The 72,089-nt window shown below is 34.3% G+C and overlaps 1 protein-coding gene and 1 long non-coding RNA gene across 2 annotated transcripts; one reads left to right on the top strand and one right to left on the bottom strand.

The window, feature by feature from the left end:
* The first annotated feature begins 14,237 nt into the window (after positions 1-14,237).
* LOC127873230 (beta-1,3-galactosyltransferase 1-like) lies at positions 14,238-16,418 on the top strand. Its single transcript, XM_052416993.1, has one exon. It carries the CDS (start codon positions 14,315-14,317, stop codon positions 15,740-15,742), a length of 1,428 nt encoding a protein of 475 aa, XP_052272953.1. The 5' UTR covers positions 14,238-14,314; the 3' UTR covers positions 15,743-16,418.
* Positions 16,419-51,044: 34,626 nt separating this feature from the next.
* LOC127873233 (uncharacterized) lies at positions 51,045-53,025 on the bottom strand. Its single transcript, XR_008046065.1, has 3 exons — positions 52,894-53,025; positions 52,491-52,584; positions 51,045-51,199 (listed from the first exon to the last, which is right to left on the bottom strand). It is a non-coding gene; the product is annotated as an uncharacterized LOC127873233 (long non-coding RNA).
* Positions 53,026-72,089: the final 19,064 nt, after the last annotated feature.

The following is a 72,089-nucleotide window of genomic DNA, read 5'->3' as shown; positions in this document are numbered from 1 at the left end:
TAAAAGTTATGATACTTTGTAAAACTGTTTATTAACTCACAGTTATCACATTTATCCAAGCGATATCCGTTTATTCCACACAAAACACTTCTTAAACACCAAAATAATAACTCAGATTTGACATACGTTTTTACCAAACCGGAACCGGAAATAAACATCAACATGCAATATTTGTCATTCAAATTTGCGTTTATGGCAGAAGTTTGTTTGGAAAGATGATTTGAAAGACGTTTTTTATAATAAATTTTGTATTAATTTCCGTTTTTTTAAAGAAAAACTAAGAAATCGTAACGATCGTACTTTAAGTTCGTATATCTCTGATTGTATACATGTATTTCAAACTGATGGGGAAACTATGAAGTCAAATTTTAAATATTTTACTTCTGAATGGTGGGATCATGAATGTAATATTGCTAAAATTGAAAAGTCACGAGCTTTACGATATTTAAGAATTACAAATGATAGACAAGATCCAATGACATATAAGGCTAAACAAAGTATTTTCAAATCTTTATGTTTAAACAAAAAAGTCATATTATCTGAGAAAAAGCGAAATGACCTAGTTAGTTCGCGTAAAAATTCTAAAATGTATTGGAAAACTTTAAAAGGAAACCGTAAAAAATCTAGAAAATAGTAAAGACCAAACACAATGGCATGATTATTTCAAACATTTATAAATAAAGAAATCAATTCACAAGAGCAAGAGGACATCATTTTTGAAAATATTCAATACGACTCTAGTAGTTTAAACGCATCCATTTGTAACCAAGAAATCATTGATAGCATACGTCACCTGAAATCAAATCGTTCAGGGGGACCTGACGGAATTTGTGTTGAAATGTATAAATTTACTATTAATGATATGTTGCCTTTTTTAAATCCACTTTTTAATGAAATTTTTGATTCAGGTATTTTTCCTAATAATTGGAGCGAGAGTATAATTACTCCACCACACAAGAAAGGATCTATTAACGACCCTTATAATTACCGAGGTATCTCACTTCTAGACACTATATGTAAAATCTTTTGCCATATATTAAGTAATAGATTTACCATATGGTGTGATAGTTTTGGTGTTATATATGAGTCACAGGCAGGGTTTAGAAAACAATATACAACATCAGATAACATTTTTACATTAATGGCGCTCTGTCAAAAATATTTATTTCAGAAAAAATGTCGTTTTTATTGTATTTTTGTAGATTTTGCAAAAGCATTCGATAGCATACAACATCAAAAATTGTGGAATGCTTTTGCAAGCAAAAATGTTAATGGTAAGTTTTTGGTTATTCTTCAATCGATAGCAAGTTAAAATCATGTTTTAAGGTTAATAACAGATTGACGGAATTTTTCCCATGTTTTATTGGAACGAGACAGGGCTGTATGGCCAGTCCCATAATTTTTTCCATGTTCATAAATGACTAAGTTACATATCTAAACTCAAAATGTGATCATGGTATATTTGTTTCTGAAGATATAAATGAGTTAATTGCTTTAATGTTTGCTGACGATGTTTCCAGTTTCTCTGATACTATCATACGGCTGCAAAGGAGAAAATAATGAAATTGTCTCATTTTATAAATATCTTGGTGTCTATTTTACGCCAAAACTTCTTTGGTCAAAAACTCAAGAAATGTAAGCATTGCAAAGTATAAAATAAGTTGCTTGTATATTTCGATATCAACGTAGATTTGGTCATTTGTGTTCTGTAGATATTTTTAAATGCCATGATTAAACCTATACTTTGTTACGGATCAGAAATATGGGGCTATTCATATGTAGATAAAATTGAAAAAGTACAAATACAATTTTGTAAACAATATTGTAATTTACCACAAAACACATCTGATATCTTAGCTTTAGGAAAATGTGGTAGACTTCCTTTATGTATTACTAAATCCCAAATCGCATCAAGTTCTGGTTGAAAATCACCCGTATGGAAAATCATAGATATCCTAAACAGTGTTATAAAATGTTAAAAGACTTAGATGATGCAGGTAGAAGGACCTGGGCTAGTTATATCAGAGAATTACTATTTAGTTATGGATTTGGTTATGTTTGGTTTGCTCAAGGTGTTGGGCATGAATGCAATTTTATACATCTGTTCAAAACACGAATAAAAGATTGTTATCTTCAAGTATGGAAATCAAAAATTGATAATTCTCCTAAAGCATTGCATTTTATATTTTTTTAAACCGATTTATACTGTGAACCATATCTAAATATTAATTTGTCTTTTGTTTTAAGGAAAACTGTGTCGAGTTTTCGTTGCTCAGCGCATGACCTCATGATTGAGAAAGGTCGCCCCTTATCAATAGATTGACATTTAAGTTGTGTCCATTATGTGTAAAAAATAATATAAGCGTAGTTGAAGATGAATATCATTTATTTTTTGAATGTAATGAATACAAAACATTTAGGCAAACATTCTTTAAAGCTGACTGGTTAAGAAACCGATGTCAGCAAATGTTTAATACTATTTTATGCTTAAAAGATGAACATAATATTATAAATATCGCTAAGTTTTTGCATAACTCGCTTGTAAGAAGAAACGAAATCTTAAACAAAACATACATACCTGAAATAGATTGTTGTATTGCTCTTATTATTAATGAATATGAATGTGGATTAGCACTTAAAGAAATGCAAAAAAACAAAAGTCCAGGATCTGCTGGCATCACAATCGAATTTTATAAAATATTCTGGAATGATATTAAAACACATTTAATTCATTCATTTAACTATTCATTTAACAACGAAAACTTAATTACGCTACAAAAACAAGGTATAATACCACTCATCCTAAAACATGGAAAAACACTAGAATCCTTATCAAACTGGCGCCCAATTAGTTTATTGAACATATTCAACATGATTATAAAATTGCAACTAAATTGTATATCAAACAGAATTTAAAAAATATTACCATCAATAATTTCAAGATCTCAATCTGGCTTCATTTAAGGACGTTACATTGGTGAAAATGTACGTCTGATACAAGAATGCATAAATTATTTCAACCAGCCAAACAATTCTGGCCTCATTTTCTTTGCAGACTTCGAAAAGGCTTTCGATTCACTAGACCATTCGTTTATGTTCTCTCGATTATAAAATATGAATTTCGGTGAAAGTCTTATAAAATGGCTAAAACTATTTTATACCGATATTAACAGCATAATTATTAACAATGGCGTCTTCTCAAACAGTTTTAACATAGAACGAGGGGTAAGTCAAGGATGTCCACTTTCATCTTCGCTATTTATTATATGCATCGAGTATCAATCACACTATATCCAATCAAATAAACATATATAGGGATTATCGCTAGAAACTGACAAAGAAATTAAACAGTCCCTATTTGCCGATGATGCAACTTATTTTTTAAATGACTTACCATTTTTGGAATGGCATCGGGTCTTAAACTAAACAAAAGTAAATGCACTGTGCTACGAGTAGGGACATTTAAACAAAGTAATATTTATATTAAAAAGAAATGAAATTCAACCGGACATCAGATGAAGCAACAACGTTAGGAATAACCTTTACAAACAATGAAACTGAAAAAAATCTAAAAAACATATTGCCTTAATTATAAAAAAATAAAAATTGTTTAAAATCATGGCAGAATCGTTAACTAACACTAATCGGAAAAAAACACCTTGTTGAAAACGTTTACGCTCCCTAAATTAATTTACACACTAACAGTTCTCCCAAACCCACCAAATGATAATATTGAAGATATAAAATCGGAAATATTTAATTTATATACGGGACGATAAATCTGATAAAATTAAGCGAACTCAATTAATTCAACCAGTAGAACATGGAGGTATCAGACTAACGAACAAATATTCATTCCTGAATGCAATCAAATGCAGTTGTGTTAAGAGATATTTAGATAATAACAATACGAGTAAATGGAAATTATTCTACCAGAAAATTCTAAAAACATATGGTGACTCCTTACGTTTTGAATGTAATATCGACAATAATATATCAAATAAATTTCAACAAAAAACATATTTCTATCGAATGTTCTATCGGCATGGTGTAAAGTTACTTATAATTTAGAAATCAAAATAAACAGAAAAATCATTTTATGGAACAATTAAGCTATAACTACTAACAAGTGCAACCTATCCAACACAAATCTATGTGATATGTGTAGTGAACATATTGAAACAATAGAATACCTTTTCTGGGAGTGTAAACATGTTCAATCTCTATGGAATCAATTGATGACCTTTCTAGAGAAACAACAATAAAATGTTATACTATCTCTCGTAGACATCAGTTTAGGGGTAAATACCTTCAAAATACAAGAGGGTAATACCGCTGTGAATTACATACTTACATACATATTAATGAAATATTTATATTCAGCATGAAATACAGAAAACAAAAACCTACAATGAACAGTGTTATCAATTATTTAAAACTTTAGATTCAAAATTGAAAAAGAGGTAGTCCTAAATAATGATACACTTCATATATTTGAACACAAATTGAAACATATTAAACTTTCATAAACAAGTCCAGTATGCTTTCTACCCACTTTATGCAACTCATCCTTATTCATAATTATTCTGTTGTTTTTCTTTCTTAAAAAACACAAACGACAAAAGAAAACAATACATATAAACTCTTTTTTGTTTTTAATCAAAAGGAAACCACAGGGTCAAAAAAGTATATATTATAGGGATAATACACGTTTTCGAGGGCATGATCATCTGCGGGCGCTCGAAAAATCCGTGCGCAGCACGAGGGCAGGAACGGATTTTGAGAGCGCCCGCAGATTATCATGTCCGAGAAAATGTGTATTTTCGCTATTATTGCATAAACAAATCACACATACCAGAATAAATTAAAATAACATTGAAAACATTATGTCTTGTTCATTCGCATCGACATAATAATTCGATTATTTCATCTGACGTTATACAGTTCAAGGTTGCTTCACTCGGTCATCATCACAAATAACGAGGCTAAATACCTTTGAATAGGCAGTTTTCGATTTAAAATGTGCTTAAACACTGGATTAATGCAAATTTGAAATGCTGCCGCGCAAAGTAAGGAATGAGGATTTTTTTTGGAATTTACTGGTCGTGGCGGATAAATATATCGTCAGAATAAGTCATTGTTTTCATCTATGTTTCTTTCGTACAGGTCTATCTTATTTCGTTCCAACTAAATTTTCTAAAAATAAATACTGCCAACATATTGTCACGGAAGTATTTCAAGCATACGGCAGGAACGTTGAAGGTACATAAACACTTACATTTACAGCATAGTCTTTTGAAAGTGTTGAGTAAATAACCTTAACTTCATTGACGTTGCCAATAAAATAAAGCTGTTGACAAGAGAATGCAGATGGTATAGTTTGAAAAGTGGATTGAAATATTCATAGCCTACATTCCTACATTCATGAGGAAACTGGTGCTTATTCAGTTCGCCATTTATGCTTGGAAAGTCGTCGAAGTCTGAAGTTATTAACAAAGTTAATTATAACTTCATTGGATCCACTAAGAAGAACTCAAAGAAGACTATGGGAAGTAACTGCGCGTGGACTAGTATATGGATATGAAAAACACATAACAGGGCTTGAACGGCACGTGAATCGCCTTGTTAATACGCGATTTCTCCCGTTCAAGCCCTCCTTTTGCCAAGTTTCTGCACCCCGCCAGAGGGCATTATAGATAGAGTTTATGCAATAATAGCATATCTTGTATAACATGTTTGAACATTATTGCTGCTACATGGTACACTTTGTTTTATGATCATATACATGTATACATTGTATATCTTATATTGAATAAAAAAGAAAAGTTCTTCCATCTTGCACCCCTTATCGGAAAGTACGTACCCAAGCTTGTCATATCTATTGATTAATTATTGCGTTTGTATTCAATTACGAATTGATTCTTGATTTTTGGGCTTTTATGCAGTATGAACGCTCAGGGCGAGTATTGAAAATTTACCGAGAAGAGCTAGCGCGCTTTACGGAATTTTCAAAACTCGCCATAAGCGTTCATACTGCAAAAAGCCCGAAAACTAAGTATCAGTACTTATATTTATATTTTTCCTGATTTGAAACAATAAAAACATATCCGAGCATAACACACTCAGAATGGTATGCTTTAAGGGAAGCAACACCTGTTGTAATCTTAGTTTCGGGAACAGCTACTACCCGCCCCTTAAGGTTCTGTTATTCATTATTCCTGCGCGAAGAAAAGCAGTTCTGAAGTTTAACTATTTAAATGTTTCTTTGAACGTATAATATCCAGCTGTCAATAGATAAATGTTATTTTGTATTGCAGTTTGTAACACAGATAAATGGAATTCAACGATTTCATAGATCGTTTTTACTTTTAATAATAGTCGAGCAGCAAACACACGACAAGAATGTCACGGTCACTTCACATCAGTTTGAGAAGTTGAGTGGGAAGAGAGTGTGTTCTGAATCAATTTATATATATATATATATATATATATATATATATATATATATACGGATTTTACTTTACCAGAGGTAAAACTAGGATAACCTATTGTTTTTTATATCTCTGTTCAAGTAGTTTAAGGTTGATATTTTACATAATAAAGCATAATCCAATCATTGTGTATACGCGAATTTAGGTGAAAATCGGAGCGCTGATAAAAAGTAACTCAAGCCAATGACGTTAATTATGTCATCTGCAATTTATTAAAGTTGTATTTTATTCAACACATAAAACAAGTTTAAGGAACTCATTTTAAATTTTGAAACAATTGAACAAGTTTATTCAACTTTAAACTTGCTAGGAACAAATTAATTTAACGTTTGACTTGCTAGTTACTGTCAAGGTAAAACAATTAAATTGTTCAACTTTAAGTTTGTCTTAGATCTAATTGTTTTGATATTCAACTGCTAGATCTAATAGTCAACAGTTTGTCGGGAAAACATATTGTGTTAATTCTAATGTGGCTTTGTAATGTTAATAGTGCAATTGCTCAATGAAGCTCCCCTAAATAGTTCCATGCTGCAAATATTGTGTTCATTGCTTTCGACTAATTGAGAATTTGCAGACATTTCATCCCCTTTGTGCAAGTCATGTATCTGCATTTCTAGGACTGGTCTCACGGCTTGCTCGCTCGAAGATGTGGTTGAGTTTGCTCCCCCTTGGTGGTTTGATCTGTTTTATTTCTTGGTTTAAGACTATATACTGCGAGTCTGAATCATCTTCGAAGTCAAGGTTATATTTTCTCAGTTGATGGTTAAATTCCATGCCCCTACGAACAAAATGCACTGCGATCACGTACCATGCTGCTTCTCGTAGTATAACTGGAGCGTTTTCATACATCTGAAGACAGGTTGCTGTTTTCTCCAATTCTTCTTTTGTAAGGATTTTTTTATTCAGTGTAGGCTTTGACAGCCCAGCTTCTGTCCTGCTTTGTAGAAACCCATCAAGAGTGCGGTTGCTCCGTACAAACTCAATATCTCGAACTATATCAATGTTTCTGCAGATATCCTTAAGCTACCTGTTAATGGCGCTCCTGATATTGATCAATGTGTTCCAGTGTTATTCATTTATGTTGTGCTCTGGCAGTGACTGCTCTCTATTTTCGTTGGGTTTAGGCGTGGCCTCGCAATAAATCTTGGGCAGTTTTTCAGCCAAATCTTTCTTTCCCACTGTCTCGAAATCTAAGTTCCTGCCCTATACCTCCTGATGCGAGTCTGAAAAAATTGACAGTATTTTTAGTTTTAATTTTATATAATAAATAGGATTTTGTCAGATTAAAGGGGCACATTGGTGCTATCTTTAGAACGGTATTTTATTTTCTGAAACAAATTTATCAATTGTAAACAACTTATTAGATGAATTCTTATATCACAAACCTCGTTTTTATGAATATTCTGTAAAATATTTATGTTAATAGCTGTAATTGAAAGCATGACTTTAAAAGGTACTGTATGCACTTGTATGATGTTGACTTGTCTTCTTGTAAAACTATTGAGAAGACATTTTGATAGTTATATTGGTGCATAATTATAATCACCAAATTCCTTTGTGAAACGAATTGATATTGAAGGGACGGTTTCAGGTAAATTATTAATACTTGTTATATCATACCTTGAAACAACTTAATGCCCCATTGTGTGTTTTTCTTAGTAGCTGTAGACTGGTGCTTTGTCTCTAAGCTATCAATATCCTCCTCTTCCTGACACTTGAACCTTTTTTGCTGAGGTTCATAGTTAGATTCAGTGTCATTTTGACACACTCATTATCTTGCTCATGTACCCCTTTCTCTGATATGCTGGTTTCTTCAAATTGTACAATGTTATTTTCAAGCGAGTTTATCAACAAATCGCCAAGATCACTTGTTGCAAAATATTCATTACCTGAATCAGATAAAAAATCATAAAACGATCCTAAATTACATGTATATTTTAAATGTCTTATATATAGTGGCGGTTTTTTTGTATTTATAGGTTTTATTTAATGTCGTTGTTTATAAATTTATTTGTTCTTCAATTTTGCTTTAGTTATAAATGAAACATCAAAGACACAAAAGTAAAAAACGGGTTATGTTTATTCATGTGTGTTACTATATTTTCAAAAGTAGTGCTGTCACGGTACTTGGCACTGTATACCTACGCGTCATCATCTTGAAACCATTGGTCCGATTTTAGAAGCTCCGCCTTCGAAGGCGGTATCGCCGGCTTACGGGTTAAGCAAAATAAACTCGTTCATTTTTCTAAAGAAAATTAAGAGTGAATGTAAATATAACATTATAATTAGCGACTATGTATCGGCCCCGGACCGGATTTTCGGTCCGAGTAAGGCGTATTTCAAAATAACTGCATACAGCAAAATAATATAAAACCAAACAAACAGTCACATAGTTATGAACATACTTAATAATATTAAATAATATTACAAGTGTACATTTGATCGACTCGACTACTGTTTACAGCAAAGCTTAAACAAGGGTCGATGTTAGAGCTGCCTGGCCATTTAATGTATTTCGCTCTCCGCGGTTCATCTTTAAAATTACGATATAAAACACACAATTGCATAAACTCGCATATGACATTAAGGCTATTTTTAGAAATTTTGGTGTATGGAGTGTTCGTTTCCAAGCTAACAATTTATAGAAAACATTCAAGTTTCGTTTTTGTTTTGTATTAGACATAAGGAAAGTTTTTACACCAAAAACGTGTGCTAGAAAGATTTTACGATATAATACATCAACATATGAACTCCAACTTTTCTTTTTAATTATGACAACTTTATCAACATAGTTTAGTTCCAGGTCTTTTTAAACGATCAATGTGAAATGGTTACCCAAGCATACCATATGTTTGTTGGGTCCAATGTAATGTCCATCAAATGCAAATGATTTCGGAGCTTAACTTTTTTTTGTTTTAAAGACAGTAAGCACGAGTTTGTCAAATATTTATGAATTTATATAAAGTGTGTAAAAAACTTATTAAACATATATAATCAATATAAATTAAAATAAAAGTTAAGAAGAACATGTTTCGAAAAATGCAAAATAAGTCAGAGATTTAATTCTGAAATCGAAAATGTCTGTACAGTCAAATTCGCGAGCATGTATATCATGCATGTACGATGTGAATCTAAATTTGGTTTTACGAATCATTTTAATTTCCTGCACGATATTTATTCATATGACACACGAACACTAACTCCGATCCTAATTAAAGACGAATGCTTCGGTTATTGTAGGAAAATATATCTTCGTCACAATCGGTTTGGGGCGCTGATTCGTCTTTGCTGCATTTTATGAAATTCGTCTTCAATGTATAATTTGTCTTGCCTATTTTGCGTTATTGTAACATTTTTTGATCAATATATTACAATTTAAGAAATATAAAAATCGTGCATACTCTCTTTAACATATCCACACTACTTTCATTTTGTCGAAATAAATGTTTAATTAAGAGGAGCTTTTGAAGTTTGACAATACATCTTAGATTTTTTTGAGAGATGCTTCATATCAAAACATGAGTATAGAAATGCCGTTAGTAAATTCAAATAATGCATAGCCTTTGTGATTTATTAGTATCACCTAAATCCCAGGACCAGTGTAAAGCATAAACATGTGGCAACTGAACGGATTCCCTTGTCTGCAACCCATTTTGTATTGGACACATTCTGATAAAATCCCACGTTTCGCGACCGCCATTATCATAATTCCTTTTCCCGGTTGTGCCGTTGGCGGAATATTGGGGAAAACGATACAGATAATCTCTTTCAGTCTGATCTATGCTGAGAGTAATTAATCCATGGTAAGAGCTCCACACTTTCACAATGTCAATCCAGTTCTGACGTCCGTGTTGTCGACCTCCCTCTAGCGTGCCCTGGATACAAGACTTGCACAGAGAGTCGTGTCTGGTGAGGTTTCTCAAGCCAGCTTAAGTCGCTTAATGATCACTAGCAGGAGCTCTGGTTGGCCAAAAAAGTGTTCCAGTCATGTTCCGACGTACCCGTTGGTAGTGATCCACGTGTAGATAATGAGTTACAATCTTCAGATACATTGTTTTAAATATATGTATCATACTTTTTATGTCCGGCTGAAGCAGCTTAAAACTGCTCGTCCACAACCTGCTCAGCCTGACCATCGCTGTAATCGCTGCGGTCACCAAGGCAATTCTTATTGGTACCTAGTCGGTACTTATACCATCCCTGGACAGTGAAGCACCAAGTACTCCAAGAAGCTTTCCAGTTTCTCGCCGTTCATGGTGATATCTACAATGGTGTTCGTCGTTCTTTCTTCAAGATCTTTGACCACTCCGTACTCATCTCCATCCCTTCTGCATATGTTCTTTCATAAAGTCAGTTGGTGAGATCTTGAAGTTCACTGCTGGTGTCAGTATAAAGTAAATTTAATCAGCGAATCTCAAGTTTAAGATGGATCCTACACCGATGGAGATAGAGGTGTGTATGTCATGAAGAGTATCCCGCTTTATTTTCTCAAGGAAAAGGTTAAACAGGACGAGAGAGAGAAAAGAAATCCCGGAGTGACCCCCACTGATGTCCTGAAGAAGTCCCCCATGATTTCCGTTCAGAAGTACTGCGCTGCTGCCGTTTCTTTTGAGTTATTGGATTACATGCACAAGCTTTTGGTCAATATTGAATACGTTTATAACGTGCCTTAGACGATCATGCCACACGCGGTCGAAAGCCCTTTATAAAGTTGATGAAGTTATGGAAAAGTTCGCGTTGGTGTTGCTTATGTTTCTCAATGATGTCTTAGTAGTTAAAGATCAGCTCCACTGTGCTCCACCGAGCTCTGAATCTAGCCTGCTTTTCGACCAGCAGTTTTTCGGCTTTACTTTGCAATCGATTGCGGATGATGTGGATATTTATTTGGCTGGGATGACTGATGAGGCTTACGGTGCGGTAATTATCGCACAACAGAGACGTTGCAAACTCCCAAAAATGTTCCTGTCCTAAGACTGAATACTGCCTTCTCCTGTACTTTCGTCGTCCGCTTCTGCGATCGTTTTGAAGAACACAGGAGTTTGAATTAAGTGGGTACTTAGAGAAGTCACTGCAGTTGTTAGTCAACCTGTTTAAGACAGTGACACTCCCTGTCATATTGTCTTCACCGTCTGCTATAACACTGACCTTAGGCTGAATGGTCTTCGTGAGGGTCTTGAGAGTGTTGTAGACATTCTTACTGCTGCATGTGATAATCTTTTTGTCGATGTCGATTCATTGCTCCTGGTCTCTTTCATCTTCTTCATCACCTCCATGTTCGCTTTCTGGTAATTGCCCTAGAGCAAGGGTTGGTCTCATGCTTGTGTCATCTCATGCCTCATTTCTCTTCTTTTGTCACATAACTTCATGATTTTAGTCCGCACTCATAGTTTGTTATTCCTTTTATCTCACCCAAGCACTTGTTTGGCCGATTACAGAAGGGCACTTTGATGTTGTTAGTTTTTGACCTCGATATCATTTTCTTAGATGTTAAGAACTGCAAACTTACCACCTAGGCTATCTGTACTTAACATATCTCTGCTATCACTGGATCTTTCCATATCAATTTCGAAGTCAAGTCAAGCGCGAGCGTTTTTAGGCATGCGCTTGCTCTTTAACTTCAGCTTAATTGTGGCGAGCGCAATGTTATGCCGATGTCGGAAAGCGATCTTGTGTTTGCCTTGTTGTTGCTGGACTTGAACTCTTGCGGCGCCAGTACGAAATCGATCAAATTGTGTACTTTCCAGAGTGGGGCATATCATATTGCTGTTATTGACAGCGTGTTCAGCGTGTTGGCCAGGATGAGTTGGTGGCTTCTTGCGAACTCAAGGAGTCTCAACCCTTGGTAGTTGGTCTCTCCTAAAGTAAATCTACCTACTGTCCCTGACCACTCTTGATATAAATCTGGTCCTAATTTTGCTTTCAAGTCGCCTTGGGCAGTGCAATTCTTTTTAGTGGGGACCTTGACCCTAATGCGCTTTAATTCTTACAAGAACGGTTTTATCTCCTCCTCTTTGTAGGCAGCTGTCGGTGCGTAGATTTGTATGCTGGTAATGTTGTGAGGTCTTTCAGTGATACGGATGGACATAGGTCTGCTGGAGACTGGATTGCAACTTATGACGCTGTTGATTACCTCTTACATAATAAGAAACGAAACCCCGTTGCAGTTCATGTAATCCTCACCGCTGAACAATATCTGATGCCCTTCCCCTGCTTATGTTTCTCTTAAGCCGAGCAATCTTATATCGGCTAGTCCGATGAAGGTCCAAGCGGTAACGCTTCAGCTCGTGCGTCAGTTCATGGACCTTGTAAAACGCATTGAGTGGTCTTACGTTGCATGTTTAGTTAACTAGTAAAAATACCAGTAATTTATAAGGAGGTGGTTACATGAATATGAGCCATAGAATTGTAGCGAAATAAATAAATCAGAATAAGGTGTAAACAATTGTTTACTGCATATACGTCATTATATAAACACATTAATTAGTTGTAATGCATAATATACATGATATTATATACTCATACAGGAGGAAGCAAACATAAGACGAGCATATTCATTGTGTTGCATGGATAACATAGTGTGAACACAATAATTGGGTTTATTATTGTTATAACAGTTTAGTTTTACATAGAAACGAAAGGGAAACTACCATGTGTCGAGAATGTAATGTTGTTACTCATTACCATTGAACACAATTTTAATACTTAGCGGGCAATTATATTGAATCATAAAGTGATATTGTATTTATCATCAAACTATCACTTGATACTTGAACAGAGCTTCATACGAAATCGAAATGATTTGCATATAAATTGAATAGAAAGAAAGGCTAACTATGTGTGTTAAATAAAAACAAGCATACGATCCTTGGTTATCCTTATTTCTTAAAAATATAATTAATGTTCCTAATGAAAAATGAAATGGAATTGAAGGCGCATAGCTTATTAAAAAGTGGAAAAACTTAATTACCAAAATACTCAGTTTTCATCGAAAGATGTGTTCACACTTATAAACCCAATCCGAATTCGAAATAGAGATTTCTGATAAGCATGATACCAGATATTATTGTCAATCATCATTGATTCAATAAGAAGCAATTTAAGAAAGCGCCCAATCTATGGTTGCGTGTCAATAAGAGTTTAGCCGATTCAAGAACGCCATGATCTCACGATTAATCCAGTATTGTTCATAGTTAACGTACATGTAAAAGCAGTTGCATTTGAATCATCGAACTTAAATTATTCGACATATAGATAAAAACTGAATCAAGAACTATAAACCCTTTTTACCAGATTGCATCTTTTTGACGCGTGATGATTTACACAAATAACGTCCATAATATTACATTTATAATCACATACACTCGTGCAGGCTAAATGTTTACTATCATCCTCAATATCATAAAAGTAATATGTGTATGTCAAATCAACAAATCAAGGTTTTTGCTAATAGTCATTTAAAATTTTGGAGCGCAATATCGAGTTTAATTTATATTTGTTTTTGGAAAATTATATTGTGCAACTTATGTTATTACCATCATTTTCAGCATTGAAACACAAAACACAATCGTAGCCAGATATACACAATGATTGCACGAATCGGCACCACTAATTTGATAAAATGTTCTGTTTCGCTTGATTTCAAAATAGTATTTGTGATAACGTTGTAGTAAAAAGTTAATATTTTGCCAATTTTCTTTCTTTCAGATCCAATTATTTGTTACGGTGTCCGGTTGGAAACAGCGATGGCAAATAAATGAAAACGGAAACTGTTAATAACACACATGGCAAATGTGTCGTGTCATTAATTTGTTAAGTTTGCACGTATGAACATTTGTCATCCTTATCTCATTATGGCCACAACTTTAAGGGCTTGTAAATGTCGATTGACCGCCCGCGGTTTATTGTTAAGTTTTTTAACCCTGATTGTCGTGTGTTTCCTGTTCTTTGTATTTGAATCATACTTTTTATTTTATATACATAAAGCCACCTCAATAATAAGAAAGTCAGACACGACAAATGTATCAAGTAATGTGTTTCACTTCAACTTTACAAACTCAACCGTGTTTAAAGCAAACGGACAATTCGAATTATCAACTATCGCAAACAGTGACCTTAGATTCGATAAGAAGCAAAATGTTCGTTTCGACAATGAAGCGGTTATACTTAAAACAACCATAGCTTCCAGCCAGCCGCAAGATCGGTCACTTAATGTCACCACTTACAAAAACGATTCATGTGTTGATCTGAATTTAACACGAACCGAAACAAGCACTAATGGGATATTAGCATTTGAAACAAGTATGAAACACGAACATCTTGAAAAAGACGTGATGACACGTAATTCAACAGAGCGCCATAGTGAATGCAATAATTGTTTTAAACACGATTTTGAATATGTAATTCAGAATGACCACATCTGCGACACATTGGACATGCACGAACACATTTATCTTCTGATATTCGTTACCACTGTGCATACTAATGTCTTAAATCGACAGACAATACGGCGCACGTGGTTGTCATACACTAATAACAATACTGCGAATGCGAGGCACGTTTTCCTTTTAGGAAAAACAGCAGAGGACAGTTTACAAGAATCTGTGATGAGAGAAAATGAAATATATCACGATATCGTTCAGGAGACCTTTATAGACAGTTACAATAATCTGACATATAAAACCATCATGGGATTTAAATGGGCCTCCACAAAATGCTCTTATGTAAAGTTTGTTATGAAAACAGATGATGACATGTGGGTCAATGTTCCATCGATAATAAAGTTGTTGTCGGGAACCGATTTGGCAAACTATTTACAAACAGGGCTGACCGGCTTATGTCACCAAAAAGCATCACCGATCAGAGATAAACATTCTAAATGGTACGCCTCCTACAGTTCTTATCCAGAAGACTTTTACCCAGGGTTTTGTTCAGGGACTGGATACATGACCAGCATTAAAGTCGTGTCGGATATTTACCATGTTTCTCCGCAAGTGCCCTTTTTCCATCTGGAAGACATCTACGTTGCTTTGTGCGCGCGGCGACTTGGGTATTCGTTAAAAAAAACTTTAGGTTTCTACGCAGGGCCCAGTAATTTATGTGATTACAAAAAGGATAACGTCTTAACAGTTCATCAAGTTACGCCTTCGAAGTTGATTGAGATATGGAAACAGATTTGCAATCCTGCTGGACATGTTAACCCTTATGAGTCACAAACAGCAAATGTTACGCTCCTAAGCAAACCATTTGCTTGACTATCGTTAGAAGTCACTGTAGTTTATGTATGTGATATTCAGAAAACTGTAATAAGGTTAGTGTAGTGAGATTTGTTTGAACATACTTTTTCTACGACAATTAGTAGAAATTACTATAAAAACTGCATCCAATATTGATTCTTATTTTGTTAGAGTTCTGTAAGTTGATTAACACATAAACTCTTAATTCGATATTATTTCTTAAGCAATATTTTAAATATTGCTCCCATCTATTTGAAAATGAGCTACATATACTGTGTCTGTCATGGTGTATTGGAAAGCGTATCCGTCTAGCGAGACGAGGATCATGGGTTTGATCGCAATTTTGGGATTGTCCGTTCGATACCCTGGCCAAAATGCACCAATAACTGATTATACACGGGAAACGGTATCGAGAGCTTTTTAATCAGACTTAGCCTTTTGATGAACTTGCGCTAAAATAAATAAGTTTAAACTAAATATGATTTTAGTTTGTAAATCAACTGTCTGAAAACACAACATCTAGTTACTGGGTAGTATAAACAATTGTAATGCAATTATATTTGGAAAACCTGTTTTATGTAACCATATTTTATATTTTTGGTATAGTGTGGGTTGTTAGTAATATTTTAAGGTAAAAGTGTAAGTTTTGTTGGACGAATTTATAAATTAGTTCATTATTACTTTTATTAGAGCTTCTTATATTCACAGTCAATACCATTTGTTTGATGGATAATGTTGACCATTTATAATTCACGAAATTTTTACATAACGTTAAAACGTCTGTACCAAAAGTAAAAGGTACACAATAGAAAAAACATATAGTTTTACCTAAACGTTACGGGTTAACGTATTTATAAGGTGTAATCGTAAACTTTGTCATTATTGCTAATTGTTCAAACATAAACCTTGTCATTTTGTTTTGAAAATCTATATTCATAACTCACTGGTATTGCTGATGACACTTACAACGACACACACATAAGAATAAGACAATTCACCAATGGGTTTGTACAGACATGATATAACTGCGAGTTTTTCGTTGGCCCTATTTCTCAACAGCATGATCTTGGCATTGATCGGAATAAGATAATATTGTTAATCGTTTTAATTCATATGATAGTTTCCATATTTAAGTCGGGTAATATATATAAAAGAACTGCTAAACTAAAAAACGGTAATCGTGACCGTATATCCTTTAAACAAAGTCATACACACAGCCAGGTAAGAATAATCAATGTATGTCAAGCTTGTACTTTATCAAAAAGATGTTATCCAGAAATCCATTGTTTTTTTAAAGGCATATACAACGCTGTCCCATTTCATCCATCAACAAGTGTTTCTTTTAAATAATAACGGCCGATACGTTATGTGATTTCGAAAAAAGGTTTCTTGTTTGTATTGGGTTTGTTACCACATATTAGTATATTTCCCAAAATCTAGCCCATTCCGGAGTCAGTATCAGTCGAATGTTGCGTATCTTTACCAATTTGTGTTGCGGTCGAAAATAGTCTGCTTTAGTTGTAATTTAAATATGACTCGAAAGAGGGTCTGCCTGACCCGGGGGGTCCTGGGTTTAATCCCTATTGTGGTCGGGGATTTTTCTGATTTGGTTACATACGTGATCAACTATAATTACCCGCATACGGGTGTTGTAACTCCTACGTCCTGGCAGTCGGTAATTCGTGAAAGAATTTCAAAATTTTGGGCGCGTGAAGTGTAGCTGGTTTTGGTATACAGGGAACTCATGTTGCCATGCTGTATGATGCAGCTTTATAGCGACATGTTAGAGTGTCTGCCTGTACCGGGATGTCCCGGGTTCAACCCCAATGGTCCGGCTGGGTTACATGAACGTGAGATGTATTTGCGACGTATATATCACTATAATGACTGTATATAGAGAATACTTGGTTAGCGTTGAATACAGAGAAGTTTATGTTGCGAGGCTTAGAACGCCAGTTGCGCGAGCCTTGGCGAGCGCTTTCGGTGTTCGAGCCGAGCAACATAAACTCCTCTGTATTCAACGCTAACCTAATAACCATAACAATTATTTAAATTCATTTTTAAAAGCGCTTAAAATCTAACGAATGTAACCATGCGTAGTGATATAAATGTATTTGTTCTGGTACGCAAAATAGTCTTAGGCCAGCATGTTTTTATTTGTTTTACGGGAAATTTGTCAAAACAATTGAGTCGGTGGGGGGGGGGGGGATAAATAAAAATAAAAATAGAATCATGAAAAGTGAGCAGTAAATAAAAATAAAACTGTCTAAACTGATTTATTTTTTATTTTTGACAATTTAAAATAAAGCCAATTTATTTAACCTTATGTATACTTGCATTAACCTTTAAGTGTTTTATATATCTTATTACACTGTTGTAGAAGCTTTTAATAATAATATAAATATATTTTTATATATATATATATATGTAAAAGCACCTTTCGCATGTATTATACTATATTGCTTCAATAGAGACCATTGACCACGCCAGGTGTGTAGCGTATTATAGTGATCGTTAAACTTTTGTTGAGTATTAATCACATGTATGTTTATAACAAATATAGCAGCATTTGACTTAAATAAAAACAAATTGAAAACTTTTTAAATTGTTTAATAGCTTTAAATAACAACCAATTTTGTAACTTTCATCCATGGGTGGAATATGCACACTAAAAATACTATTTAATATACAAAAGACTTATATATATCATGATAATTTGTATCAATCATGAGATACAATGAGCCACATAACAGGAAATTGGACCTTAGGGCGATTGCGACCATTTTGGCTAGAAAAGAGCAGTCTGATCAGGATCCAAACTGTTCAACTTAATTGTCATTCAGTCAGTACTTCTAAAGATGTAAAGCGAACTCTTTGGATCCTGATCAGACTGTGCTTGAATTTATCTTGATCCAAACTTTGTGTAGTGAAAGTTCTAGTACATAAAATGTGAATATTTTATTTTAGAAACCGTGAGTTATAGACTTATAAAAACATGTGCTGCATTACATTTTATATTCAGAGAGAGGTTTGTGTTTATATATGTAAAGTGAACACAAGAGGCATGACTACAATAATTGGTGTGTAACATCGTTATGAGGTTCTCTTTGAAGTTTGTTCAAATCATGCAGAAAATTTGCCCTCCCTAGGGGTTACTGTTTTGCTTATAAATATAAATAATATAATCATTCTCTGAAACCGCAAGGCCCTTTGGTTTGTTGCATTGCATGCCAACCATATAGTGGTTCTTTGCTAAGTTTCCTCAAAGCATGTCTCCGTGGTCAAAACTGTTTGCGCTCCAGGGGTCAACTGATTTATATAGATTAATGTCTTTGATAATCCCTAACAACACAGACACCGCAAGGGTCAGGGGTTCAATATTTGGTGTGTAACATGTTAGTGTTTTCTTCTTCTAGGTGTGATCAAATCATACATTTGGAGTTAAAAATAACCCGTCCTTGTTTCACATGCTTAATATTTACTTATATAATAAAGAGTTAAACAATATTATTCTCTCAAAACGCATGGGTTAGGTGATAATTATCTTGTATGTGACTTTGTATGGCGGTAATCTTTGTAGGTTTTGTATCATCTCCATTGGCTTCACATTAGCCCCAACAAAACATTGAGGTAAAAGACACAATATACTTAGAAACCTAGATTTATTTCATTGAATTTTTTTTTTAAGTGAAAGCCGTATAAAGAATTAAATAGCACATGAAGCAAGGATTTAAATTGTTCTAGTAGAATTTCTCTGCTGACTGTATATAGCTTACTCGCAAGATTAATTATATATAGAACACAACTTTTGAACTATGTAATTGTATATTTTAAAATAGTATATTATTTTTAAAAATTTCGTCAAAGACTCACAGTATTGTCAAAATAAAATGGTGTAAACTTTTGCACATATTATTTTGTTCCTCTCTTATTCACAGTTTAAGTTCAAATGAAAATTTCTATGGAATGTGTTGTCTGTATTATTTTAAGGAGAAACAGCATTAACATGTTTTGGATATATAATAAACAGAGAGAGCTATATAAATGTGAAGATAATAATAAACATTGGAACAAATACATAGAGCCTATTGAGCACCAGGGCCCTTGCTACACTTTGGGGGATTGGGGCCGGGGCCCTTAAAGGGAGGAATTTCACGTCGTTCTCGGCGAAAAGGGGAATTTTACAAGATCTTTTCACCAATCATTCAATACTTAATTTTGCTCTATTTTAATGTAATTTACATAAATATACATTTAATCAAAGATTTATAGCAATATACTAGCTGGCAACATAGGTATAAAAGTAAAAAATATTTAGTTTTTTGTTTTGGAGGGGGGAATTTTTAGGTGAAATAGGGGAAAAAAGTATACTTTTTTAAGGTGGGAATGGGGCCGAATTTCGGCCCCAAAAACGGCCAAACGAGGGCCCTGAGCACATTTATCAACTGAGCCTGAGGTGTGATATATTTATTTGCATTCCTTGCAGTACAAATCTTGCAGTATGAAAACAGTATTTACCGTTGATAGAACATCATATTTCGGCTAAATAATAACTCATTTTTGAAAAATAATGTCAAGAAAAATAAATAAAACTTTCTTGTGACTTTGACGGACATACGAACATCGGGACCCAATGTTATTTTCTTCAGAAGCTGTGTTGCATACTTTTTTTCTAAATAAAGAATATATATGGGTGGGTGGGGAATGGGATTATTGATGCAAGTACCTGTGCTTCAGTCCTCATGTTCATATAAATAAACGTAAAGTAGTACTTCTTGGACATTTTAGGGATGTTGATTTTTATCTATAAACATATTACAGGATATGCATTTTAATAAATACGCATATTTATTAAACCTACCCAAAACTTTTTAACACACCGAAATTATTCAATGTGACACCTCTGCATCATCTGCAAAAACTCATTATTATTTTGAATTTTGTACCACATTATATGAGCATGATGTCAACAATGGTGTTCTGAAGATTATCTTTTCTTATTGAAATTGTTACTGCTCCGTTTTTAATTAATTTGATTTTAAAATATGCTACATATGTCTCGTTGATGTTAATGTCCGCCATTTCGGAAAATGCAATATGAAAATCATTTGTTAAATACTCACCAATTTGCTAATAGCGTGTGGTATTGGCTGCAATAGCCATTTCGAATTTGCACAACGAAACAACCCGTATTATAAACAAATTTTGAACAACACTTTCGGCAATCTGCGCATTTTTTTCTAGTTTTGGATAAAAAACTAGGTCGGCGGGTGAAACTGATGGATGCTCTCCGATGATGCGCTTTGTCAATCTATGTGTTAATAACCAACTATTTTTTTTTAAATTAGCCTAGGTGGCCTTGACCTTGACCCTAGTGACCTCAAACCTCATCAAAAGGTAAAGGCCCATGCAAGGTACCTACATGTCAAATATGAAAGAGATCGTTAAAGTATTGAAGGTGCTATGAGAATCTGTTACAAAAGCGTTACGGAAAAAATAGTAATAGCCTCGGTGGCCTTGAGCCCAGTGACCTCAAACCTCATTAAAAGGTAGAGGTCCATGCAAGGTACCTACATGGCAAATATGTAAGAGACCGGTAAAGTATTGAAGGCCCTATGAGAAACTGTAAGAAAAGCGTGACGAACAATCTATTACTAGCCTTGTTGACCTTGAGCCCAGTGACCTCAAACCTTATCAAAAGGTAGATGTCCATGGAAGGTACCTACATGTCAAATATGAAAGAGATCGGTAAAGTAACAAAAGCAATACGGAAAATATATTATTAGCCTCGGTGACCTTGACCATGACTCTAGTGATCTCAAACCTCATCAATAGGTAGAGGTCCATGCACGGTACCTACATGCTAAATATGAAAGAGATCGGTAAAGTATTGAAGACGCTATGACAAACTGTAACAAAACATGACGCAAAATCTATTATTAGCCTCAGTGACCTTGACACCAGTGACCTCAAACCTTATTTAAAGGTATAGGTCCATGCAAGGTACCTACATGCCAAATATGAAAGAGATCGGTAAAGTATTGAAGGTGGTATGAGAAACTGTAACAAAAGTGTGATGGAAAAATATATTATTAGCCTCGTTGACCTTGACCCCAGTGACATCAAACCTCATCAAAGGTAGAGGTCCATGCAAGGTACCTACATGCCAAATATGAAAGAGATCGGTAAAGTAACGAAGGTGCTATTGAGATACTGTAAAAATAGTGTGACGAAAAAATCTATTATAAGCCTCGGTGACCTTGACCCCGGTGACCTCAAACATCATCAAAAGGTAGAGGTCCATGAAAGGTACCTACATACCAAATATGAAAGAGATCGGTAGAGTATTGAAGGTGGTATGAGAAACTGTAACAAAGGTGTGACAGAAAAATCTATTATTAGCCTCGGTGACCTTAACCCCAGTGACCTCAAACCTCATCAAAAGGTAGAGGTCCATGCAAGGCACCTACATGCCAAATATGAAAGAGATCGGTATAGTATTGGAGGTGCTATGAGAAACTGTAACAAAAGTGTGACGGAAAAAACTTTTATAAGCCTCGGTGACCTTTACCTTGACCTCAGTGACCTTAACCCTCATCAAAAGGTAGAGGTCCAAGCAAGGAACCTACATGCCAAATATGAAAGAGATCGGTAAAGTATTGAAGGTGCTATGATAAACTGTAACAAAAGTGTGACGGAAATATCTATAATTAGCCTCGTTGACCTTGACCTCAGTGACATCAAACCTCATCAAAAGGGAGAGGTCCATGCAAGGCACCTTCATGCCAAATATGAAAGAGTTCGGTAAAGTAGTGAAGGTGCTATGAGAAACTGTAACAAAAGTGTGACGGAAGTAAAGAAGTAAGGAAGGACAAACTGGCAACTATATGCTCCCAGAAAATTTTCCGGGAGCATAAAAATTCACACACAATCTGTAAAACGAGAAAAAATATCACCATATGACTCGATTCAATTTTACGCAGCATGCAAATTGTAACACATTACGACCACAAAAAGAAGATTTTACTTTAATATAATTCATGTTATTTTCGAAAGAAAACGATCAAAATCAAATACGGCGGCGATTGCTCCCAACAAAATGATGTCGATGTCAACATACATGTACATGTAGATTTACACACAGAGTCGTTGTAAACATAAATTATCAAAATAACTGTAGGCTACTCGCCTTATTTTTTAATGGACGCTGCAGATTTTGATGGCGTCTAGATCTGGCCATCACATTATGTAGTTTGTGACCTAACACAAGATAATCCGTCATAATTCTATTAATTTTTGAAACACTTGTTGCAAACGGGTTATTCTTACTGAATAGACTTTCTTTGATAAAATAACAAAGACAAAGTTTATTCATCAAAGAAAATACCCTTATGTTTACTTACATCGAAATGCAATACAATTCGAATAGACTACCAAACCAAAATACACAGGGTCATCAAAATGTTCTACACACACAATTTCACATCCAAATGTGCTCGCACATTCTGAACATTAAGTAACACGAATAAGCTAGATCTACATGTTTATCTTAATCATTCGTCTAACCGGTTTTATCCGAGGTAAGTAGTACATAGAATATGCACTTCATATTATAATTACATCCAGGATAAATGCACACGGACAACAATCGCGTCTTCAATGTTTTATTCCGAGACTTCGCATACTAGTTTTGTGTACATCAGAAGATGACATCACATATTTTTGGAAAATGACGCAATAAGTATGTCATTTTATGACGCCATCAATCAGCTGATTCATTATACGGATGGCGAAAAATTATATCCCTTGACTAGATTTAAGGGTTGAAGGTCGTATAATTTTGAAGCTAAAGTTTTCTCGACTCTAGAGATTTCTTATGAAAGATCATTCAGTGGTAAAGTAAAAAGTAGTCCGTGAACGCGACAGGTATATTCAACAAGATGGGAGACAGGAAAATTTATTCCACAATGTGTTATACCGTCAATGTCGGTATAAAAATGGGATAAGATGTTCTTTTGTAAGACATTGAAGTAGTTTGAAGTGAATTGTTGACGTTGCGTCTCGTTAATATGACAATGGCAATTTATTGGTAAAAAAATATTTGAGAATCATGCATTATACCTTTAAAGCATTGATACTATTTGTTGAATCCTTCGTAATAACAAAAGTATGCATTATTTAATTTACTATGCTGGGTTAAATAACAGTGGCAGTGGAAATGGAAATGACAGTGGAACAAGATTTGGTAAAATACTTATGTCACAAACGCTTAATATTTGTATAAGCTGTCAACAGAATGTTAACTGGAATGATCATATGGAAAAATATATACTCACTATGGATTGAGGAATGCTTCATTAGTTTTGAGTCTATTAGTTCGAGGGTTAATAACCTACCTTGAGTCTGTTCCAACTAAATAAAATTAAATCGCACGTATTTGTAGTATCTCGTTCAATGCGGTACCTGTACACATGTTCATGTTTAATGTATAGGTTAATACTGAAATAATACATGTTTGTGTGTTGTGGCTCTCCGTGTGCATACAATAGCATTCATTTTATATGTATTACTATGTATTTTTGATGTTTACCCAAAAGCTTAAACTGACCAAGACATTTATTTTTTAGGAAGTATGTTTGCCATCATGGTTTGAAATAATTTAATAAACAAAGTAATCACAAGTATAGTTTACTGTTAGTTAAATCTGAGTATAGACTTTTGAAAAGAATTCAACAGCGCTTATAGTTGTTTATGCACACAGCCTTAATATATATAAACACTTTGTGTATCAATATCCAAGTAGGCTTGACAGTTTTCTTAAAGAAGTTGTTTCATTGTGTAGTATTTACAAATAGTATAACGTTAACATTATCTCATATATTTATATATTATGTAATTGCAAAGGCTTACACGACCACAAATTTGATAAGTTGTTTGTGTTAATATTTCAAAATAAAATAACGCTAATATTTTGTGTTTTGAATATTCACAAGATACAATTACACACATGTCTACTTAATGTGAAATGCAGAAGCATTTTTTTATTTTGCCACATCAAATGCTAAAGGGATGATGTCTTAGTTTCAAAAGAATTAGATGAAAAGGTCAGCCACATTTTTACAGATGAGAATGGTAATTGTATAATCTTAAACATTTATTAACATAGAAAACCTCTGTTTTTGCTTACGCACGACTTTTTATCCCAATGGAAATTAGCAATCATTCTGATCACTCGGTTATCAACCTAATTATGGGCTTTGAGAATGTTCCATTTGGTAAAGAGTTTTTTGAAATTTAATTATTCCTTTCATTTTGACATATATTTTGCTCACATTTATGAAAAAATGATCGAACATTAAAATGTAATATGCTTTATTAGTGCATACTTTCACAAATCTGTCTTATCTCTGTAATGCGGATATATAAATTGTAATTAACGACCAGCATTTCTTAGAAAAACTATTTATGGAAATCAGAGGTTCGACTATTTTCTATTCATCATTACAAATATTTCCGAAATCAATAAAGAACAAGAGATAACTATCAAATTGAACATATTGGCAAATAATTGAGAGAAGATAATGAAGAATTATTAATAAATCTCCAAACTGATTTACATTTGCTAAGAGATAAGAAAGCACTTACAAATGTATATCATTCTTAGAAATTCTTGATGGGAATGTTATACAATATCAATCAGCAATGTTCAAAGAAACATAACTTGAGCATAAGAATGGTTATACAAAGTAAACACAAAACAAACGATTTTTATATCGACAGCTAATGAGAAAATACTTCTACCATAAGCCAAACAAAATCTAAATTTTTGGAAGCTCTTCTATTATTTTCATTGGTATGTAACACGAACAAAATATTCAAAATACCACAAGTTTCGGCTCTGAACGATTTACCTCTAAATTGTTCAAAGAAATCAGGGGGAAAATAGTTTATTTTGTAGTAAGAACATAGAACTGTTTATTTTGAAAAGAAGAAATGTCTATATATAACGCAAAAGCAAGGAATTATATTATTGTGTACTCCGTATGGCAACAGAATTACGCTGTCTTTTTCTACAGAGACTTATCAATTTGTTAAATCGTGTATAACTAAATAAGCCTCTAAAACCACTGCTAAATGATTAAAGTATGTTTTAGATTATGTGATAAATACAGATCGAACATTGTTTGCAAAGGAATGTTTCCTTTTAGAAAACATTCGCTTTGTATGCAATTTACTGAAAACAATAATATACCCCGATCCCGATGTTGAAAAAAAAATGGTTTTCTTATATTTTGACTTAATATTCAAAAAGCTTTTTAAAAAATTGTGGCCCCAGTTTCATTAACTGAATAGCACTGTTTTATCGTAACAATTATACTGCTGTGCAATTGAATGTTTTTATGTCCGATGTCTTCAGTATAGGCCTGGACTGTAGACATGGTGGCCCCATCAGTACATGTATTAGTTATGTTGTCTGCTTAATTGTATCTATACAATAACTAATAAAACGAACATTAAAGGTATCATATCGATGGTGTAGAATATAAAAATAGAAGTTTGCAGATGATACAACATTACTGCAAGATGACAGTGAGAACACAGTTAAGAGCACAAAATGGAAAATTGTTTTGGGGAACAATTGTGCTCAACTACTAGGCATAGAGTTTCATATTGACAAATGCCATGGAAATATTGCGTTTTTACGAACAAATGAAAGTAATGAACGGTGTACCGAATTGTGGGATAGAAAATCGCCAATACCAATTGGTAAAATAACAGTTGTCAAATCTCTTTATTTACCACTTCTGACACACTTGATATATTCATTACAAACCGAAAAAAACACATATTAAAATAAAAATACAAAATATATTTTACGAATTGATTTGGCATGACCAATCAAGAATAGCAAGTAAAATACTAATAAAATATTATGCCAATAGAGGTTTACCAATGGTTGATGTTTTTGCGTATGTTTAAAAGGTTAAACAAATTATAGTTACACGGATTCATTACAGGTTATACTTGTAAATGCTATGGATTTGGTCTTACAAATGTAATTGTATAGAAAAATAGTTGGAAAATGCTATATTAAGACGTTGCAATACAGATGTTAAATCTATTATAGAAAGACGCCTTGCAATCGTTGGCATATTGTATTGACTATTGATCTTTTCTCCGATAGGCAATATTGCGCACTTTCTGTTACTTACAGTATCCCTTCATCATAGGTTTTCAATTAGACAGTGACTTTTGTATGTTTCAAGTTGGTCAAAGAAAAGAGTAAGATTTGTCATTAATAACAACGGAAACCATCATTATATAATAACTAGGAAGGACTTAGTGTTCAATTGATACAATTTCAAGAATTAATTAAAGCGATTAAAACATACTTTAGATTCGAAAAAATCGCAACAATGAATACAATATTTGGTTTCCATATTATTCCGAAATGTATTAAGCATATAATGTCGCATAGCAAAATAACTCGTGCATATATAACATAATAAAACGAATCATGTATTTACCATCAGGCCAAGCATTATAAAATAGCCCTTTTTTAGTTTTGAGAGCTCAGAATGAAAAGTCTACATGTATGGATATTAAACACACAACACAATCATACAACCAGTGGTTCCAAGTACGACTTACTCTAAATAAACCATTTACATATAATTAAAAAAATGAAAATATGTAAATTTGTTTCGGTAAAACAGAAGAGGAAACGCATGTGTTGAGTAACTGTGTAATACAAATTTACCTTTATAACTATTTTTTTCTACGATATGTATTTACCTGTATCATTATAAAAAAAGAGTGAAACTCCAGCTGCTGGAGCAGTATTGAATTCTCATTGTATACAATTAGTTGGTCATTTATTTAAGGCAAGTGACCAATTGACAAAACAGTACAAAACAGCACAAAACAGCAATTGTCAAAACAGTACAAACAGCGCAAAACAGCACAATACAAAACAACATAACACATAAAAGAATAAAGCTGGGGTCACCACCTTGAAACGGTCAATGCAAAGCATTGGGGGTTTAAACCGATTTAAGAGCGCTCAATCTCACGCTTTTCCCAGCAATATTCATGATACATTTAAGTGTAAATAAAATTTAACCGCATAGCATTGCAACTCAAATTAAACAAGAGCTGTCTCCATCGGATAACATATGCCCCCCAAAAACGCTTTGATAGTTATGTAAGACAGCTAAATAACAGAACACTTTTTTGAAACCTAAATGCCGACCCTAACTTCAAGGTCATGGCCACAGAGGTCAAGATTTGAGTGTCTATGGAAAGGCCTTGTCCATATACACATGCATACCAAATATGAAGGTTACATCATGATGTTTGAAGATGATCCGATGACAATTACTTGAGAAATTGAGCGGAAACGCATTATTTTGATGATTCGAGGGCCATAACTCAGAAGTGCCTGGGTAAATTTGGCTGATCATTGAACTTAACCTAGATTTTATTGCCTTACACATTTTTATGAAGTTTGGTGAAGATCCGATGAAAATTGCTTGAGTAATTGAGCAAATAACAAGACAAAACTCAATTGTTCGATGATTCAAGGGCCGTTACTCAAGGGTGTCTTAGTCTATTTGGCTGATTATCGAACTGGACCTATATGTTATGACCTTTTTCATAAAGTGTGGCGAAGATCGTATGACATTTGCTCGAGTTATTGAGCGGAAACGAGCAAAAACGCAATTTTTCGATGATTCAAGGGCCGTAATTCAAAAGTGTCTGGGTAAATTTGGCTGATTATCAAACTTGACATAGATGTTATTGCCTTTCACATTTTCATAAAGTATTGAGAAGATGCAATGACAATTGCTGGAGTTATCGAGGGGAAACGAGAAAAAACGCAATTTTTCGATGATTCAAGGGTCGAAACTCAGGAGTGTCTAAGTAGATTTGGCCGATTATTGAACTTGAGCTAGATGTTATTGCCTTACACATTTTCATGAAGTGTGGCAAAGATCCTATGACATTTGCTCGAGTTATTGAGCGGAAACAGGAAAAATCCCAATCTTACGATGATTCAAGGGCCGTAACACAGGAGTGTCTGGGTTAATTTGGCCGATTATCAAACTAGATGTTCTTGTCTTTTTACAGTTTTATGACGTTTGGTAAAGATCTTATGACAATTGCTCAAGTTATTGAGCGGAAACGAGAACAAAACCAATTTTACAATGATTCAAGAGCCGTAACTCAAGAGTTCCTGGGTCAATTTGGCCGATTATCGAACTTGACCTAGATGTTATTGCCTTACACATATTCATGAAGTTTGGTGAAGATCTGATGACAATTGTTTGACCTATTGAGCGGACACTAATCCGGATGGACGGGCACACTAACTAACTCACGACCGCTGCGATTTTAATATGCCCCAAGAACCTATGTTCTGAGGGCATAACAATAATATAAAGGAATTAAAACGCATTCAATTTAATTACCATTTAATTACTCAATGGTAGGAAAGATACCAGAGCAACAACTTTTTGAGGAACGATGAAATGAAACTAAGAACAAGTGTCAACCACATTCCTTCTTTATAGATAAATATTAAAGATTATAGCATCATAAAGTTAATATTTCAGATCATCATCGCGCAAATACAGGATGAAGCAGCAATAATGGGTGTAAAAGTTCCATATTACATAGCTTGGTTGTTTATGTGATTGTTAAAAAAATAATCAAACAAAAAAACGCCTGTCAGAGAGAAAATAGAATAAAAAATGAACGCTATAAACCCAATGACCAATGCATGTAGATGAAAACAGTGAAAATTTGTCATATGAAGCAATATAGAAGCGATGACGTCACAAAAATCAATGCCAGGAACAGTGAAAGAGTATAGTATGACGTAATTGAGAAGCGAAGACACGATGACGTGAACAAAATCCAGGGACAGTGCTGTAAAATAAAAATATTAAAGGGGCGGTACTGTAAAATTGAATTACCAATAAAACCAGCTTAGGTGATTAAATATTTAAGAATCAAACGTATAAAATGGTAATTCTATTAATGATTCCACAATTTAAGAGAAGAAAGATATAGTGAATCGATAACCAACAAGCACGTGTTTTTAAGTACGTTAACATCATATTCTTTTGATACAAATGAGTTAATTAAATTGAACAGTTTAATATAAGCATTTTCATTAAGATGTTTTAATTTGCCAACACGCTTCAAAATATCTCCATAAAATGATGGGTAGGAAATTCCATTAGTTAAATGTCATTTTACATAATATTTTTAAATTAAATCACCATACTTTAAGTGAATGTAAGCGAATTTACTTCTTAGGTTATGATACAAAAAACCTTGTTTTAGCAATTTCTTCCTTAATATACGATTACGATCATTAAAATCTTTAATGCATGAACATGCTCTGGCATAACGTACCAACTGCGAAATGTTAATACCATAGGATGGACATTTAGAGATGTTACCATCTAGGAACGGAAAATTCACAATTTCAAAGTTAAAGTCGTCCCGTTTGTCGTAGAAACTAGTTTTAATCATATGAGTATTAATAGTAAGATGTTAGTCTAAATACGCAGAGTCTGTATTGGATTGACACGATCTATTTAAGACTAAATCGTTCGGGTAGATTTTGTGAATATGCATTATTATAACATGACTGCATGCCCTATATTTTCTTTGTATGCCAGCAATGTTTGCGTGTTAATGTACAATACATATTTCAAAAACAGTAAATTAAAAAATAACATCAAGAGTTGTTAATACACTATTACCATTTTTTTCAAAATAAACCAAAATATAGCAGTGCATTTAGTTGAAAATGCTGACTATAAAAATATGCTAGCACTAAATGTTCGCCTATGTGCAAAACAATTGACATGTTTACACGTATATGGCAAAATGCGTATACATGTATATGTAAATTAGCCATTGTTGTTGTTTTCAGATTTATGGTTTGTTTTGTAGAACTGTATGTTTCTATTTAATATGCGGACTCGACTGGTCAAACTAGTCCTGTAACACTCTCCATAGTCATTACTTTGGTGACCACCCTATAAATAGTTGTCGTTGACCCCATCGAGGTATTGCGTTAGCAACTGCGAAGCGCTTACGAAATACATCGCTTCAGTAAGTTCTCTAATGCAAAAAGGATCATTCGATCAAATTTTGACCAACTTTCCTTTTCCTGAAGCTTCTGGCGGTTCGAAATCGAGTCAATACATGATGATATATAGTTCATATATGGTGCCTAAGTCGCGTTGCATTGCTAACTAAACTGGAAATGTTCTGTAAACTCTCTATTCCACGTGTGCATATGGTGTCTAGTTTATGGGCTCAAGGATGTACTGTTCCGCATCTTCAAAATCCAGTGAGAAGAAGCCAACCCTTCTTGTTCCAATTACGTCCAGAGTGTCTAAATGACTGCATCATTGTACGGTGACGGTTTGGTTGTAAGTAGTGTTCAACAGTTCATAACTGTCTCTGTATCGTAAGGTTATGAGCTTTTCTGCACTCAAAATCATCCCGGTGAGAGTGAATGTCAGCGGCGTATTTGTGTATAAAATGCAACAATAAATGTTGACTGAAAGCTACGGGAGAAAACATGTGATGGTTGGCTTCAATCAAAAGTACCGACAAATTCTGCTTCATTTCAAAGAGTAATGCGTTTGATAGTGAATGCCCGCTATACATTCCGATTTAAACACAGGAACCATTCTTCTTTGACTTAAAGTGAGTGCTTACATACGTATCTTATCGATATTGAGAAGAAAAAAAAATACCGTTTGCAGGTATCAGAATGTGATCACGGGCAGCCTATGCGACTTGTAATATTGGGTTCGAAGATGCGTACTCATCTTTGAGAAAGATGAATAAGATGAAGATGAAAGGTGAAAATCCCTATTAGCTGAATGAAACACGCTCACCACTTTACAATTAGGAAAATTAATTACGACGAAATGCACATGTTCCTTATCCCGCTGCAAGCGAATTAATTGCTAACGTGTTCCGTGAGTTTATAAATATTTGTATTAAAATAAATATGAACTCGTTTGACGGTCAGTACAAATTAAAACCTGATAATAAGTTAGTTGAAAATCGAATGTTAAATCCAACAAGTGATCTTTGCTGACGTGAAAAGTATACACAAATCCGTAAATTCAACACCTTCTTCTACCTAGAATACGCTTTGGTAGACAATTGGTTGAGCAACCAATAATAACATAATGCCATTTTGAATTCAGTTTTACTGACTCAGGTTCTAAGCGGAGGTTCATTAATAAACAAACATATTTGTTCCGAATGCTAATTTTCGAAAGTAATATTTTTCCCGACCGTGCAACAAACATGTCGCTAATGGTTGAACTACTGTGTGTTCACTTAAACTACTTACAGACCTTGATCACATTTCAAAATATTTGTAAATCAAACACAAATGTAGCGTTTCGGGTTGCATAGACAGTATTCATAATACAGCGGATTTCGATGTCTTGAAATAAATGATGCCCCAAAGTAATATTGGTACATCATCGACAATTGTGACAATGTTCATATGGTTAATATACCGTTATTTACTTCTCATTGTTTAAATAAAGCACAGCGATTGTTCGCCCCGAGATATAACGTGATGATCAGCGTTAGAATATTGTCAATATGAACATGTATTTTATTATGTGTGGGGTGATTTTGAGATCGTATCGCAGAAAAACACTAACGGTATTAAGTACACAACTGACTTAAAAGCATATGCAAACAATTCCAACGAGCATCCAATTTTTACCCTCATATTGATTAGTAGTTAATTTGGTAAATATGTATGTATACCGCGAACACACAATGGTTTCTACATATAACTAATGGAGTGATAATAATACGTGAACAATACGTTTGTATAAAAGAATTGAACACCCGTCTGATGTCAAATAGTTCAGACAGAATATAGTTTTAAGAAGGAAACCTATTCACCTCATATTATCAAAGTATGATTGCTTAATGCTTCAAATTGTCACTTCCGGTCCAAATTCAAGCCCCAAAACAGGACTGCATAATCTGTCTTTAGTGTAAAAGGCCTCTGTAAGCACACTAAGCATATAAAACGAATCTCGCAAAGACACTACAACAAAACCAGTAGTCCAACCAAGGGCCTTAAACCTCGAGGCCTAATAGACCCGTGGTCAGTTTCTTATACGTTGTTTAATTCTGGTCGCGCTAGTGGACATCGAACTTATCGAAATACATATATAAAACTTAACATTTTGTGGTGATTGGACTTCATGAACGTGTTTAATGGAACACTGCAGATTATTGACGATATAAATAATGTGTTAGTCAGCAGTCATTTATACAAAACTGCATACGGCTCGTTATTTTCAATGGGACTTGAACATAACAGACGGTATATTTCTTGCAATAAATTTCCCGAAGGGTCTTTTATAAAAGGTTTGAACAATACCATGATCCAAACAAAATATTGTACTTTTGACACAATTAACGCATGTTCTATCATAAATAAAGGATCCTGCAAACATCCGGTTGTGATTGAGTCGTTGAGACGAAAGGTTTGGCTTCTGTATTAAGTTCTATATATAACTTTAGAATGCGTGTCGTTCTTTACATAACTCGTAAAATTGGTGAATAAGTGATTCTTGCATACAAATTGTGACATAAATCAATTTAATCGTAGTTTTATTGATATGCACAGCCCCTAGAAAGTTACAAATGTGTCAGCTCCATAAATACCAAAAGAAAACAAAACTAATAATTACGTTTTGATTTGTCTGAAACTCTTCTTTCCTGAGCCCATTTACCATACCGTTGAGCAAAGTGCTTTTCGCTGTTTATATTTTATAACAAGATTTGATTACTGATAAGTGTGGTAACAGACAATGTTATTGACATTAAGTCCACACAGAAAGCCGCCCTAAACTGAATGGAAAAATATATCAAACTGTCCACATACTCGGCATGAATGATATAGTAGCCCACTGATTCAAATTATTGAATATGCTGTATTTATATTACTTGCAAGCTCATGGCACATGTATTGTCAAGCTTTTGTTAATTATTACATGACTTCGCTATGTTTAAAACGTATATATATATATTTATTTATATATTTATTTATATTTATATATAGCGGGGACAGTTTTTCATATCTGAAAAGAATCCCATCGCGCCGCGGCTTCACTTGAACAAAATGGCGTCCACTTGTCCACTTTAAGTCTTTTTCAACGGTTATTAATAAAATTAAGTAAGAAATCCACGAATAAAGCGGAATAACTGATATGTAAGCGTATTATATAATTTGATTAATACGACATTTTTGGATTTTAACTGAAACTGTATTGCATATTAGATGGATGACACTATTGGAATTTTAACAAAAAGTCATCCAACAACACAATTTCGTAAACGACATGCTTACCTAAATTACAAGTTTAATCCATACATACATAAAATTACAACAATATTCATTTACATGTTCTGTTCTTTGACTCCTTCATCTTAATTTGTTTCAAACCGCACTTTTTGGAAATGTGTATATACTGCTTGCCATTCTATACAAAACACATCATTTGCGAAATCGAATTATAGTTGGGCGATTTATTTCATTCCAACAGAGGTTTCCAATTATGATTCACAAACACACAATATGAAATACGTTTTGGATTTGTTCGATGCTTATACAATAATTTTACTGTCGAATAAACCAACTCGTCAAAATGTGTGTCACTTAAGTGCATAGTCAAGCTAAATCTGTTGTGTTTGTCTCATAAATTACGTCAGGAGATACGGTATCAATTGCGTAATCAATTGATTTAAAATAAATAAATTGCAAGTTTGTTCGTTGATAACTTAAAGTGAAGGAACAAAACATAATACGTATTATGAACAATAACACACGGCATAATAAACAATAACAAAGGCCCTTGGGAATACAGCCCAGCTCAGTCGTGTGTTATTATCTTAATAAATGAATGCGCCATGACAAGCCAGCACACATGGCATCGACGACGTCATTGGTAATTCATCATTTTCATTACGTCATAATTTTCTGCGAAAAAACAGTGAAATGAGTGGAATCATTTCACTGATTGATATTTAACAAATAAAAGGGGTATTAAACACGCCTAGTATTGTTTAATTAAAGCTTCATAAAACGACTCCGCTTATTTAAGGTAAACAAAATATGTGCACTTATATTTTTTAATCTTGTTAATTTAAGTACCCCATGGTATGTAAAGCAATGAAAAACATTTTAAAGAGAGCGTGTTGTACACTTCTGTCATACAGGTGCTGGCATCTCCATTTCGTGTTTAAACCAATTATTTTGGTTCATCCTACTCATATTACATGCATCAATAGAAGCTGTTAAACTGCATAACTGTTATGCCCATACTTAAAGGGGCTTGTTCATAGATATCTAAATGGCAATTTTCTACTTTTTGTCACAGATTCAAAAAATACAATAACCGTTTAAATAAGGGAGGAAAATATCATTAATGACGTAGACCTATAGTGAAAAACAGCGTCCTTTATGAATTTTAATCAATTGAAATTGATAAAATTTTAAACTGTTACACACGCAAACCAATCAATTATTTGGAATAATTATGTTTTTGATTAAATTTTGTGGATCACTAACTGTATATCAAGTATGGTATTTTTGCGTTTTCTAAACTTTGTTTATGCACGCGTGGACACAATTTAATGTTATATAAAAAAATTCAATTAAACATACAGTTTTGGAGTCAAATCAATTAATATTATGTATTTATATATGCAAGTGTATATTTTACTGCTCATATGTCAATATCAATCAATACATTAGCTAAAACGGCATATACTGAATTGTTTAAAATACACAGTTTATTACAAGATTGATTTCTTATTCCAATGTCACATAATAGTGTGTTTATAAAATGGTTTTACGGATATACCAGTCAGAATGGTCCAGTCGTTACGGTGTTTAACTGCGAAGGACAGGGCAGGTGACCTGCTGGGGCAAAACTATTTTCTTTCTTAAATTTAATTATTCAATTATAAATTGAGCTGTACAGTTTCATGGTTAAACATTGCAATTTAAGGCATTTATTGACACACGTCAACATATACCCGAAACTGTAAACAGTCAGTTTCTTTAACCGTTTGACTGATCTTCCCTTCTGGAACATGGGGTGCAGGCAAAATAATATCTACACATGTTGATAATTAATGGTAATAAACTTAAATTAATATATAAAACATGCCAGCCAGATAATGTAACAAAACATTATTATGCACTGCAAAATGAATTGCATAATGGTTTTTAATTAGAGCATGTATAAACATGAAACAAAGAAGTGTTCACATTTGAGAATTCAAATAAAAATCTATTACACCGCTTAATATACCTCTGTATCATACCTATGCATATAAGTGTGTCTGGCTTACCGATTATAATTAGAACCACTATGTTTAAGTCTGAAGTTATACGCAGATATTTTAATTAAACTAAATAATTAATGTATCTGTGAAACACTGCTTTAAATGAACAATATAATGTTGTATTTGTTTGCATACATATTAAAAAATGTCAATAAAGTATACACTAAAATGAATACATTTTGATACGACCATTTTCAACAGTTTTTATGGCTGCATACTTGTTAAAATATAAATTTGAAACTGTTTAAAAATATAACTCTATACTAAATACACACTTACTGATTTTGCGCATTTTTCTGATATAGGAAAAAAAGGAATAGATTTTAATAGAAAAGCAGAATTCCCAACCAATCTTAAGCTTAACAAATCTGTCTTTTGATTAACCGAACAATTTTGATGGCAAGCTGCTGCATACGTCTGAAGTGCTTAAATGTGGTCTTCTTCAGTTAAGTATTAAGTTTTGTTTCACCAAAAATATATGTATTTACCATAACTGCTAAAGAAGTAAAACACTCGTGTTTTAGAATACCAATTGTATGGTGAAATTACTTTGTCAAAGTCAATGACATTCTAGCGAGGCGGCGTAAATCGAATACCCTACCAATTATGCCAAATTAAACGGATACCTTAATATATAAATATTACCTTTATTGGACTGCTTTTAAGCACAGCTTTATTTGATTTTTTTTAAGTGAAATGTACTTCAATAAATATTACTCCATTCACAAAGTTTTATACTAAAATGGCAGTGCTGAACTTGGATTCCAATATACTGTTTGCACTGTTTGATATATTTATGTGTGTATAATTTTGTATTCAAGATTAATAAGAATACCATAATGTGATAAATAGAATATAAAGTGAGCATACTATAATAAAACGAAGTTTATCATAATGGACTTAACACATTTTAGCACTTGGCAATCCTTGTTGATCAGCCGCATATGGCTACATATGTATACTCACCTAATGTTCTATCTATATATGAACAAGCATGTAAACAAAAATGTGTGATTACATCGTCAAATATATGCAGAGAATTGAATATTTCCCAAATTGGACGGCTATCGAAGTGACATGTTATATTATTATAATATTACAGACTTCGGACTAGGCCACAACAAATTGATAATGTGTTCTACGGATTTTAGCAAAATAAAATTGAGCGAGCGGGCGAAATAAAAATAAATTTATTTTCATTCCATTTTTTTTAAATCGCAGGCGAGCGAAAAGCGAAAAAAAAAACTAATGTTGTTTATATAAATTGACACTATATTTTAACATAGCACATATATTGGTCTAATTTGAGTGCAAAAACGACTAGTATACATTATAGTATAATGACTAGTACTATTATACAATAGTAGTACAACAATAAGAGGGAACAATTTTTTTATCAAATCAATTTAAACAAGCAAATTTGTTGAATTGATATCCCTCGCCAATAAACTTCTGGACACAAAAGTTTTCTGGACGGATGGACAATGCCAACGTGCATCATCCTCTTATCCATATATATACTCATACCAAGTTTCAATGAAATCCGTCGAAGCACTTCCAAGATATGGCTCCGGACACAAAAGTGCGGGTCGGAAGGACGGAAAGACGGACGGACGGACAACGCCAAAACATTATCCCTCCGCCTATGGCAGGAGATAAAAACAACATACTTTTCCAAGAAACATGCAATCACAAATGACTAGAATCAGCTTGAATCTTAAGGCAAAACTAATAAAATCTGTAGAAATAGAAGTAAACTGGTAAAGACTAAACACTTATATTTTTTAAGTTAAAGCATTTGCTGTTTCATCCAATCCATGATTTTTCATGTTCAATCACAACATGTCAACACTAATACATCATATGAACATCAGTTTGCTTTGGTGTCATTTTCAAACCAAAACAAAGTAGGAATGGTTTAAGACCTGTATGAGTTCACTTGACGTTTTGCTTTTTAACAAACTTCTTGGCGCCTCAAGTTTTTGCCTCTTTTCCAGAATGTCGACAAGACACACAAATTGATCTGACTATGGAGTATTTTGAATACAAATTTGCAACATATGCATCGTTGTCATCTAACAAACTGTCAGGAGTTCCACAGTGGATGCACACTGGCGGTAGGGAATGCCGACACTTGGCTGAGTAATAAGCTGTTTCCACCTCAGAGTTGCAGGTCATGCATCTCCGAACATACAGGCCAGGTGCATCTTCTAACTGATCTCCACAGATATACGACTGGCATGTCTTGATGTTCTGCAATAATTCCTCCTGCAAGAAAGAGAAATGTTATGGACCTTTTTCACAAAATTGACTGTCATCATAATTCTCACTATTTCAACAGCAAAAATCTTGTGTCTTTTATAAAGCTTACAACAATTCCCATTTTTACCGACCTGATGTGCTTGTCAAATACATTGAACAGAAAACATGTTTTACTTTTATTTCCACTATTTTTTTTCCATACAAAACTTTGAGAAGCTTTAATCAAGTGCCTTTAGAAACTTACTTTCAGGAAAATGAAAGTACAGAGAGAAATGCCATGTATTTCAATGATTAACAAGAGTTGTGTTTGTGAAACACAATGCCCCCTACTGTGCGGCTTTGAAGCCATATATTTGACTTCTGACCTTGAAGGATAACCTTGACATTTAACCTTTCACCACTTAATATTTGCAGCTGCATGAGATACACATGCCTGCCAAATATCAAGTTGCTATCTTCAATATTGCAAAAGTTATGACCAAGGTTAATGTTTTGGGCAGACACACAAATACAACGACAGACAGACATACAGGCAAAATATAATATAGCATATATTTGAAAGCATCGGGCTCACTGTTTATACTAGGATTAGGAAGGCGCTCAGAGTTTATAGTAAACTCGGCAACATTTTTGTCCAATTCCATTGCGACACTAAGTTGCATGTTGATGTTCGACATTTTTATTTGATCACTACCACCTAGTTTACCACAAATTTTTACCGCATTGACGCATTCTGGTGATATTTCGCATCCCGATGCAGATGCTGCTGCGAGGAACAAAACACGGAAATCATCAGTAATGCGATGATTGATTGCATCTGGCGGAAAAATTACGTTTCCATTAACATCTTTTGCTGACACAACGAAGCAGACGGACGCCGCCATTCATTTACCATAAACCAATCAATATCGGAAAGCGTTATAACAGTCTATATCGTAAAATATGTAGGCTAAATTAAACTTAATCATTGAACGAATATGTGCGGAGCACAAATTGTTGCTGCGGGCGCAAAATAAAAATGAAAATAAAACTATTTCGTTTTAAGATTTTTAGGTGCGGGAAATCCATCGAACACGTAATCAATTTGTTGTGGCCCTAGCGCCATTAGGGGAATAGAGTTTAAAACTATAATACCAAAAGATTTCTGTCAATCTCAGTGGAATCTGTTACTACTCAATTAGTTGTGTCCCAGAGGATCTAATCTACTAGACAGTAAAGAAACTGAGTTGGTGAGATTAATTGTCATTTTCCTCATCTCGTGCTAATAGGAGCATATTATTATGTCGTACATTAAACAGAGACCAGTAAACTCTGTCATGGTTGCATATAAATCACCAGCTATTTTCTCACTATTCATACACTTGTTATACGCATGCCAATTATGGCTTAATGTAACAAGCCTTTTTTTCATTACAAATTAATGTACGCATGTGTTCAAACATATCTCTGATTATTAAACATCCACGCAAACGTGTCCTGATAGGAAAAACATACATTCTGATATTCTTTTTCTCAAAACGCTCCTTAATTGTTTATTGTGTGTCGTACTATGTTGTTGGATCTCTATAGTCTTAATACGATCAGGTGATATTCATCCAAACCCAGGAACTTCTTTGTCAGATCAATCTGTTGATACAGATGCAAGCAGTTCCTCTTCCATTCTTTGTTCCTCATCTGCAAGCCACATACGTTTTGTTCATTACAATATACAAAGTCTAATACACAAAATAGATCTTCTTTACACAGGTTAACGCGACTTTGATATAATTGATTTTACTGAAACATGGCTAAATAGCTCTATCCCATCTACTGATCTCCTCTTTGACGGCTTTCACCAACCAATTCGTAAGGATCGCCCATCAGATTCTCATAGTGGCGTAGCTATTTATGTTAATGAAAGTGTTCAAACGCAGACACGATCTTGAAGTAAATAATGTAGAATGTATATGGATTGAAGTTTTTCCCTCTAAACATAAATCCATTTTTTTGCGTGTTTTATAGGCCGGCCGCCCAGTGCGGATAGATCATATATGCTTTCCATTGAAGATTCTATATGGCTAGCAAGCAAGAGATACACAAATAAATGATATTATAATAGCAGGTGATTTCAACACTAACGCTCTCGCAGATTCAGTCCGCACAAAAAATAAAAGACTTATGTCAACAACATGACTTTATGCAACTCATTAACGAACCAACACATTATACTTAACACACATCGTCTATTATTGACTTAATTTTTGTAAGCAATCCGAATAGTGTACTTATTTCTGTAAAGGCGAACCCTTTTTAGAGCAAACTGTTCGGTACCACTGCCCTGTTTTTATTACATTAAAATTTACAAAACCCAGATGTAAAACGTTTTATCGACACATCTGGCATTACGATATTGGAGATTTTCAAAAACTACGACAATTAATGACGGATACTGATTGGGGTCTTCTAAAATGCGAAAATGTTGATATCTACGCAGAAAATATTACTAAAACAGTATTACTCATTTAAATAATTCTGAACAAGCAGAACACCCTCAATCTGCGCAGAAAGCGTTAATTGTTTTTAAATAAAATTTATGTTCTTTTCTTTAAATACATATTCCGAACAAAAATGTTTGTATCCGTTCTCGTGATATTCCATGGATAAACAATAACATACAGAAAAGAATTCGAAAACGTAAACGCCTATACCAAAAAGCAAAACAATCCAATAGTGATGTACACTTGTCAAATTTCCGTTATGTAAGGAATGAGGTTGTAATACTTTTACGCAATTCGAAATTAGAATATTTTAACAAGATTTCACAGAAACTTCATTCATCCGACCTTTGCGCTAAAGATTGGTGGAAAACTCTTCGAACATGTATTCCTACAAAATCAAATAACACAATTCCACATTGTTACGATGACCAAACTAACATCTTTGTAGTGGATGACATTAGCAAAGCTGATATGCTAAACCAGTACTTTGCTAGCCAGTTTTCAATTGATAAAAGCAACCACGAAATTCCAACTATGCACCATGCAAACCTTGACAGTCTTCAGTCTATCCATGTAACACAGGAGAAGATCATTGACTCAATTTAATGTCTTAAGGTAGGTAAAGCGTCCGGTCCTGATGACATAGATAATCGTATCCTCAAATAGGCAATGCATCAATTAAGTTACCCTTTGTGTGATTTGTTTTACTCTTGTCTTATTTCTTGCAAAATGCCTTCTTGTTGGAAAATCGCAAATGTGTGTCCGATTTTCAAAAAAGGCGACCCATCCTTAACGTCTAATTTGAATTATCGACCAATATCATTTCTTAACACTATCGAGAAGGTCTTTGAGAGGATATTACACAAACACATCTTTTCTTCATTCAAACTAATTCTTTGCATCAACTCAATCTGGCTTTTTGCCAGGTGACTCGACTGGCAATAAGCTAACACATTTTGTAGAGCCTTAGACAATGGCCTTGAAGTCAGAGTTGTATTTTTTGATATTAGTAAAGCTTTTGATAAGGTATGGCATAAAGGTGTATTATTCAAACTACAACAGGCAGGAATTCGAGGAAATCTATTATCTTTTCTGTCTAATTATCTTTCTGATCGTAAAAAAATTAATATTACCGGGAGCGCATTCAACACCCATCGAAATTCTCGCCGGTGTCCCTCAAGGCTCTAATTTATGACCACTAGTTTTCTAGTGTATATAAATGACATCATCGCTGACATACAATCACACATTCATTTGTTCGCTGATGATACCAGCCTATTCATGGTAGTTAATTCGCCAAACAAAACTGCAGCCGTACTGCTGTCAGACATTGATAAAATATCCAACTGGGCTGACAAATGGTTGGTATGTTTTAACCCATCAAAATCCGAATCAATGCTTATATCCCGCAAAATAAATAAACCATCCCACCCTCCTTTGACCATGCAGAACGTTAATATAACCACTGTTTATGTCTATAAACATTAAGGTGTCTTTATATCAAATGACTGTACTTGGCATGCGCATATATCTTTTATAAAGGAAAAGGCATGGACACGAATTCATGTAATGTGTTTATTAAAATTAATGCTTAATAGAAAGACTCTCGAGGAAATATATAAAATATCAAACATTTTATTGTCCATTTGTATAATAATGATCACGTTATATGTTACACTGCCGTTAAGGTGACTTATAGGCCTATTAGGCCGGGTGTTCTTTTATGCATTGTATATATGTCTGTCAACACCTTGTACGTAAACACATGTCACTATAATAAAAGATTATCTTATCTTATCTTATATGTGTCGTTTATAAGACCAATCCTGGAGTACTCATACGCTGTATTCGATAATTGTACACGATATGAAAAAGATGAACTTGACAAAATCCAAACCGAAGCAGCGCGAATAGCATCTGGATGCACGCGTTTAGTCTCAATAGAAGATCTGTATACTTAGCTAGGATGGGAAACTATCAGTCAACGAAGACGCAAACATAAATTAATATTAATGTATAAAATGTACTCAAGCAATATACTAAACTACTTACAATCCCTTTTAACCGCAACAGTTGGATCGCGTAGCAATTACTCATAAAGAAATGCATCTAATCTCCAAACAATTCAAGCGCGAACATCCCTGTATTCGAATTCGTTCTTACCATCCACTGTATCTGAATGGAATAATCGTTCCGACGACGTAAAGAACGCCGAATCGATCAATTCCTTTAAAGCTTATTAACACAGATCGACCGATTCCAAATCCATTATTTTCCTACAGTTAAAGACGCCCTCAAATGTTACACACGCGCCTAAGAACAAAGTGTAGCGCCTTAAATGACCATCTCTTCAGACGCAATATCATTTCCTCTCCGTTATGTATATGCGGACTTCAATAAACGACGTCACATTTCTTTCTTGAATGCACTCAGTATGAACATATTCGCGGTGAACTTATAAATTCAATATCCATGTATTCCTTCCCCTGCATTGAAACTATTTTATATGGTGACACCACTCGTGACTACTTAATCAATTCTAAAATAGCTGATGCAGTTCATAAATTTATTACCAAGAGTAAGCGATTTGATTGGTAAATATGCTTCAGAACGACTCAAAACCCTTTTCCTATTCTTTCATACAACAAGCCTTTCAAAACCTCTCTCTTTCTCCCCAAACCTCTGCTACTCTCTTTCTCTCTTCTAGATTGCTCAATTGTTAATCCGTTATCTGTGTTTCACACATGAAACTCTATATACGGAGTTTCTCTTTCTTTTACAATTATGTTATTATTGTTTAAATCATTTACATCCAATTATGCTCGTTTGTCAACATGAAACTATTATTGTATAGGGAGAAGAACTGTATAAGACTTTGTCTTTTGTTCCTTTCCTATTCAAACATGTACGTATTAAAAACATTGTTGTAATTCTATGGGAACAAATGTGCATTATTTGAAATAAATATCGTTAAACTAATTGTCATTTAACATGGTATTGTATCTTGATTAATAAGTATGTGAACAAATACTTTAGGGTTTGTTTTCATATTTATTTTTTTTAATTTCAATGATTTACAGTCGATATGCCTCTTTTCAACTTTTTTAACCCATTTTAAAGTTACGGATACGATTTTATGTAACTGATGGTTTTACAACAAGCAGACTTTAAAATTCGTCTTAAATGCAAACCACAGGAATTCAATAGTAGGCTTTGATGACACATTAAAAAGACTGATCTCAAATAGTGGTATTAAAATGTGACCCATTTGACTTCAGAGTATATTATTTCTTCAGAACTGAAACAGATATGCCGTGAGACAATTTTGTTATTCATATATACGTAGAATATCGCTGAAATGATGAATACAGGGGAAAAATATAAATTTTAAGTACCTTGTTATTTTATACATTCCAATTATGGAAACAAAAATAAACTTCACAAAGACTTTCCACTTACTTAATTCAAGGTATAGTGCATACTGTGTTTCATTATTGTCAGGTAAACTCAGGATGTTCTTAATCAATTATCAGAGTATTTAACAAATCTGCACGTGTACCGGCAAAACAAAATACCAAACTATTTTTCGTGACATACAGCACTCTTTAAAATGCTGTAAAGATGAATTACCAACATAAAAAACTCAGTTAAACGTCATTTGTAACACTGACAGGGTACGCTGTTAAAAGTCAAGGCAAAAAGAGTTCATGGGAACAGGATGTTTTCATGAAACATTGTGTTATTTAATTAACAGCTCATAAAATCCAAATGTAACCAAACACGATTAATACAAGTCTTGGTGTAATTGATACACTTTTCATAAATGTGTACTCCGCAGTGTTTTTTTCCACAATTTTGGATTGGGAAAATTTGCGGCGTTTTGAATAAGATTGTGAAATAAGCGGTGTTGTTATTTTGCTAAAAAATGCTTTAAAACTGAGAATACAAAAGTTTTTAGTAGTGTATTTACTGAGGTTGAACTTATATGGACGGGTGTTGAACAAAATATTACGATCTAAACAAATAAAAAAAATTGTGTGCACCTTCCATTGGGAATTTCTAGCTCCCATCTGGTAAAAATTTATACTTTGTCCATTGTTAATGGGGCCGATTGCATGACCCGATCTTGAATAAAAAAAACAACACTGCTACATATGTGGCGAATATCTCTTTGTTGTTCTGCTATGGACTGTATTGTATTGAATTGTTTCGCCACACCGAGATTTATTTTCTAAAGACTTTATGTTAGTTGACAGGAAGAATAAAAGACACTCACTATTCTTTTTTCATTAAATATATTATTTCCATAAAGTAATAATTTGTATATAATCCAACAATTCAAAAAAGTATCCAAAACATTCTTCCCTAAACAACGCAACGGTCGCTATTTATAAGTTAATGGTTACCGTTTACGGTAGAACTGTTAACGGCAATATGTTCATGAAACAATCGTACACAAACATTAACGGCAAATATCCGTTTGAAAATCCGTTAAGTATCGGTGTCAAAATTTTAACTTTATACTTATCCAAATAAATGAATACAACAAATGCCACAATCGCGTATTTCGCGACACTCCCAACAGCCGAATGTTAATGAAATCGTATAAAAACAATTAACTAATTGTTTGTTGTATGAAACTTCCCGGTGTAACTGTTAAATTGCATACACATTAAAAATATCTTAAATATCTTCAAATTTAATATTTTCTGCATTACCTATAGACACAGTTTTGTGAAAGTGCTCAATTTGTCCATTTTTTATTTTATCAGTTCTGTTAAAAGTAAAATAAATGCATTGCTTTACAATTTTGATTTCTTCGTTATTATCTTTATCACTTTCAATAAGAATGACACTGTCATTGTCATCATCGTCATCGTCGTCAGGCAGGACCTCCGGCGCAAGAATCCCATCAGAACACGGCATATCCGGAACTCCCATTCAATCACTATTGTCTAGCAGAACTTCTGGGACAAGGCCCCCGTCCGAACACGGCATTTCCGGAACGCCCTTACCAGCACTATGGGCTAACGAAACATCCGGGGCGAGACCCCCATCCGACGACACTTCCGGAACGCTTATACAATCATTATGGGCTACGGGAACCTCCGGAGCGAGAACCCCATCCGATGACACTTTCGGAACAAAGCCTTTGTCCAAACAGGGCATTTCCGGAACGCCCACCCCAACACTATGGGCTAGCGGAACATCCAGAGCGAGGCCCCCATCCAACGACACTACCGGAATTTCCAAACAATCACTATGTGCTACGGGAACCTCCGGAGTGAGGCCTCAATCCGACGACACTTCCGGAACGCTGACGTCACATAGCAAACGTATAGAGGTATCTGGATCTATAAAGTCGCTGGATAGGAACATATTCATTGTCGCTTATATCGATGAAAAAGTTACCTAGGTTAACTATTTCGGAAGAAGCAGCAGATGTGACGTTTGAAACGACGTAATGGAAAGAAAACATATACCCCAAACAATCAATATCCTGCAACAACTCAGTTTCACTAATATCCTCTAATCCGGAGTAAGGGTCATTATCTATTTTATCTCTTGATAAAGATGTACTTCCACTTGCCAATTCTTTTGCAGTATTTTATCCAGTGCGTGAATCTTTCTCAAATGTGTTACCAAATAACTTCTTCAAACGAGTTTTGTCTTGCAGGTTTTTACTGTACAATTGTAAGCCTTGTTATTAATGTATCTTTCTTAAACATGCCGAAACAGACTACCTTTTATATTATAAGTCATTCTACACGTTTCACAGACATATTTATTTCCTTCATGTTTTTGTTCATATGTCTGTCTTAACTATCCCTAGATGGATGCCTTCTTCACAAATGTTGCACAGGTACTTTGATTTTACGCGTTCAAATTGACTTGAAAAAGTGAAATGATAAATTAACCAAGACGAAATCATTCATACGTGTTCTAAAATCAGTTACACGAGGAACCTTTGTAAGCAACGGTGATTGCACGGACTGTATTACTTTTTATGTGTCATAATTCAAACTCCGGTAAATATATAGTTCTGATATTCACAATACCCACTGTACTCTGTGATTATAACTTTGTTCGCGTGTCCAAACGGACAAGGACACGTTATAAAAGTGTCCGCACGTATTATACATACACCGGGTACTGCTTCACAATTAATGATTTACAATAAGAATCTCCGCACCGCAAAACTCACCTCATTATAACTGCAAACAGGTGCCTAACTGCATTTAGTTCTCCCTTAGCCCAACTGTGTTTGCGTATATATCAATCAATAAAAAATAAATAAACGTTTAATATCAGAAGGTTATATAATACAAGCGAAATGTGACACAAACAGGTCAACATATGTTAAATGCTTCAAACAACTGTTTTTCCTGTCACATATTTAGATCAGCATACACAAATACGGGTTCTTGAGATGCGTCCCCAAGTCGCAGAACACTTCCTTTTCAATAACCGAAAATATTTATATCTGATACGATCTGGGCAGATTTTTTAAAAGTGTTGATACACAATCTACGAAGAATCCGTTCCTCGTACTAGCATCAACATCATGAAGAATGTGTGCATAGTTAAATTTGTGGGTTTTGACAAGCATGAATTCACGACCCTTTATTTGGCGAAAAAGTTGCTTAATTTGTTTCTTCGTTGTCGAATACAAAGTATCCAACTTCGCAGTTGATACAATATAAAGCAAACTTAACTTGCCTCACTATACGATTAACTTAGTAGTTGTGATCATTGTCTTGCTTGCTGGAAAAAAGAGCGTGACCTGTTGATCGGTTTGGACGTGGAGGTAATGATGTACGTAATTAATACATTGACATTGAGAGAAAATTACATCTCTGTAAGCGGCAATGACAGTGTGAAAGTGGCCGAACTATGTCTAAATGATAGACGTTTCCCAGTATTACATTACAGATAAAACAGCTCATCATTCAACCATTTTTATTCTTAACGCTACTGCTTTAAAAACCATTAACATTTCAATAATGTTCAAACCCATACGCCAATCGACCCTGTATCCATCAACTAACAACGCGTTCGAGTTTGTATTCGTATCCACAAAACATCATAAATCTTAATGCCAAATCCACAGGTAGTGAATTTTATTAAATGCGGCTTGTTCACTTCTTTATATTAAATCAGCTAACATTCAATCAGCAAAAAATTAATAAGCAGGCATACCATATGTAAGATACAAGAAACAGTTAAATGCTGTTGAATGGTATATAATGGACTTGAAATTTAACATGTTAAAGCACCTGTCAACCGGGTGCTTTACACGGTTTTTCCATTCATGGCGGTAGCCCGAAACACCAGAATCCAGCCGTCTTACTCAAGTTGTGTAACCGTCAGTAGGGTCATCCTTTGGGTTGGGACTGCGGTATGACAGAGGTCGAACGATCAAGCACGTGTATTAGGAAGTTTTCATTAATAATGCAAAAAGGTTCGGCAATGGATTTTGTGACAAAAACACGTTGCAATTATAGAACATAGCGAACAGTGTGGCACAGAAATGTTTTTTAAACGAATAAATTATGATGAACAACCCTATGTATTTCATCGTTTTGACGACTTAACGTTAATGATAACGTGAGACTTCGGCACGTAAATCGTCTTGACTGACAATACTACGAATTCGTATCCGTAGGATTGATTAAATAAATTTAACGGAAAACGTCTTATAATGCACGACTTTATCAGACGGTTTGTGGTCTAAACGTGCTATTTAAGGTGTAACTAACGAGTAAATTTAAGTAAGCGGTGGCGGTTAAAGGGCTTAAAGTAAATTTGCAAATTCGCACTTTTGCGTTTACTGTACACAGTGCTGTCTAAGAATGACAAAACATGCGTTGTTAAAATCCAATAGCGATTGCTCAATTAAGCATTATTACGATATGATATCATTAAATTCAAATTTGTTTTGTGTCATGTTTCATTGTTTGACAGGTAAATTTTAGGCACCTGTTCACAGATTAACGCATTTATCTTTGTTTTTGCCCACATAATTGGTGAAAGTCGTTTGCAAAGCGCAACAATACCATGAACACTATGTATATTGATACACACTTTATTTTTTATTATATATTTACAACAAATAAATCACTTTCTTCACAAAATACAATTTTTCTTATTGCAGGTCACCAATTTTATTTATTATAAAGAAACATATAACACAACACTAAATATAAAGATGATTAAAGCTCGGGCTTTGCCATGGAACTGACAAATTTAATTCATTGGATAACAACCGGCAAAGCATGCCAAACATCACAAGTTATCACAAAACACGCATGATTAACCAAACATTTACCTCATTGCATTGAAGTTGTCATTAAAATGCAAACAGTTAGTTGAAGAAAGAATATACCCACTATTTTAGTCCATGAAATCGAAATCAGTTGTCTATGGTAACATATTTTCCATACGGTTTGAAGAAGTCTATGATATAATACTTTATTTATAAAAAATACATTTTAACTGTGGATATCCGATCCTTGAATATTTACAAATATACTTAAAACCCCACACACGAACAATTGCTTATCTCCATTATAAAATCGCATGATAAATTTAATATATTGACTATTAATTTTAATTTTAAAGTAGTAGTAGTAGTCGCATACGCATGGTACTTTTAATTTGATTGAAGAAATAATGGAAATATTTAGTAATGATGATATTATTATATCATTTGTCAATAAAACACCACAGAAAACAAATGTAATCATATCCTTCAATTTCAGTTTTCACCAATTTGGTTGAAAATCATTGTTGTACATTTCGTCATCCACATCCAATATCAACGTTTGCTTGGGCTTCAAGTGGACGTTTAATAGACGGAATGGGCAATCAGGCGTTGAATGAAGGTTTTGCCCAGTTGTGTAATTCGATTGCCATAGCAGTAATTATGTTATCATAATATCACAACGTAATCCGTTTTCGTATAGGTGTGGAAGAACAAACTCGGAACCTTCAATATCCATTTTGATTAGAACTTTCTCCGGACGGAGCGATTGAATTGATATACGGATGAATCTTCCTAAATCCATCGTCGGGACATCATACTTTGTAATACTCTTTTTGTTGTTAAAAGCTCTATCAAGGATTCCTGCGCCCCAGTCCAAATCAAAGTTTGTCTCTGAATAAACTGTAACGGTGTCTCCATTCCTATTTGACACGGCGTAGTACTCAAAACTCACCGAAAGCCCCTTGTTTATGTAAGACTTTTCAATGTGTTTCTGCCTTGCCATGTGTCGAGGGTTCGCTTCAAATTCAAACGAGCAGACTTCTTGTCGTCGATATGTCCGTAAAACAGGTCCGAATACTCGTCGAAATATTTTTAAAACGGTGCCTTAGGATACAGCCAAGGCTCGTACACTTTTCTTACTTGAACGCCTTTATTACTTCCCAGATCCAAAATCACAAAACGACATTTCCTTGTACTTTTGTCATGATCAGATGATCTGAATCGTTCCTCCTATCCGAGTAATAGCTTTGATTTGTATCCGTCTCTGTCCTTTAGCCCCAATTTATCAGTAGAACAGATGTTCTGACCAAGTATCATGCAGAGTGAACAATAAATTTAACTTTTTGAGTGCTAACAAGGTTGTACTAAAGCCATATTAGGATAAAGCCATATTAGGATATATTACCCGACCCCTGGCAACTATGTATCTCAACAAACAGGAACTATTTTGAACTAATTAAAGATAGCATTAAACTAATGTTTTGACCAAGTGTTATGAAGATTGGGCAACAAATATGACTTTTAGAGTGTTAACAAGTATTTGCTATAGCCATATATGGACAAATTCCCCGCCCCCTGGCGGCCTCGTTTTTCAACCAACCAGAACTATTTTTAAACGCATCCAAGATATCATTTAGACAAATCTCCTGATCAAGTTTCATTAAGATCAGACAATAAATGTGGCTTACAGAGTATAAATGAAATACGTAGACACTTCTGTCTGAGTTGTCAGGATTGAACAAACGACCGAGTAGAGGTTAAACAAATCTATTCAAATCGTACAATGAGACTTTAGAAGTTTAGTTTAAAAATAATAATGTTTGGTCGTTCGAGAACAAACTACCTTATCCAACGCAAGCGGATTTAAATAGTCAGATATAACCTTTTTTCTTGCCTATACTTTCGTCTTTGAGTTACACTACGCTCCGGGTACTATAAATACTGAATGTTTGGGGGCAGTCTACAGTTTTTCTTGAAAATCCCCAGGCCGACAACCACTGGTCTGCAAAACACCCTTAAAACAAGGCCTTCAGTCATAACCTGAAAATAGATTCAGACAATTTTCAGTGCAGCTCATCAACAGCTTGCATAAAAAGCACACAACAATACAGAAAATGCACTTTAAACTGATATCTGGGGTAAAATAGACCTTTTCGGAGGTCTCGGAACTTGACCGTAAAAATCCTATTTTCAGATAAACCCGGCAATCACTTTTATCTTTCCGGGTAACAAAACGCACACAGTGGACAACTTGCTTTGCACCATCACAGCAAATGCTTTCAAACTGAGCCAAACAAAATGGGTCATTACCGTTTACTTTTTTTGCACTGTTAACTTATTTAAACTCACCGTTGAAATCTGTCAAATGCCGGCTGCTTCAAGCAGGAAGTACATGTGTTTACTTCTCACTCAGAATGTTGTTGTTGTTGACTAAATTCCAGGTCACTTAGTTTTGAATTACTGAAAACAAGTGAAATTGCTCGAATATTGACCATTTGTACTTACATTTAAGCTCCTGGAGTCAAAAAACAATTTTGTTAAGGCCATATACCTTAAGTTCAGGAAATTGACCGGGGCCAATGCGCAAATATGGCTACAAAACTGTAGACTGCCTCCTTAAGATAGCAGTCCAAAGTTTTAAACCCATCTAAATTTGAATTATTTGTACTCTTCAGTCAATTCTGGATTAAACTGGGTGGTTTTCTTTGTAAAATAACTACAATGTACAATTTGAGACTATTTTCAGTGAGAATATCAACGGCGGCATTTTCACGCAACTTTATGATCATTCTTTCCGTATTCTACCCAAGTCTAAAAATCTCTCAATTTGCACAGATATGAAATGTAGATATAATCATATTGCCAAAACTGACTCATAATGAGTGTCAGCTTACATTCGGAGTCAAAAATTGCTCACCACACTGGTCAAAGTTAAAAAATAAAATGAATTTTGATGATTTTTCCCTTAAAATCAGTGTTTTTCACTCGCTTTTCATCAAAGTTTATGCACATTTAGGAGTTTAAATAGTATGAAAGGCACTAAATGTTGTACATATAGTTGAATTAAGACAGCTTAGCCTTTCTTGCATAAACAACTAAGCATATCGCACAAAGAAACAAAGACTGCAGCTCTAAAGCAGATGCGCGTACCGTGCAAAATAGGGTTTTCTTCAAAAATCAGGCTTACCTCCCCCTACTGAAATGTTAATATCTCTGCTCAAATTGCTCAGAATTGAATGGGAAAGCTGTTTTCTGGTGTTGCTGACTCTATTTTATCAAACAATGTCACCTTTGACTATGGGGTGTTAGGTGTGAAATTTGGGATTTTTACCTTAAGGGGGCAGTCTACAGTTTTTCTTGAAAATCCCCAGGCCGACAACCACTGGTCTGCAAAACACCCTCAAAACAAGGCCTTCGATCACAACCTGAAAATAGATTCAGACAATTTTCAGTGCAGCTCACCAACAGCTTGCATAAAAAGCACAAAACAATACAGAAAATGCACTTTAAACTGATATCTGGGGTAAAATAGACCTTTTCGGAGGTCTCGGAACTTGACCGTAAAAATCCTATTTTCAGATAAACCCGGCAATCACTTTTATCTTTCCGGGTAACAAAACGCACACAGTGGACAACTTGCTTTGCACCATCACAGCAAATGCTTTCAAACTGAGCCAAACAAAATGGGTCATTACCGTTTACTTTTTTTGCACTGTTAACTTATTTAAACCCACCGTTGAAATCTGTCAAATGCCGGCTGCTTCAAGCAGGAAGTACATGTGTTTACTTCTCACTCAGCGTGTTGTTGTTGTTGACTAAATTCCAGGTCACTTAGTTTCGAATTACTGAAAACAAGTGAAATTGCTAGAATATTGACCATTTATACTTACATTTAAGCTCCTGGAGTCAAAAAACAATTTTGTTTAGGCCATATACCTTAAGTTCAGGAAATTGACCGGGGCCAATGCGCAAATATGGCTACAAAACTGTACAAAACTGTAGACTGCCTCCTTTTGCTGAAAATCATTCTTTAGCTTTGAAATACGACGAGGTTTAAGACGCATTGCTGTGATTACTGTTGAAATAACACGTGGTCGGTCGGAGCATATGAAATTGAATTGCAATTGTATTCTTCATGCGCGTAAGGAAATATATAATAATGCTGTTTGTAAAAGCTGAATACAATTGTTTCTCATCTAGAGTAGATAAATTAATCGAAATTCTTTTTCATGTTTAAAACATTACCAGACATTGCAATTTATTTACCAATGATGTCAAGGTTGATATTCAAGTATACACCCATTAGAATAATTCGATTCTCCTTCATAGCATTAAATTAAAAGTATATGTTCTAATAAGTTAAGTAAAAAGAAATCGTTATAGGATTATTGTATTAACTTTAATATGTGATATTTGTTTGTGAACTACGTAATAATGACGTTACAGCAGTACACGTAAAAAGCACGTGTTTTGTAAGTTGTACTGTGGACTTGTTATTTACAATACGCAATGCGATACAGTTCATAGTATCTACATTTATTTTGTTTCACGTATGTTTGCTTTACAGGTGTTAAATGAGCATGTATTAGAATCTCCACTGTCTGTGTCACGTACCATGGAAATTTAAAGTGTGCCTATAGAAACATCTATTTAAATTGTTTATATTGGAAGAAAATTCGATTCTGCGATGTGTTACATATTTCGCCATGATCTTGAGTAAGACGACATGGGTAGACGGTGCTTATTTAGCAAAATGCACGATTTTCGCGAGGTTATCAGCGTTACTCTTATAGGTTCAATGTTCACGCATAAACATATGATGAAGGGCTTTTAAGCAATTGTCTAAACAGCGTCAGTGCAATTTACTTCGTTTCAATGAGTTTGTTCTTCTACATTTTATTCAGACCCTTATTTCTTATTTCAAGCTTTAATTTTTTATCATGCAATGGGTTTAATCGACGTTTTGATAAAAACACTTTTACATAACAAATTTGATTATAAACAAATGGATTGCTAATAACAAACAACTTAGACTGGGCAGGGTTACGTTCAATCATGTCTTCAATATTTGTAGTTTACACCACAGTTAAAACATTACTCAAAAATTAATATGCACTCTAGTTAGTGTGATATTATAACAGATATTGGATTATTTGTGTTATTGTACGTCTGATAAGATAAACTACTCAAGACAAGACATTGGAATACACTTCTTAAAATGAAGGCGTTCAAAACTACAACAACGAAAACAAAAACAAACATTTGCAACACGCATGCTGGCATGATCAGATTCAAATCTATGCAGTAAATAATGTCTTACACAAAACATGCACAATCCAATAAATCACTCAGATTTTGGAAGATTTTTATCAAAACAGTAATTATTATCATTTAGTAGTATTATCAGTATTATATTATTATAATTATGTAACATGTTTGTTTAATACGTATCAGTTGTTTATTAATGTATTCTATGTGACACTCTAACTCTCTGTCACACACATCGTATTACACGCGCTCGACCAATGTTGTTTTAAATGTAGAGGGCAACCTATGTTTTGAAGCTAAAACAATAGCCAATCATTTTAACAATTTTTTCACAACTGTTGCTTCAGTACTAGTTGATAAGCTTCCTACTGCTCCAAATCTATTTAATACAGCATCTAACATTTTTAAATCGTTTTACAAAGACAGAAATCCTGCTCACAATTCTTTTAAACTTCATACAGTTTCTGAAGATTTTGTTTACAAAGAGTCAAGCAAATTGAATTGTTCTAAAAGTACTGGGTTAGACGAAATCCGGCCAGATTTTTGAAAGATTCTGCTCCTTATATCAAAACTCATATTACATTTTTGATAAATAGCTCTATTGTTAACAATGTAGTTCCCACTGATTTAAAAAGTGCTAAGGTAAAACCACTGTTTAAGAAAGACAATAGGTCCGAGGTTTCTAATTATAGACCGGTTAGTATTTTGTCCATTGTTTCAAAAATATTAGAGAGAGCTGTATACAACCAGTTGGAATCCTTTTTAGTGAAGAACGGTCTGTTGTATGAGTATCAGAGTGGATTCAGGGGGAATCACTCCACTGACTCCTGTCTTATTCACCTGTCTGATCATATACGTGGACAAACCTCTAATGGCTTGTTTACTGGTATGATTATGTTAGATCTACAGAAGGCATTCGACACTGTAGATCATGACATTCTGTGTCGGAAGCTTCGTGCGATGGGAGTGGAGTCTGTGGAGTGGTTTCGCTCGTACCTAGCTGATAGGACGCAGTCTGTACATGTTAATGCCGCTAAATCGGATTTCAAATCAGTAGTGTGTGGTGTTCCCCAAGGGAGTATACTGGGTCCTCTTTTGTTCTTGACCTACGTTAATGATATGAAAACAAGTATATCATCTAACTGTAAATTAATACTCTATGCTGATGACAGTGCTATTTTGTATTCACATAAAGATCCAAGTACCATCAGTCAAGTTTTAGGCAAAGAACTCGAGTCCTGTAGTAAATGGTTAATTGACAATAAGCTATCCCTCCCCCTCCATCTAGGCAAAACAGAATGTATTCTTTTTGGTTCGAAACGTAAACTCACCAAGGTGGACAATTTTCATATACAATGTAATGATCATGTTATAAAATCTCAGATGTATGTAAAATATCTTGGTTCTATTCTAGATGCTGATTTGTCCGGTACTTCTATTGTAAATAATATCGTCAAGAAGGTTAACTCTAGACTTAAATTTTTATATAGACAACGTGATTTTTTAAATAAAAGTCTTAGAAAAAGCTTATGTAATTCTTTAATACAATGTCATTTAGATTATGTATCCTCTTCGTGGTATTGTGGACTCACGAAACAGCTTAAGCACAAGTTACAAATAGTCCAAAATAAAATGGTTCGTTTTATTAACAATTCCCATTGTAGGACATCACTTGTTGTATCGCATTTTGAAGAACTTGGTTTATTGAACGTTGAACAAAGATGCAAGCAACTTCGGCTTAACCACATCCATAAGATTTTCTACAATAAATGTCCAAGCTATATGAAAGACAATTTTGTCAAATGTACAGATGTCCATCAGTATGGGAATAGATCCCGATTTAATTTTTATGTACCTCAAGTTGATGGCTTTACTAGTTCTTCATTTTACTACAATGGTATTACGGATTGGAATGCATTACCCGATAATATAAAGTCCATCGAATCGCAATTTACTTTTAAGAAACTTGTTAAGACACATCTATTAAATGATATGAAGGTAGACGAGAATTCCATGTATTTTTACTTTTAGATTTGTTTTATTTTTATGTAATTCATTATTTTTATGTTTTTTATTCGTGTAAGTGTATTATCATGTCAACTTTTGAAAGATTCACTTCATTCGTAGAAGAAATCATGTGTAGGATCATGTCGATTATATATTAAGAACTGAAAAAAACAATATATTTATAGTCACGTATAAGATCTGTTCGACTAAATCCAGGGACCCCGTTGGAAATAAGCTTTTTCATGTTTACATGTCTAAGCTTTACGGGTTATCCTGTGTATACATCATGTCGTAATCTTATTTGGATCTGTGATAAATGGCACCATTCATGTAATGCATGTTTCTGAATATGATAATGCAATCTATATGTTACTTATTGCCTTGATTGCATTGAATTGTAAATTGCTTGACATGTATGCACAAATAAAACAAACAAAAGACCGAGCGCGCGCAATGGGTGGTTGTTTATTAAAATGAGCTATGTAAGCTTAATTAAAAAAATGAAATAAAAAAAATCTATGCAAACAATTAGATCTATTTGAATTTCTTAAAGTAAATTGTTGTTCATGTTTTACCGTGCACTTATGAAGTACACATGCATTTTAAAATGGACATACTATTTTTCATATACGCCGTGCTTATACCGGAGAAAATATATGCCAAAGATGTATGCGTCTCATAAGAGGGTGGCGAAAGATGTGATGTTTCATATGGGATGTTAAACATGATTGCTGTCTGATCGTCAACAGCAGGGTGTATACATTTTAAGTAAAATACTTCGCTTCTCCGCGGCAGTTTTATTTATTGTATATTGAGGAGGCTCCATGGCTCTACGTTGACATACTAAGTAACCTATCGGGCATATACTTTGGACTTTCACTTTGGAAATTCACCTACGCTCACATCATTACGCATAAATGTTCAATTCTGTAAATTGCTTATAATAACAGAACACAAATCCTATTTATGAGATCAAATCTGTTAATTTTTAAACTTTGGAAGCATTTTGCAACGATCATTCATTCTGAAATGTTAACCTGTCTTTTAGTCCGCTAAAATAATTACTAGAAGTATCTTTAAAAAAAATATACGGCGTTGATGTTGTAATGTTTGCGACCATTGAAAGGATATGGAATGAAGCGACCATGTATTTTAATGAAGGTAGTGAGTGATAATAAAATACTATATTTTAATGGATTAACAAATAAAAATGAAGAACAAGAATAGGTGAAATCGTATGTTTTATTGTTAATAAGTATTGTAATGACTAGGTTTTTAATAATTGAACGAGTAATACATTAGTTTCAATAGGAAAAGAAAACATATTCGCCACTGAAATACCATGAACATAATGTTGGAATGAAATAAAAGATAATGTGTAATAATGTGTACATATGTTAGTAGAATGTAAACATAAAAGACTCAATATTGCAAGCATCATAGTGATATTAATTTTTGGCAGAAAAAAACAGAACTTTACACAAAAAATTAACAAAAAAAGTACAAAGAAACATATTTACACTAATAAACGCAAATATGGATTATAATAAATCAAAGACAGATATATTTCCAACACCTATATATTTCCTTAGAATCGCGGGCTACCGCCCCCAAACCCCCGCTTTGTCGATAGTGGTAAACAACTGCGTATCGGTAAAGTGCAATCTAGCCTGTTTTTGTAGTGTTTAGTGTGGCCGCTACGGCATGTAAACAATAGATTCTTTTAATTGTAGAGACATGTGATTAATGCTATACTGGTTCGTAAACTAAGGAGAAACGTTTTGATGTAATGTTTAGAGGATGTTTTGTATCATGACAGTTTTTAATTTATTGTAATTTACATGTAATTTAAAATAAATTCATATTTCAGTTCATACGATATGCATCCAATGTTTTAGTCTGGAAACCAGACTACCAATGTTTACGGTGATTTTTGTATTATTAGCTAATGCACAATTCGGGTGTATTCATTTCGGACCTATCATGGTGAAGGTCATCTAAGGTCAAAAGTGACTTTAAACAGCTACGCCGAAAAAAAGACATGGCTGTCTTTAACGAGCAACGGTGTTCTTTGCCTATGGACCCAGTTATGCCAACGACACAGTCTGTGTTCTCCCACTGCTGTGTCTTATGGTAGAGGTTTTTGTATATTTGACCGGAATATTTAATTTGAGGCTAAAATTGCTCTTGCACAACTCTAAAAAACCAGTAACAATCTTGTATGTAAACCCCTGTGAATTGATGAGAATGGTTTCAAATAAGGTGCGAGTACATGTAGTTTTAAAATGAAGCAATCTGCAATTAAATGGTCGATATTTAAATTACTTCAAAAAATATAATAGTGATACAAGTGAGTAACATTAGGAGTGGTAATAATAACGACGATGCTATATGATTATGATTGACGATGGTTTTACAATGATGGTGTTAAGTGATGATGACTAGTGATGATACAGATACATATTAGGTTGTTTATGTCATGATGAGGATTTGTCATTTATCTTTTGATGATCATGTTGATAGGTAATGATGGTGTCAGATGATGATTAACAGTGATGATTATGGAGATTGAGATTATTATTACTATTGGTGATGACTAGATTAGGTTAAGATATCTCTAAATGATTGATGACAATAACTTGTTATGAATATAAATGACTGATGATAACTGGTTATGAATTAGATCATGGACTGGTGATAATAACGGTGGCTTAGGATTACGATTACTTTGAATGTTGATGATGATGGAAATGATGATGTCAATGATGACAAGGACGCCTGTTGATGATGAAAAATGAGGATATGATAGTTGATGATAACCAAGTCTGTGATCCCAGTTCGATCGCATCTTGTGCTGTATTGTGGTGTTTGGCAATTGGTCAATTTTCTTAAATAAAGGATACTGGTCAAAAATAAGGATTTATCTTCTGTTTTTGGAGTTCCTCAATTTTATGTTTAATGCAATTATGATGGCATCTTATACGGGCCGATGATGATTACTGTCGAGATCTATTGATGATTTGTAATGATGATGACACTGATAATGATGATGATTATGATAACGATGATGATGATAAGGGTGACATTATAATGACTGATAATACTCCTTATAATTGACTATCATAGTTATTGATGTTGATTTTTTGATGAAGATCGATGTTGACTGATGTTGATTGTCATTTGTCTAAAATGGTTAAAAATGACCAATGGCTGGTGTAAAACAAAGAGGATTGTGATGATGATTATTATTCAATGATGTTGTTCTGGATAAGGTTGTTAGTTGTAATCCATTGTTGTTTCGTAACCGGAGCCAGGAGAAACTACATGTATTAACGTTTAAACGTTTATTTTGTTTGAAGGTCAACAAGCATTCTAATCGACGAATGACCACGAATAAAGGATAGAGGGGTAACTATTATTGTACAATTTTGCATGTAAAGCTATTTTTCAAATTTATCGAAACTGATCTGTCAAGTAAGTGTACAAGATAATGATGGGAAAGGTAAGTTTAAACGTATTTTTTTTGGCTCGATTTCATCGAAGGCCTGGGGTTTGTAAAGGCGCTCTCAAGGCCGTTTCCTGGGCCTGGAGCAGGTGCTTGGTGTCTTTGGGGGAGATCAGGGGAACGCTCCCTTGGTGAGGATCGAACCCTCCCGGTCGCTGGGCGGTCACCATATCCATTAAACCACGGCGACCTGTAAAGGACCTGGGAAAGGTTCATGAATAAAATAATGATGACAAGAATTATAATTTGTATATAAATATAACTGTTTATTGTAATAAAACACTTAAATATGATTTGTTTTAAATTATAAAGAAATGGATCTTCCAAAAACTTATGATGAAGCTCGGTAATCACCGTTGGCGTTTAAATACCAGTTAGCATGGTTCTTGGTAGAGATTCCCGTGTCGAGTCTCTACCGGAACTGTGACGTAATTCCCGAAGAACCGGGAAATATAATGTTCCTTTAAAGGGTACAAATAATGGTGGGCATTGTATAAGAATAAAGATAATAATGATAATGATTGTTGTGTATTTATTAGAAAAATAGTGCTTATTGTCTAAAAGCACCAACGTGCAAAATATATTCCAAAATTATAAAGAAATCGACCTGCCATAATAATTATCAGTATGGTTCTTGGAAGGTTATAAAGATAATGATTCCGACGCCTGTCACTATATAATAAACCCAGAGTGATAAAGATTATAATGTTGACATATTTTACATCAGAGCACGTGCACAGTTTACAAAATTATAAAGAAATCGACCTACCATAATCGGCGTATGGTGAAACGCACGGCGGTCAACTTCGGCTAAGTAATTCTCAGTATGGTTCTTGGTAGAGAAACCGTTGCCGGGTCTCTACCTGAACTGGGACTTAATCCCGGAAGAACTTTATAAAGATAATGTTTCATTTACAAAATATAAAGAGATAAGGAATAATGTGGATAAGGATAATGTTGAATTTATTGTATAAAGCGCTCAAGCTCAGAGCATGTCTAGTTTTTCAAAATTATAAAGATACCGATCTGCCAAATGGCTTATGGTTAAAAGCACGGCGATCACCTTTGGCTTTGAATAAATCCATAGTTATGGTTCTTGGTAGAGAAACCGATGCCGGTCTCTACCGGAACTGGGACTTAATCCCGGAAGAACCTTATAAAGATAATGCTTCATTTACAAAATATAAGGAGATAAGGAATAATGTGGATAAGGATAATGTTGAATTTATTGTATAAAGCGCTCAAGCTCAGAGCATGTCTAGTTTTTCAAAATTATAAAGATACCGATCTGCCAAATGGCTTATGGTTAAAAGCACGGCGATCACGTTTGGCTTAAAATAAATCCATTTTTATTGTTCTTGGTAGAGAAACCGGTGCCAGATCTCTACCGGAACTGGGACTTAATCCCGGAAGAACCTTATAAAGATAATGATTTCCTTTGCCTGGCACTATATAATAAAGCCAGAGTCATAAAGATGAAGATTTTAATGTTGATATGATCCACCTCAGAGCACGTGCATAGTTTTAAATCAATCCATATTTATGGTTCTTGGTCTCTACCGGAACTGGGACTTAATCCCAGAAGAACCTTATAAAGGTAATGATTACTATGCCTTGCACTATATAATACACCCAGAGTCATACTGAAAAAGATCAAAATGTAATGCAATGTAATGTATATATTGGATAAAATGGTGATTATTGTGTAAAATCGCTAATGTGTCATAATATTTTCAAAATTATAGAGTAGTTTAAGTTATTTTAAAGCCTGTGAAAACGAATTGCGAAAACTACCAACATTCAAACGAGTTGACAACACTTACATGGAAAGTTTTAAAATAATATAATTCCAAAATTGATATCACTGTTTAATGTACCTGAATTTTCTTTAAAATTGGCATTTTCTTAGAAAATGAATTTAGGACACTCCGCCTTTAGCGGATTTCGAACAACTTTGTTAAGTTTCTGCGTCAAATAGAATGGCGATTACCAAACGTTCCCAAAACATTTAAATTCAGTTGTGACAATAACTTGAATAAGATACACATTTTACTTGATGATTACAAAATTTGGTTTGGAACTGGAGACGAATATTTGTCAAGGTGAACGTATGCTAATAGCCGCCTTTTTTCTTCTTCTTTTTTTGGCGGAAGGTACACTTTTGAAAAGTTTCAGTCGTGTACCTTTTTGGCAATATTGTATTAGCACACGTCCTTCCGTGGTCGGGGAATTATAAAAACATGTTTTTAAAGTTAAATGTTTTCATACCGTTCTATGGTATCTTAAATTATATGTGTATGTATACCAGCCTTGACAAATGTTCTGCCAAACCTTAGGAATAAAATATTAAAACTTCTGTGTAGCTTGTCGTTGGATAAATAACTATGAGTATGATGAAAGTGCGCAGCATCACTGTCAATTGGTTAATTTTGTAACTAACTTAAAAAAATACTTAAGAGTTTACAGAACTATTCCCTACCATTATGGTGACTTCAGCATAATCTGGTAGGTTTCCGACTTTTAATGACATAGATTTTGAGTCAGTTACCGAGGTGACAAATCCGTGATGCTGCGCGCTAAAGCGTCTCGACCAATCAACGAGCACTTAGGAATTCCGTAACCAATGAAAGAAGATTACAAATAACCATTTTCTAAACAGCATTGCGGAATCCTAAATTCACAAAGTAAGTCAATAATATGATATGTTATATCATAAGAAGCAATTCATATTAAAACACATTAAATTAATACATCATATCAGGCAGTAATGTTCTGCATGTAAAGTCTGTTTAACATCTTAATATTACAATCAACACACGAAACAATACGATGCATAGGCTTTCAGCGCGTAACAAAATAGTTCCAAAGCATTTGCAACTGGAACATTACTTAACCAAATGCAATAAACAAATGCATCCTAAGATAAATAATAAAAGTGAAAACCATTAATTTTGAAGAACAATTATTAAAAAAAAAAAAAAAATTATATTGTGCAATTTAAAATGTAGGTCGTATTCCTACACAGCTCGCTTACAGCGTCATAGTAAACAAAGATACAAGCGTATTTTGGATTGGAATTACTGTGTTGTGATAAACAATGGATTTTTAGCAGGTATCTGGAGTTAATAAAACATATGTAAGTAAATTTTATTTGATAATATCATAACTATTACATATTACATTATCAAGGTTTAATTAAAGTAATATCAAGCCATATAGGGAAACAATGCCCGCCCCATTGAGGCCATGTTTTTCAAGAAACCGGAATCATTTCAAACTTCAAGATATCATTAGAAAAAATGTTCCGATCAAGTTTCATGAAGATTGGACAATACACGTGACTTTGTGAGTGTTAACAACTTTTTACTATTAGGAAAAATGCCCCGCCCCCTGGCGGCTATGTTTTGCAACCGACCAAAGCAATTTTCAAACTCGTCCATGATATTATTGAGAGTAATCTTCTGGCAAAATGCCCCGCCCTTAAGTGGCCATGTTTTCCAACACGACAGAATCATTATGGAAGTCAATCAAGTCATTGGGACATATGTTCTGACCACGTTTCATGAAAATCGGACCATAAATTCGGCCTCTAGGGTGTAAACATGGTTTTACTATAGCCATATACGGAAAAATGCCCCGCCCCTGGTGGCCATGCTTTTCTATCAACTTTAACCATTTTCAAACTCTTTCAAGATAGCACTGGGACAAATCTTCTGACCAAGTGTCATGATGATCGGACAATACATGTGACATCTAGAGTGTTAACAAGGTTTTACAATAGCCGTATAAGAAAAAAATCCCCCCCCCCCTGGGAGCCATGGGTTTCAACCAACCGGAATCATTTTCAAACTCATCACATTGATCGGAAATAAATGTGGTCTTTAGAGTGGTAACAAGGTTTTACTATAGCCATATATAGCTATATTATGAAAAATGCCTAGCCCCCTGGCGGCCATGTTTTTCAAGCAACCAAGCTACCATTTTTGAACTCGTACAAGATATCGTTGAGTCGAATCTTCTTACCATGAAGATTGGACAATAAATAAGGCCTCTATAGTGTAAACAAGGCCAATATTGACGCCGTATGACGCACAATGCACGACGGACAAAAGCGATCATAACAGTTTAGCTAAGCACATATTCTCAGCTGAGCTAGTACAACAATACATGTATCCCGGAACAAAACTACTTTTTGGAAAAACCCACTAATCTACTGGTACAAATAAAGCTGACCCATTTATAATCCTTTCAAAATCACACACTGTATCAACCGTTATGATTTAAAGTAAGCTATCATTGGTTGATATAATGGACCAGCGTTGTTTGTACCGGGGTGATTAGTGGGTTTTTCTAAACTCGTGCTTTTCCGGGATAAGTCTATTGCCTTTTTTGACAGTTGTTTACTGAACAAGTCAGTTTTAACAGATTGCAACGGCTGTTTTCGGAAAGTATATGGGAGTATTTGTGAAATTGGTTTGAATATGTGATGAATATGGTGGTGCGGTAGTCGAGTGGTGACGCACTGGTCTTCCATTCCAGAGGTCCCGGTCCAACTCCTGGCCAGGGCACTGGAAATTGCAGAAATGCTTCAAGTGTTTCTCACCAAACTAGAGATGTACTGGTATGAAACCCAGGTAATTCTCGCGTGTATCGGAGCTATACACAGAGCACCAAGGGATCTATTCGCAAAGAGCTAGGGTATCGCACCCGGATTCCTTGTATCTCAATACTGTCTCTTCTGCTTGCTGTCTTTTCAGCAAACAACAAAGGACCCCATTGGAAATAAGTGCTTGCACTTTCATGGGTTATCTTTGACTGCAAGTTCAAACGAAATACATACAAATGGCGACCCCATGACACTCTATGAGAAATAAAAAAACTGCAACATCTATAGGCTTTGATTGCAGTATTACCCCATGATTTATTGTAAAATAACCTCATGATTTATTACATAATAACCCCATGATTTATATGAGAATACCCCATGATTGATTACAGAATAACCTCATGATTTATAACAGAATAACCGCATGATTTATTACAGAATAAACCCATGATTTACAACATAATAGTCCCATGATTTATTGCAGAATAGCCCGATGATGTATGACAGAATAACCCCACGATTCCTTACAGAATAACCCAATGATTTATTACTGAATAACCCCATAATTTATTGCAGAATAACCCCACTATTTATTACAGAATAACCCCACTATTTATTACAGAATAATCCCATGATGTATTACAGAATAAACCCATGATTTATTTGTAACGGTCAGGATCGCAGAAGCTATGATAACCCAGCGCAATAACCCTTCCAGAACCAGATACTAATAAACGTGAACAATAAATCAATTTATTTACTACATTAAAATAAACTATTTAAAATATGATATGACTATGAAAAGAAATAAATAACAAAGTATCAAAGTTAATGGCCAGTTAAACGGTCCAACTGTAGATGATAAAGTCGAACGGTAGATGTAGTGGTGGAGTAGTATTGAGTGTCACGACCTAAACTTATGTTCAGCCGTCAATGACCAGAACCGGAACTGAGTACCGGTCGTAGTGTTCTGCGAAGTAGCAACCTTCGAGCTGTATCAAGCCCGAAAGTAGAGTGCAGATAACCCGAGCTGTATCAAGCCCAGAAGTAGACTGTAGAAACCCGAGTTGTATTAAGCCCGGAAGTAGATTGTAGATACCCGAGCAGACTATGCCCGGAAGAAGACTGCGATACCTGAGCTGTATCAAGCCCAGAAGTAGTGTTCTGGCAAACACCGAGAAGACTATGCCCGGAAGTAGAACGTATTCGGGACGTATCACGTGACCGGCCGTTTACCGGTGCGAACGGTTCCCCGTATTGCCGCCTTATAACGAGGCGTCGTAGGTACTGTCAACGAGTATGACGCCCTGTAGACTTCCGGATGCTCATGTAGCGCTAATGATGCGTTGACGACCTGACGTCTATCATGCCATACGAATCACCACATTAAAACGGCTAAAATAAATGACATTAGTAAATACTTTGTCATTAACGACTGTCTTACAGTCATACCATGTAAATATATCTGGTATATATATGGTTCAATGTCCTATAAGGCTATAACAAACATGTTTAATTCCATAAATGCACAAGTTTCTTATAAAATACTACTACTCGCTTGAATGCATATAGTATATGCACTGTGTGCCAAAGAGTTGCACATATAATACTCAATTCGCCAACTAACATCTGAATTTTAAATGTTATACTCCACCGTTATGTGTAATATTCAATTAAATCAAACTCTAATGGTTTGTTAAATCAACTAACACATAAACCGTCTACACAAGATAATAATATAGACATTTACAAAGGCATTATTATACATGCCTAGCATACCTAGGATTATGTACAAAACTAAACTACTACACAGGTTCATGCACATTTCCGCTTTAACAAATATTTTAATAAAGAAACACGACTTCGGCGTTTACTTGTAACAGTGCAAACAACAATTTACTTCATTCCTATAAGCATAAATTGCAATATTTAAATAAAACAACAATTTATTTCAAACCTAGCAAAAACGAGTATCAACAAGAGCACCGCTTGCGGATGCTGACCGCTCATCTTTTTTTCTTTTTAAAGGTGAAGGGAACTCAATTTCAATCACAAAGGAGAGAGGGATTGAGTGGAGAGGGATGTATAGTGTGGGGTGTGGTCATTTATTACATTATCTTCCAAAAATGCAAAAAAATGCAAAAAACACACTTTCTTTTTGGGGGGGGGGATGGTTGGACGGTATTTCAAAAATAAAATAATAAAAATAAATATGTGTTTTTTAAACATGTTTAAAAAAAATAAAAATATTTTTTTTTTTTTTGGGGGGGGGGGGGGTATAGTGTGAGGGTGTGGTGGTCATTTATTAGATGATCTTAAAAAAAATGAGGGGCGGGGATTCGGGGGGGCGTGGGGGATGGTTTGGGTGGAGTCTATTGGTGTATGTCAGGTAAGAGTTGTTTTTTCAAAGTATCAATCAATTCTAAAGATTAATAAAGAAATTATGGCAATTTAAGAAAAATTTAATAATTTGACCTTGAGAGTCAAGGTCATTCAAAGGTCAATGTAAAATTCAACTTGCCAGGTACAGAACCCTCATGATGGCACGAGACTATTGAAGTTTGAAAGCAATAGCCTTGATACTTTAGAAGTAAAGTGGATCTAAACACAACATTTTACCATATATTCAAAGTTACTAAGTCAAAAAAGGGCCATAATTCCGTAAAAATGACAACCAGAGTTATGCAACTTGTCTTGTACTGTCCCCTTATGATAGTTTGCGAGTGTTCCAAGTATGAAAGCAATATCTATGATACTTTAGGGTTAAAGTTGACCAAAAAACAAAACTTAACCAAATTTTCAATTTTCTAAGTATAAAGGGCCCATAATTCCGTCAAAATGCCACTCAGAGTTACATAACTTTGTCTGCACAGTCCCCTTATGATAGTTAGTGAGTGTTGCAAGTATGAAAGCAATAGCTCTTATACTTTAGGAATAAAGTGGACCTAAACACAAAACTGAACAAAATTTTCAATTTTCTAAGTATAAAAAGGGCATATAATTCTGTTAAAATGCCAGTTAGAGTTACATAACTTTACCTGCACAGTCCCCTTATGATAGTTAGTGAGTGTTGCAAGTATGAGAGCAATAGCTTTGTTACTTAAGGAATAAAATGGACCTAAACACAAAACTTAACCAAAATTTTCAATTTTCTAAGTATAAAAAGGGCACATAATTCTGTCAAAAAGCACGCCAGAGTTATCTAACTTTGCCTGCCCATTCCCCTTATGATAGTAAGTAAGTGTACCAAGTTTGAATGCAATAGCATTGATACTTTATGAGAAAAGTGGACCTAAACGCAAAACTTAACCGATAGCCGACGCAGACGCCAACGCCGACGCCAAGGTGATGACAATAGCTCATTTTTTTTCAAAAAAAATGAGCTAAAAATGTACTGGAAAATAACATAACTTACCCAAATGCCGTATGTTGCGGACACTTACTTCCCAGCTTGTGCTCTAGTCGCAATGCTGTAACTGTCCGTGTATGTCAAATAGTCTCCCGATCTATAAGTGTAACCGCACAGCAGCGTTTACCGCCAAAGAGAGAAACATGCCCAAAGCGAGAAAAATGCTTTCCATGAACTCGAACTGAACGACCCGATATCGTACGACTACAAGCGTAAACTACTGAGGCCCGTAAGTCTTACTTTACAGAAAAACATAACAATTTACAAAAATATGAAGATCGAAGTTTCTTAAAACTTAACGTATTTAATCGTGTGTTGGCTTAAAGTGTATCCTCTAACACACTGAATAATGTGCCTCACAAAAATTTGCTTAAATCCCCTATCATAACCACCAAACAAAAAAATCTGAAAACTTACATAACTTGACACATGTACAGTTCTATACAAATGAGGCCCGATAATTAACATTAAATAACAAAGAAATGGGTTCTATCGTTACATTCTTACAGATTAAAACCATGATTTATTATAGAATAACAATTTGATTTTTTGCAGAATAACCTGATGATTTCTTTCAGAATGACCCAATGATTTATTATAGTATAACCCCATGATTTATTGCAGAATAACCCCATGATTTTTTGCAGAATAAATCCATATTTTATTGAAGAATAACCCCATGATTTATTACAGATTAACCCCATGATTTATTGCAGAATAATCCCATGATTTATTACATAATAACCACATGAGTTATTACAGAATAACCCCATCATCTATTGCAGAATAAATCGACGATTTATTGAAGTTTGACCCGATGATATATTATAGAACAACCCCATGTTTTATTGCAAAATAAGCCCATGCTTTACTGTTAAATAGCAAGATGATTAATTGCATAATAATCTTTATTTTACTTCAATCTCTACAGAAAACAGGTTGCGGTGGTAATAGAATGATAACTAAGTATATCAAAGATTATAATGATACTGTACATTGCAGTTAAATCCTAAACCTAATAACGTCCAAACAAGTTCTATCATTTTGATCAAAATGCATCTGCAAGCCAAGTTAATAATATAAGGCAAAGTGGACATTATTGCTTATATTGGTGTAAGCATTGACAAATAATGATAACAATTGTGTATGCAGTTCTATGCCGGTACTATACTGTCATAGGTAAGGTAGGTGATAACAAAGCACATAGAGGTATTTTAGTACACTGCGATTTATGACTAAATATGAGTCAATTACAAATACTTTGCATAGCATCTTGTTGAGATTGTTTCAAATTGTATCATAGATTAGCATGAAACATCTGATTATGAAAGAAAACATTCAAATTTCATTGAAAGAAGTGCTACACAGACTTAACAATCGAGTCCTAAACTTAAAATAAAATGCTTTATGAACAGTTTCAAGGTAAAATGAAAACGTACTTGTATTTATATTTCCAGGTTTATCATTTGCAATAAATACACTAAATACAAAACAAAGAAAAATGAGAGAATTATCAAGATTTTTTTCATTGGCCATTATAGTGATAATACATGTTTGTTTCTGTCTTTTCTCACCAAGTTTTTTGTAAACAGAGTAAACAGACTAGATCTATTACTCAAGGTGATACAAAAATACCTTGCAATACAAAATACAGAAATATAGACAAACGTGTTCCATGGTGAATATAAACTGTTTGTAAAGTGACATTTCATTCGTGTGTGACATTTTAAGATGCTATCATGTTTTTAATGATTTGCAAGGCGCCTACCTGGCTACTGATCACTTGAGAGCAATACAACGCAAACATTAAATATGTTATCCCTCTGAAATAAAACCATCTATCTAAAACGAATTAACATTATTGATGTGGTATTTGATATCAAAAATATACAAAGTACTTTGTTCATTGTTTCATATTAACACCAACAATTCTTTCAAAACCCTTGTTCTGTAAAATTGAATTAGACCTTCTTGACCTAGTGGCCTTGTTATTACTAATGACACTCTGTCTCATTAATCTGATAACATTTGGCAGCCAAGTAATATGAAAATGTATCCTTGCTGGACAAATTTATACTCCAGACAAAATGCCAAGTTCTAATTTCATTAGTTTGAACTTTGACCCAGGATTGTGACATTGAACTTATACCTGGTTCTTTCAGGCGTCATTATTATGCTGACCACTAATGGCAAATTACATGTACCAATGTATATAAGCATATGTTGTAAGGTTCTCTAGCTATTAGGTGCTGTGTTTATGTAATATTGCCATGTGACCTTAACTTCAGACTGGTTCACTTCTTTAGAACTCACTTCTTGAGTATCCAGCATTATAGGATGGATGAAAGTAGGTCAAAGAGAAAATATAAACAATTTTAGGATCTATGCATATTGTGCAGAGCATAAAACGACTAAAGACAATAATTCAAAGAAAATTGGATTAAGCCTCAAGTCTGTATTTGACAATTTCAGGGGAAAATATATACATTTTATAAAGATAAAAACAAAGCCAATAATTTGACTGATATTCAAACAACTTTTATTTTAATTTGTTGAAAATCACAACATTCTTTTCAAAACAATGTTATTATTGCAACATTTCATTAAGCACATTTACAAACAGAGTAAAACTCATATAATGCACGAATAATTTTCAAAATTAATATTTTGAGTTATTATATTTGTCCTGTATAACATTATGGAATTGTATTTTCTGTTATAGGCGAAAGTTAGTGTTTATTATGGCAAGCGAAATGCACATTAAGTCTTTAAACCACGGTTTAACAGTTAACTATATAGTTAAGAGACTTTGAACCCGGGTTCAAAGTGCCGTTTGCACATAAATTCCTTAAACCCGGGTTCAAGACTTTGAACTGCAGTTCAAAGTCTCTTAACTCTATAGTTAAGAGAGGACCAATTAAATCGCGGCATTTACCTTCTATATATAGCTAATTGTGGTTTAAGCTCCGCTGATTGGTTGTCTCTGAATTATGTAGATAAGAGATTTGTATCTATTTTTAGACACACTTTGAACTGCGGTTCAAACTCTTGAACTCGGGTTTAAGGATTTAATGTGCAAACGGCACTTTGAACTCGGGTTCAAAGTCTCTTAACTATATAGTTCACTGTTAAATAATTAATGTGCATTCCGCGCGTCTTAGCCCCAGTTTAAGACTTTGAACCGCAGTTTAAGACTTTGAAAAATAGTTTAAGACTTGTAGGTGTTTGGTTGTCTCTGCACATTAATTATTTAACCAATTAACGCCCGTCGTTTCGTCATGTGATTTTGTTTTGTTCCTGGCGCATTTCTATCAAGATGGCGGCGGATGAAGTTAGTGAATTATTACGTACGTTTGAAACAGCTCTCAAAAAGTTAAAGACTTTGTGTGTTTATGCATCCTGCCCATGCATGAAGTAACAATATTCTGTCATTGGAAATCGTAAAACAATAAAATAATGAAAGGTGTGTTTTTGTGAATATACCTAGTTTCTTTCGATACAGCTGTTAAGGTGGTTGAGTTTCTGTGCGTGTGTGCTTTTGTGCATAAGTGCGTGCGTTACATCGTACGAGCTTGTAATTTTATACTTCAGAACGCATTTTGATAACTATTATATTCAACATGTAGAGACGACATCGCGTGTGTTAGACTCGGACCCCTAGCTTAAATAACTACTTCAAGAGTCAAACTAGAAAATAATACACCTTGTCCTGACTGTAGCTTAATCATTCGTCATGCAATTTTTTAATGCATGTAACTTGCCTAAAATGCTCACACAGATGGTATAATGTGGAGCATAGTCAAGCTGGTTTGGACTATCAATATATCATGCCTGTATTTATTGATTCATAAATATGCAAAATGGTTGTCCTAAGTTAACTTTCTCACACTTTTGTATGCTGATTTACACATACTTAATAAATATATGACACAAACTATGCAATCGTCCATTGGCCAACGGAATGTTAGGTTATGTTTTGATCAGAAACTGACCGCAGTCAAATAAAAATAGCCGAATAATAGATAATTTAGTGACCAATTCCCACAAAAGTTGGCGGTCAGAAAGTATGACACAATACATGATGTTATCTTCATATTTGGTGAATTGTTCTCCTTCTTTGCAAATAAAATTGTCA

Source organism: Dreissena polymorpha, chromosome 3, assembly GCF_020536995.1.
Source record: "Dreissena polymorpha isolate Duluth1 chromosome 3, UMN_Dpol_1.0, whole genome shotgun sequence".
NCBI lineage: Eukaryota > Metazoa > Mollusca > Bivalvia > Myida > Dreissenidae > Dreissena > Dreissena polymorpha.
Note: the sequence above shows the minus strand (reverse complement) of the source record. Positions and strands in the feature narration are given on the sequence as shown.

Excerpts from the sequence above, each read along its gene's own strand:
- LOC127873230 (XM_052416993.1), top strand. The coding sequence starts at position 14,315 with ATGAACATTTGTCATCCTTATCTCATTATGGCCACAACTTTAAGGGCT.